The sequence below is a fragment of the Bufo gargarizans genome, chromosome 1 (genome assembly GCF_014858855.1).
Source record: "Bufo gargarizans isolate SCDJY-AF-19 chromosome 1, ASM1485885v1, whole genome shotgun sequence".
Taxonomy (NCBI): Eukaryota; Metazoa; Chordata; class Amphibia; order Anura; family Bufonidae; genus Bufo; species Bufo gargarizans.
Window position 1 is genome coordinate 227287180 of NC_058080.1, and position 72089 is coordinate 227359268.

Here is a 72089-nt window from a genome sequence, read left to right on the forward strand (position 1 = left end):
CAAATAAATCTGTTCCTCTTGTTTGGTCCTTAAGGCTCTGGAGGTCAAGTAGCTCTTCAGTCACATTCATTTCATCGTCCACCCCTCTCAGAAAAATCAGCAACTGAGCTGTGTTGGAGAGGTCCGTGCTTTCATCACAGGCTATTGAAAAGAAGTCAAAATCAACTCCTTTTGACTTTAACTGTCTCTTAATATCTGATGAAATTTCTTCTACTCTCCGTGCTACAGTGTTACGAGCCAGGCAAATATTGGAAAACTCAGACTTCTTCTCGGGACAGATATTCTGCACCATTTTCATAACGCATTCTTTAATAAAGTCACCCTCAGCAAAAGATTTGCAATTTTTAGCAATTAACGTTGCTACCTCATAGCTAGCCCTTGTGGCATTTTCATTTGACTCACGGGCTCTTGTAAAAAATCGCTGTTGTGACATTAAAACAGCTTCAAGTTGCTTCACCTTGTCACTGCGGTCGCGCCCTGTTAGCTTGTCGTATGTGCTGTGTCTCGACTGGTAGTGTCTCTTGACATTAAATTCCTTATTAACAGCCACAGTCTCTTGGCATATTAGACAAACACAGTGATTCCGTATTTCTGTGAAAAAATATTCCACTTTCCACCTGTCCTGGAAGCGGCGTCCCTCACTGTCAACTTTTCGTTTCTTATTTGTAGTTGCCATTATAAAAATTGGCCAGATAAGGAGAAGTTATTTGTAGAGAGTACTAGGAGCACAATCAGATTCTAGCCCAGTGACGTACAGTGAGGGGTTAATGAAGGGTATGACAGCTTGCTACCACTGATTCGGATTATGCCCCCTTTTCTGCTTTAGTTCACAGCCCAGCCTGCAAGTCGCTGGGACATATAAAAATATTTTAAAAAATCCAGCAACACTTTAAAAGGGTTTTCCAGTACTTTTTATAGCTGTAGATGGTGCTGGAAATTCAGAGCTCTTTCTCCCGTGTAGTGGTTGGAACTAGTAAAGTTGCTGTAGCACTGCTGCCATTTGCTTCCAACATTGGAGGTACAAGGATAGGCCACCAATATAAAAGTACAGGAAAACTCCTATAAACAAAGAGAAGGACACCTGATGTATGAAAAGTGTGACTAAAACGGTGGGTAAATGAATCAGCCACCAACAAATCTGTGACCCTGGCTTCCCAAAAAAATCAGAGCTGAGATACAGGGGATGAACTTAAAGACCGATATTCTGGCCTTACTACAGAGAAGAAAAGCTGAGATCTCGTGACATCAGAGATTTGGGCTTTCCTTCTCCCTGAGCCCAAATCACACGAGATCTCGGACGTTGTGAGATCTCGGCTTTCCTTCTCTGTGAAGGCAAAGACCAAATCTTGCGTGATCTCAGACGTCGCCGCGAGATTTGGCCTTTGCTGATGCAGCCTCTTCCTGTAAGCTGTGGTGTCTTGTAGTGTCCCACTAGGATACTTCTAGAGAACAAAGAGTTTAAAATGTGTGATGTTAAACAAATCTTAAAAGGGGTTGTCCAGGCAGTATATATTGATGACCTATTGTCAGGATAGGTCATCAATATCTGATCAGTGGGATTCCAAGGAGTCAGCCCCTTCATTACACTGCCCACCGTCTTGAAAGTTTTGGAGGCCCAGTGTAATTACAAGTACTCTTTCCTTCACCGCTGCAATGGAGACAACATGCAGTATAATGAAGAGGAAGCAGAGCTGGCATGGAGCGTTGCCTCCTCTTCAAACTGCTGAACAGCGGGGTTCCAGGTGTGGGACCCCACCAATCAGATATTAATAACCTATCCTGAGGATAAGTCATCAATATACCATATACTGCCTGCACAACCTGCTTAATATATTCTGTTTTTATACAGTTTTTTGTACCGTTTGCATGTACTTGCAGAGAAAAGCTGCAATGTAACATACATGTCTTGTGCTGTGTGTGCTGCTAGAGATAAGGCCTCTTTCACACTTGCGTTGTCCGGATCCGGCGTGTACTCCAGTGAACTGAAAGCATTTGAAGACGGATCCATCTTCAAAATGCGTTCAGTGTTACTATGGCACCCAGGATGCTATTATAGTCCTGGTTTCCATAGTGGGAGCGGGGGAGCAGTATACTTACAGTCCGTGCGGCTCCCGGGGCGCTCCAGAGTGACGTCAGAGCGCCCCATGCGCATGGATGACGTGCCATGCGATCACGTCATCCATGCGCGTGGGGCGCCCTGACGTCACTCTGAAGCGCCCCGGGAGCCGCACGGATGGTAAGTATACTGCTCCCCCGCTCCCCACTACACTTTACCATGGCTGCCAGGACTTTAGCGTCCCGGCAGCCATGGTAACCATTCAGAAAAAGCTAAACGTCGGATCCGGCAATGCGCCGAAACGACGTTTAGCTTAAGGCCGGATCCGGATCAATGCCTTTCAATGGGCATTAATTCCAGATCCGGCCTTGCGGCAAGTGTTCAGGATTTTTGTCCGGAGCAAAGAGCGCAGCATGCTGCGGTATTTTCTCCGGCCAAAAAACGTTCCGGTCCGGAACTGAAGACATCCTGATGCATCCTGAACGGATTTCACTCCATTCAGAATGCATTAGGATAAAACTGATCAGGATTCTTCCGGCATAGAGCCCCGACGACGGAACTCTATGCCGGAAGAAAAGAACGCAGGTGTGAAAGGGCCCTTAGACATGTTTCCTTTTCTCTCTTATAGGTTCTGTGTAGAAAACTATGCAACAAGGTTGAGGTTGAACTGTATTGGGGATTTGCTGCCATCCTCCTGGCCATTCAGTCAGAGTGAGATAGTGTATGTGCAGTTAGGAAAATTCATCTGTAAGAAGACAGAGGAATTAGGTTTCTGGCCTGGCCTAGCCATTTATGTAACTGACCTAATCAGAGAGGCCAACCTGAGAAGGGTGCAATCTATAGACTGTGAGGAGAACTCTTTGGATATGGGCCTCATAGTGTGTACACATTTATAAGATTGTTCCCATAATTTACAAAGTAAAACAAAGATAATCCTACCTATTCTGTAAGACATATATATTCTGGCCTTACTACACTACAGAGAACAAAAGCCGAGATCTCGCGATGTCTGAGATCTCGTGACATCTGAGATTTGGGCTTTCCTTCTCCCTGAGCCCAAATCCCGCGAGATCTCGGACGTTGTGAGATCTCGGCTTTCCTTCTCTGTGAAGGCAAAGACCAAATCTCGCGTGATCTCGGACGTCGCTGCGAGATTTGGACTTTGCTGATGCAGCCTCCTCCTGTAAGCTGTGGGCTCCCGGTGAGCTGGCGGTGACTGGTGAGAGGGGCCGGGGGCCGGAATACCAACGATTCACATCAAACCTCTGGGGGGCCGTTTTACTCCTGGCCGCGGGCCACAATTGGCCCACGGGCCGGACTTTGGACATGCCTGCCTTAAGGGGTGTAGTTTCTAAAATGGGCTCATTTTTGGGTGGTTTCTATTATGTAAGCTTTACAAAGTGACTTCAGACCTGAACTGGTCCCTAAAAATTGGGTTTTTGAAAATTTATGAAAAATTTCAAGATTTGCTTCTAAACCTTGTAACGTCCCCAAAAACTAAAATGTAATTCCCAAAATGATCCAAACATGTAGACATATGGGGAATGTAAACTAATTATTTTTGGAGGTATTACTATGTATTATAGAAGTAGAGAAATTGAAACTTGGAAATTTGCAATTTTTAAAAAAAATTGGGTAAATTTTTTTTTTTTTATAAATAAAAATGAATTTTTTTTAACTTCATTTTACCAGTGTCATAAAAAATGTGTTGCAAAAAATGGCCTGGTCCTTAAGGTGAAATAAGGCTGTGTCCTAAAGGGGTTTAGGGAGCGGAATGCTGTGGAGGTCACAGTTCAGAGGCCAGGTAGGGTGGCCATTCAGGCCACCCTCAAAAGATGGCCTTAAAAACCCCACCCCCAGGTCCTGCTAAGCCACACCCCCTCCCACTCCGCAGCTGACGGGGATTGAAAAAATTAAGGTAAAAATCAACTTCTGTCAGCTGCAGGGGTGCGAGGGAGAGTGACTTTTCCCTGCAGCTCACACTCAGACAGCACAGTGCTGCTGTCTGAAAGTGAGCTGTTAAAAAGAACATCCCTGTGTCTGTTCAGGCCCTGCACCGGATGGAGGACAGGAAATCTGAAAGCCAGACTGTCCACCTTAGGTGCAGGCTGCTGTAGAGGCCACCGTTAAGGAGACGGGGTATTGTGGAAATCACTGTTAAGGAAATGGGGTACTGTGGAGGTCACTAATAAAGGGGTGGAATACTGTGGAGGTTAGGCTACTTTCACATTTGGTGCGGATCAGTCGTGGATCTGTACAAATGCATCCGTTCAGATAATACAACCCGCATGCATCCGTTCAGAATGGATCAGTTTATATTATCTTTATCATAGCCAAAACGGATACGTCTTGAACACCATTGAAAGTCAATGGGGGACGGATCTGTTTTCTATTGTGCCAGATTGTGTCAGTGAAAACAGATCCGTTCTGACACAATGTAAGTCAATGGGAACGGATCCGTTTTCACTGACAAGATATGGCACAATAGAAAACAGATCACTGTTAAGGGGGAGGGGTGTTGTGGAGGTCACATTTTAAGGGAACAGGGCTCTGTAGAGGTCATTGTTAAGGGGGCAGGTTATTGTTGAAATCACTGTTAACGAGACTGGGTATTGTGGAGGTCACTAATAAAGGGGTGTGGTACTGTAAATGTCACTGTTCTAGTGGATACTGTCGATATCTTTTAACAACACACACAAATATGAAATTAAATAGATGAAATATACACATGCAAAGCCGGGTTCTTCTGCTAGTATAAAATATAGCTAAAAGGAATACCTAGATTTTCAAAATAAAAAAGTGTATGTTTGTATATCTTACACACAAATTCCACTATACTATTGCTATAACTAAGGCTACTTTCACATTAGCATTTTTTGCTGATCCGTCATGGATCTACAAAAACGCTTCCATTACAACAATGCAACTGCATGCATCCGTCATGAACGGATCTGGTTGTATTATGTCATATATAGCCATGACGGATCCGTTTTCTATTGTGTCCGAGAAAACTGATCCGCCCCCATTGACTTACATTGTGTGCCAGGACGAATCCGTCCTGCTCCACACCACATAGCGGACAGAATAACGCTGCTTCCAGAGTTATTCTGTTCCTGATGGAAGTGCAACTTTGGTGCATTCCGTTTTGTCCCCGTTGACAATGAATGGGGACAAAATTGAAGCGTTTTCTTCTGCTATTGTGATCCTACGACGGATCTCAATAGTGGAATTGAAAACGCTAATGTGAAAGTAGCCCAATAAATATTTTATTTCTTTTATGAATGAAAAAGGGGCGGGATGTTTGAATGGGTGTGAATGTAATCTGCTATACGATTGTTAATACTATTACTATAAATGTAGTAGCCCGACAGTAACACTCACCACTGTTTGGACTGCAGTGTAATGAAGTGGGACCCTTCCCTTCACGCAGGGCTGGCAGATGGAAGCAACCTGTCCTATTAACGTTCTAGGACAGGCTGCTAGTGCCCATGTAAAATTATTCCTGGAGAACCCCATTAAAGCAGTACATTCCTCCATATACTTATTTTCACAATATGAGCACTTTTCTGAAGCTCTTTAAAATCTGGTTGATGATGGAACCTGCATTTTCTGATTTTCTCAGCTAGTCGGATTCAAACTGCTTGTTTGCCTGCAAAGACCTATAGTGAACCCTGTACAACATGAGTAAGATGTCTTCACCCAGACTGTAACTGGGCTAACAATTGGACTACAAGGTTTGAGAAATAATTCTAACGGTTGAATGGTGGTCAGGAAAACCCATGCCCTGTTGGTCTTATAATGGACACTTTACAATTGTTTCATTACAAAGGGCTAATACAACAATTAGTGACAAGGAAATAAGAGGCTGCACAGACTGCAAGTGTCCCAACAATGGCTAGGGAGAGAAACAACTGAGGGGACATTAGTGACAATATTATACATATCTGACAGAAGCATCCTAATTAGGCTTTGCTTTAAAAGGGGTTTCCAGTACTCCCAGTATTAATGGCCTAACCTCAGGAAAGGTCAACAATATAAGTTTGATGGGGTCCAACACCAAGCACCTCCACCAATCAGCTGGTTCTGGCAGATACTGTAAAAAATACAATGGACAGAAGGCTCCATCCACTATGAAGTTTCCGGCGCCCTACGACTCAGCTCCCATTCATGGGCATCGCAGCTGAGCTGCAGTACCCTGGCATGGCCACTACACGGCACCTTGTGCTTCTAGTTATGTCCACTTTACAGTTTCCAGCACTGCTAGCTGCCCCAAACAGCAGATCGGTGGGGCTGCTGGACCCTCGGTGATTTGATATTGATGACATGACAAACAGAATAAGGCTTGATGGCTTCCATGTGCATTCCATATTAACATGAGTATATGCATATTATCCATCTGTATTACGCGTCCACAGGTTTCACTGACCCGAACTCACAGCATCACAGTAATATAGCAGTAGTCCTAACAAATTTAACATAGTATTTAAACAAACAAAGTTTAATTCTGAACCAAAGACAACAAAAGATGTGAAAAACCATATACAAAAATATTTTGTCATTGGTGAATAGAGATGAGCAAAAAGACTTCAGATGAAACATCCAAAGTCGATTCGCATAAAACCTTGTTCTAATACTGTAGGGAGCAGGAGCTTCATACAGTATTAGAATGTATTGGCTCAGATGAGCCGAAGTTATTACTTTGCGAAGTGTCGCGAGACTTTGCATAATAACTTCAGAAATTAATTTACACTGTAAAAACTATTTAACCATTTCCCGAACACGGGTTCGGTTCCAAGTGGTACTTTGGAACCGAACCAGAGTTCAGGAAATGTTTTTTTACAGTATAAAATTAATTTCTGAACTTATTATGAAAAGTCTCGAGACTTCGCAAAGTAATAACTTCGGCTCAGAGCCAATACTGTACGGAGCTCCTGCTTCGTACAGTATTAGAACAAAGTTTTATGCGACTCGACTTCGGATGCTTCATCCAACGTCGATTCGCTCCTCTCTATTGGTGAACAATGTCCTTGAGGGGATTCCTTCTCCGCCGGTCTTCACATGTTTATAATTTCTACGTAGTTTTACAGTGTGGACGCTCCTTCCATTGGTACTGCTCAAAGACTGCAAGTCAGAAGTGCTGGCAATAGGGAATTTAGCCCATGAGGTAACCCCTGCAAGTAAAGAGAACAGAGTCATCAAATGTCACTGGTATAGGATAGAACGTGTGGTGCTAGGCTACCCTCCCAACTGTTTCAGTCCCTTGGAGATATGCTACATATTTGTTGGGCTTGCCTCTGGGTGAAAAGACTTTGGATTCAAATCTATTACCTTATTAATTTGGTAAAGGGTCACAACCTCCGAAAGGTTACTTTGGAGGCACAGATGAACAGGAGGATCCCGGGGGGTCCCCCAAATTCTTAGAGATGTTTTTTTTTTTTTTCTGGCTACAAAGCAAACAATTGCTACAGCCTAGAAGAGGAATTCCCTGGATTTACATGAGGTTAAAGCCTCATGCACATGGCCGTTCCATGCATTGGAAACCACAATTTGAAGTCACCAATGCATGGGCACCATCTGTGTGATGGTCTATGATCCGTCCCCACCGCAAAAAAATAGAACATGTTCTATTTTTTACGGTGCGGAGGCACGGCGAGAAACTCCACAGAAGCACTCTGTAGAACTTCGTGCCTGCGATCTGCACCCATTCAAGTCGGTGCTGGACGCAATATGGGCACGGCCGTGCAAGTTCATGACTCCTAAGAGACTATTAGACTTTTATATAATTAATGAGAAGCCGATTTCTATTTTATTAAAATTCTTGGAGCTCTGGACCCCTTGGATCAACTACTCCCTCTCTGACCAGCAGAACAAATCACTGCTCTCTATTTGAGTATACACCTACTCATTTTTCTCATAGTAACCAACTAAGACCCTCACCCTTCCCTGTCCAACAGTCTTCCTTATAGAGGACCTTTCATCGGTCCAAACCTTGTGAACTAAGTATCATGATCTGTACAGCGGCGCCCAGGCATCTCACTGACCTTACTATTATCCCTGGGCGCCGCTCCGTTCTCCCGTTATGCCCTCCGGTATGTTCGGTCACTTGGTTATAGTAGGAGGAGACTGCCCTTGTTCTCCTGGGCGTCTTCTTCTCCCAGGCTGTGAGCTCTGCGCTGCGACTGGCCAGCGCTACATCCTAGGAGGAGACACCCAGCAGAACAAGGGCAGACTCCGCCTACTATAACCAAGTGACTGAACATACCGGAGGGCATAACGGGAGAACGGAGCGGCGCCCAGGGATAATAGTAAGGTCAGTTAGATGCCTGGGCGCCGCTGTACAGATCATTATACTTAGTTCACAAGGTTTGGACCGATGAAAGGTCCTCTTTAAGTGTCTTATAGGTTGTTTGTGTCCTTTAATACTGTTCACAATTCGTCCACGCGCTGTTTTCTTTCTCACTTATCCTGATGTTTTTATCAGCCCCTCTTACAGGATTTAACTAAAGTTTAACAATATCACATTCTTCATTGTACTCTGATGCCCTGTTTTGTATTTTTTCTTTCATACGATGTTATGTTTTTACAAAACTGGGAACTGTAATAAAAACTGTTGTAAAAAAGGTCACTAGTAATAGCTGACAGATCCCAATGCAATGTGAAATCTATGCTGCTTTTCAGGTATCAAGTATATATGGCCAGGGCAACCCATGTGTATTGTCCCTTCCATACAGCAAGAAATTATTTCTAAGGGTTTCCTTATTTTAGACCAGGGATGGCCAACCTGCAGCTCTCCAGCTGTTGTAAAACTACAATTCCCACCATGCCCTGCTGTAGGCTGATAGTTGTAGACAGTAGGATTGTTGCGGGTATCGAAATTTCGATACCCAATCAATACTTTTGTCCCGGTATCGATACGATACCGGGATTTCAGTTTTTTCGATACTGGGCTGCGCTTCTGCGCAGTCTAGTATCTCTGAACATGAGCGCGCTGTTATCGGCGCGCTCATGTTCTTTCAGCAGCACGGGGAGAAGGAAGCTGTGCGCCACCAATGAGAAGAGTGGGGCAGAGGAGGGGCGGGCGCACTGAGCCACCAATGATAGGATTATTCCCACACAGAGCGGCGCCCAGCGATGTCCTAGCACTCACCATTAGTCCTGTGCGCCGCTCCGTTCGCCCGCAGTGCCCCATTACTGTCTCCTCTCCTGCTCCACATGCTGCCGATTACTATCGGAGCGATGGGAGGAGACATCAGCTTCACTAGTGGGCGTTCCTTCTCCCTGGCTGTAGGGCTGTCCAATCGCAGCGCAGGGAGAAGGAACGCCCACTAGTGAAGGTGGTGTCTCCTCCCATCGCTCCGATAGTAATCAGCAGCATGTGGAGCAGGAGAGGAGACAGTAATGGGGCACTGCGGGCGAACGGAGCGGCGCCCAGGACTAATGGTGAGTGCTGGGACATCGCTGGGCGCCGCTCTGTGTAGCCTGATACTTAGTCTGGACCCAGGAAAAGTAGTAAGTCTTTAACACAATACAGGAGGCGGGTGCCGGCAGCAGAATCGCATTGCCGGCACCCTGCCCCTGACAGGGAGCTGTGATCAGCGGCAGTTAACCCTTCAGGTGCAGCACCTAAGGGGTTAACTGCCGCTAATCTGCCAGTACCCGCCTCCTGTATAAAGGGGTAATTATCATTGGTGGTGCAGTGTGCCCCCCCCCCCCTCAACCCCCCTTCCCATTAAAATCATTGGTGGCACAGTGCGCCGGCCCCTCTTAACCCCCCAGTATTAAAATCATTGGTGGCAGTGGGCACAGGGTCCTCTCCCCTCCCCCTCATTGGTGGTGCAGTGGCAGCTTCTGATCGGAGCCCCAGCTTTGTAAGCCTGGGGCTCCGATCGGTTACCATGGCAGCCAGGACGCTACAGAAGCCCTGGCTGCCATGGTAACATCCCTGATGCTGTGTGCACAAAGCACAGAGCAGCAGGGACAGTGTGAAGTCCTATTCACCCTGATAGAGATCAGGCTGAATAGGACAAGGGATGAAAGATCCCAGGTTGTAGCCCCTAAGGGGGGAAATAGTTATTAAATAAAAAGTGTAAAAAAAAAAACTGCGGAATGCACGTGGCTTTTTTGGTTTATTTTTTTCGCGTGGTATCGAATGGTATCGAGTATCGCAATACTTTTTTCATTTTTCAAATCAAAAATTTGGTATTGCAACAACTCTAGTAGACAGTCTGGGAATATTGGGAGTTGTAGTTTTGCAACAGCTGGAGAGCCACAGGTTGGCCATCCCTGTTTTAGACCATGACACTACAGAGAAGAAAAGCTTGCATAATTTACAGGAGGACATTATCACCAAATAAGAAGCTTTCATTATTTACACTGTCTGTTGAGGAATGGTCATGGCTAGCCCATATCTTATCTACTGCATTTGACCCCTATAGACATAAAAAAAAAAAAAAAAAAAAAAAAAAAGGCAGTTTTAGCTTGCGTTATTAGTGACACCCTTCTCCATGGGCTGACCCGGTACTGCAGCCTAGCCCCATTCTAGCGAATACTAGACAGAGCCCATGGGGCTACTAGATCCTTTGTAATCTAGTAGATCCAATATAGAAATGTCACTTAGTGTACATTTGGGCACTACTTACGGCAATTTCATCCTCATGAAGACTCTGGCCATGAAGAAGCTCAGCAGGACACACACAAACCCAATAAAAAGCAGAAGGAACCTGTTCAACTTGGGAATATTTGGTGCATTGGACCTATCGAGGATTATAAAGCCTAAACCTCCCATTGTGAAAAGGAAGCTTGAAGCCAGGCCCTCCATGATATACTGTCCATTTACCCTGTGGGGAGAACAAAGAAAATTATTTTACATTTTATTGTAGTTTTATTTTTTGTTATACCTTCACTACTAGAAAAACAGATCTGCGTTACTAAAAATGGATTGCGACATAAGAATCAGTAAGTCAAACTTTAGACGGGTAGGTAAAACTGGTAATGATGTACGTTTTACGTACAGATACTAAAGTTCTCCACAGAAGATGCAGTCGTATTTTTACTTTGCAGCTGATTGCGACTACTGATCTTCCTGATCTTCCTGTCACCCATGTACAAAATCGCAGCCACAGATACATTTAAATGACGTTTCTGATGATATTCACAGGTAAGACTTTCCTTATAAAAAGGGGTTATCCCATCAAAAGTATGACTATGCAATGAATGGGACATTGCAAATTAATAATAATTGCAATATACAAGCATTCAAAATATTGTAAGGTCTTAAAGGCTATGTACACCTATGGAGTCAATTTTTTTATGATTGCATTTAACTTATTTTGGGCCAAAAATCATATTTTCAATTGGCCTTTATTAAAAATATTAAGCTGTTCAGTCACAAAGTGATAACTGTTTTTCTAACTGTGTGACTGGTACTTTCACTTTGTGCCGGTCATCTAAATACCCTTATTTTTAAACTATTGAGAGGTCATAAACACTTATTTAAGCCACATTCTTATCAGTAAGATAAGGATTGAGCTTTAATGAGCGTTTATGTGAGAGAGCAGAGATGAGTCAGTCTGCTCCTCAGATGGCAGAAAGGACAAAAAATCCACAGGCAGGTATGAGAGCATGTCAGTTCTGTACATAAAAAAAAAAGGATTCAATATTGTTGATAAAGACCAACTGAAAAAAGGATTTTTAGCTCAAAATAAGTATAATGCAATAATAATAAAAATTGCCCCGAAAGGTGTAGATGGCCTTTAACCACTTCACGACCGCCCATTGACTATAAAACGTCCTATGGGCGGTCGTTTATCTCTGAATGGACATTCTGGAACATCCATTCAGAGATGGTAGCTGCACACTAATTGTGCAGCTGCCGAGTGGGGGGACCCGCTGTCAGTGAGAGAAGGCAGGGACCGTTCCTCGGAATCCCTGCCTTCTAGATCGCTCTATACACAGTGCTCAACAAGTGCTGTGTATACAGATCAGGAAGCTCCCGGCCCGGTGGTCGTGCAAGTTATGCCCCAGTTACAGGAGAAATCAATAGTGGAAAAAAAAAAGTGAAGTTAAATGTCCCCCCAGAGATCTGACCTTATGGGGGGACACAAAGTGTTTTATATAATAAAATAAAAATAAATCCACAGTTAAAGGGGTTCTGCACTTTGTTTAAACTGATGAGCTATCCTCTGGATAGATCATCAGCTTTTGGTCGGCGGGGGTCAGACACCCGGGACCCCCGCCGATCAGCTGTTTGAGAAGGCAGCGGAGCTCCAGCAGCGCCGCGGCCTTCTCACTGTTTACCACTAGACAAGTGACGTCACGACTTGTATCAACTGGCCTGGGCGGGGCTAAGCTTCATTGCCGTGTTCATGATGGCCGGCTCTATAAATCTATCACATGCTCCACCCCGTCCGATAAACCATTAAAATAAAATAAATAAAAATAAAATAAAGTCTAAAAAGAGTCATTTTTGTCACATCACAAAAATTGCAACACCAAGTGATCAAAAAGTGTATGTCCGACAAAAATGGTACCAATAAAACCATCATCTCATCCCGCAAAAGCTAAGCCCCATAAGAAAATCGCCAAAAAAAAAAAAAAAAACGCCCTATAGCTCTCAGAACATGGAGACATTAAAAACATTTTTTGGGTTTCAAAAATGCTATTATTGTTAAAGTGAAATACATTTAAAAAAGGATATATATTAGGCATCGCCGCGTCCGTAACAACCAGCTCTATAAAAATATCACATAACCTAACCCCTCAGATGAACACTGTTATAGAAAAAATAAAAATAAATGCCATTTTGTCACCTTACAACACAAAAATTGCAACACCATAGAAACATAGAATGTGTCGGCAGATCAGAACCATTTAACCCATCTAGTCTGCCCAATATACTGAATACTATGAATAGCCCCTGGCCCTATCTTATATGAAGGATGGCCTTATGCCTATCCCATGCATGCTTAAACTCCTTCACTGTATTTGCAGCTACCACTTCTGCAGAAAGGCTAGTCCATGTATCCACTACTCTCTCAGTAAAGTAATACTTCCTGATATTACTTTTAAACTATTGTCCCACTAATGTAAAACTATGTCCTCTTGTAGCAGTTTTTTTTCCTTTTAAATATTCTCTCCTCTTTTACCTTGTTGATTCCCTTTATGTATTTAAAAGTTTCTATCATATCCCCTCTGTCTCGTCTTTCTTCCAAGTTATACATGTTAAGGTCCTTTAATCTTTCCTGGTAAGTTTTATCCTGCAATCCATGTACTAGTTTAGTAGCTCTTCTCTGAACTCTCTCCAAAGTATCAATATCCTTCTGGAGATATGGTCTCCAGTACTGCACACAATACTCCAAATGAGGTCTCACTAGTGCTCTGTAGAGCGGCATGAGCACCTCCCTCTTTCTACTGGTAATTCCTCTCCCTATACACCCAAGCATTCTGCTAGTATTTCCTGCTGCTCTATGACATTGTTTGCCTACCTTTAAGTCTTCTGAAATAATGACCCCTTAATCTCTTTCCTCAGATACTGAGGTTAGGACTGTATCACTGATTTTATATTCTGCTCTTGGGTTTTTACGCCCCAGGTGCATTATTTTGCATTTATCAACATAAAATTTTAGTTGCCAGATTTATGACCATTTCTCTAGTTTTCCTAAATCCTTTTCCCATTTGATGTATCCCTCCAGGAACATCAACCTTGTTACAAATCTTTGTGTTATCAGCAAAAGGACACACCTTACCATCGAGGCCTTCTGCAATTTCGCTGATAAAGATATTAAACAATATGGGTCCCAGAACAGATCCCCGAGTTACCCCACTGGTAACAAGACCATGGTTTGAATATACTCCATTGACTACAACCCTCTGTTGCCTGTCCCTCAGCCACTGCCTAATCCATTCAACAATATGGGAGTCCAAGCACAAAGACTGCAATTTATTGATAAGCCTTCTATGTGGTACAGTATCAAAAGCCTTACTAAAGTCCAGATAAGCGATGTCTACTGCACCTCCTCCATCTATTATTTTAGTCACCCAAATCAAAAAAATCAATAAGATTAGTTTGACATGATCTCCCTGAAGTAAACCCATGCTGTTTTTCATCTTTCAATCCATGGGATTTTAGATGTTCCACAATCCTCTCCTTAAGTATGGTTTCCATTAATTTCCCCACTATTGATGTCAGGCTTACTGGCCTATAGTTGCCAGATTCCTCCCTACCACCTTTCTTGTGAACGGGCACAACATTTGCTAATTTCCAATCTTCTGGGACGACTCCTGTTACCAGTGATTGGTTAAATAAATCTGTTAATGGTTTTGCTAATTCACCGCTAAGCTCTTAATGGCTTTGGGTGTATCCCATCAGGCCCCTGTGACTTATTTATATTCATTTTGGACAGCTGACTTAGAACCTCTTCCTCTGTAAAGACATATGCATCAAAAGATTCATTGAGGCAGTCAGCTAGATCTTCATCTTCTTCCATATACCTTCCTTCTTTTGTTTTAAATTTGGTAATCCCTTGTTTTAGTTTCCTTTTTTCATTTATATAGAATGTCTTATCGCCCCTTTTCACTGACTGAGCTAATTTCTCTTCTGCCTGTGCTTTAGGAACTCTTATAACTTGTTTGGCCTCTCTCTGCCTAATCTTATAAATTTGCCCGTCATCCTCTTTTTTTTTAAATAATTTAAAATTACTAAATGTTATCTTTTTGTTTGTAATGATTTTGGCCACTTCTGCTGAGTACCACAGTGGCCTCTTCCTTTTTTTGCTTTTACTGACAAGTCTAATGCAATTATCTGTTGCCTTCAATAGTGCCACTTTTAAGTAGTCCCATTTCTCTTGGACTCCAATGAAATTGTTCCAATCTGATAGGGACTCGTATACCACAAATCTAATTTTAGAAAAGTCAGTTTTTCTAAAATCTAAAACTTTTGTTTTTGTGTGGTGTGACTCAGTCACTGTACTTAGTGATCACCAGTCAGTGTGGTTTACTATATCCCAAGCTTTCCCCTACAGTAATATCAGATACCAAATTCCCATTTGTAAAAACTAAATCTAAAATGGCCTCCTTCCGGGTTGGCTCCTCAACTACTTGCTGTAGAGATAATCCCAGTAGGGAATTTAGAATATCTGTACTCCTGGCAGAACTATCTATTTTGGTGGACTAACACACTAAGTAGATCGCCTGCACTGACGGAAGGTGAAGGGATCTACTTAGTGTGTTAGTCCACCACTGAATGCAGGAGAAAGTGGACCAGAAGGATAAACAGCAGGGGGCGCTGCTGATGAGGAAAATGTCATGAACTTAAAGGGAACCTGTCACCGGGATTTTGTGTATAGAGCTGAGGACATGGGTTGCTAGATGGCCGCTAGCACATCTGCAATATCCAGTCCCCATAGTTCTGTGTGCTTTTATTGTGTAAAAAAAACGATTTGATACATATGCAAATTAACCTGAGATGAGTCCTGTATGTGAGATGAGTCAGGGACAGGACTCATCTCAGGTTAATTTGCATATGTATCAAATAGTTTTTTTACACAATAAAAGCACATAGAGCTATGGGGACTGGGTATTGTGGATGTGCTAGCGGCTATCTAGCAACCCATGTCCTCAGCTCTATACACAAAATCCCGGTGACAGGTTCCCTTTAAGTTCATGACATTTTCCTCATCAGCAGCGCCCCCTGCTGTTTATCCTTCTGGTCCACTTTCTCCTGCATTCAGTGGTGGACTAACACACTAAGTAGATCCCTTCACCTTCCCTCAGTGCAGGCGTAGTGACCTCATAGAAAGGCAGGTGAAGCAGCCCAGACACCTTTCATTAATTTATCCCTTCTTCTAAATTCATAAAAGTATACAGTGGCGATATCTGTAGCTGGACAGTGGAGAAGGAAATTGTGGGGACGTTACATATCATATGTGTCTCTGGTTCCATTTTCTATGCCAGGGAGGAAAGGGTTAACAAGAGCTACGGTAACTGCAGTGCTGCCTAGGAGATAAAGGTGCTTGCTGAGCTGCTGACCACCCACAGAAAGGGAAGAAAAAGTACTCCAATTATTAGAGAGAGATATAGAGATATATAGATATATATATATAGGTGTGCTGGTGAAAAGTGAGCCTCCAACGTAGACGTAAATAAGCCCTGAAGGCCGTTTCACAGGAGCGAGTGCATTGCGGGAATCACGCTCGGTGTATGAGTGGATTCCTCCGTTCTGGACTTGCAGGAGCGCAGGGCATTATTATACCGATTTATAATGCTATGTGCCTCTGCTTGACCTTAGTAATACAGAATTATAGTGACATAAAGCTGTCAGTATGATCCTGTATCATTAAGTCAAGCAGAGGCACATAGCATTATAAATCAGTATAATGCCCTGCAAGTCCAGAACGGAGGATGACGCTCACACATGGAGTGCAATTTCCGTAATGGACTGGCTCATGTGCAACAGCCCTTAAGAAAGCCTAGGTCAGATGGCCTCCATTATTCTCTTTTGAGGCGAGGTGAACTTGGAAGGGACTATGATGAACCTGTGCTTTGTATCACAGAGAGAATGTTACCTACACAGATCATGCGTTCAGCCATCTCACCTGTAAGCCAGAAAGGCCACTGGTCGCTGGTGACCATGCTCATCTGTCATTGAGCCAACGCTGGGAGGTTCCACAATTACATCGTAAATTATTCCTAGACAGAAGGAAAGATATTTAAGCAATGGGCGTAGTAAGGCCTGGAAAGGCTGCTGGGAAACAAGCCTGGTGCTGTGACCAGATGTCACATGTGGGGCAACAGGATATTATAAATCACAAACACATTTACTAATCAAAATGCCCTAAATTCCTGTGGCAATTTGTGCTAAGACACTGGTGTCTAGGTGCGTGGCCCCAAAACGATGGAGTACAGTAAGCCAACTAATAGGCGCTGTCCGATTTATCATCCAGCAATAGCCACTGGGAGAAATCTGGTGCTGTTTACCTCTATGTCTATGGTAAGTATTAGACAGGATTAGTAAATCTGACCCTCTTTTCGCAGTGGCGTTTTAAGATCATTTCCTTACGTTTTTCGCTCCCTTTAGGTTTTTTTAAACCACATTATGCTCTCAGTGTAGTGTTTATTCCAGATATTTTCCCATATACTTTTCTATAAATAAAAAGAGTGAAAAGAACACTGTGCGTCTCAGCACACCCTACTAAGTACTGCAGCTTTGCTCCCATTCACTTGACTAGGGGATGGGCTGAAGTAACCTGGAAGGGCCACTGCTTCCGGGTCCATTCACCGTAGGTTTCCAGAAACCAGCTGATCACTGAGGACCTATCCTGGGGACAGGCCAGCAATACTGACATACTGGAAACCCCTTTAAGGGTCACTTCACACATTGTGGACAAGAAAAGGAATTTTCGATGAGAGTGGCGGCGATGCGTGGTCCGCAAAATGCGGAAGGCACATTGCCGATGTCAGTGTTTTGCGGACGTGTGAATGGACCCTAAATGTAAAAAAAATAAAAGAAATAAAAATCTGCAAGTATCACCTGCATTATTATAGGAACCCCCCCTCCACTGCCCATCAAAAAAGCAAGTTTAAATGTCCCAATTCACAAAAGGTTCTAATTAATTACTTCTCTACTGTAAGAATAAAGGCCAATGCATGCAGTGCGTAATGTTACTGCAAAACGAACCAGTTAAGTGACCGTGAAGAAGCATGCTTTTCATATGCTTCACTACATGGCACGCAACGCACAGTTAAGGAGCGGCAATACTTATACTTTCCATTGTGTTGTGTTCCGCCCATGGTTAACCTAGCCTCTCATTGATAACTGATCAAGTAAATATGTTTTTTGCAGGACTAGACACTTGTATAAGTGAAGGGAATGGGTAGTCAATAGTTCAAGACTGAAGCTGTAAACCATTTGAAAAACTGCTGTCATTCAGCTAAGGCTACTTTCACACAGGCGTTTCTGGGTCCCCTTGTGAGATCTGTTTCAGGGCTCTCACAAGCGGCCCAAAACGGATCAGTTCAGGCCCAATGCATTCTGAATGGAAAAGGATCTGCTCAGAATGCATCAGTTTGCCTCCGTTCAGCCTACATTCCGCTCTGGAGGCAGACACCAACACGCTGCTTACAGCGTTTTGATGTCCGCCTGGCAATGCGGAGCCAAACAGATCCAATGTAAGTCAATGGGGACGGATCCGTTTTTATGGACACAATATCGTGCAATTGAAAACGGACCCTTCCCCCATTGACTTTCAGTGTAAGTCAAAATGGATCCGTTTGCATTTTCTGTTCATGGTAATGCAAACGGATCTGTTTGTGCAGATACCAGACGGATCCGCACCTAACGCAGGTGTGGAAGTAGCCTAAGGCTATAAAAACTTGTAAACTCAGATTGTTAGCCTAAACTTTAAACATGACTATGGGATTCTACTAGGGAAAGGCAGCGACACCATTTTGGAACTGGTAAAGTTCCTGATAATTATGCCTGCTGCTACTATCCAGCCACTTGATAAAAAATAGAAATAAAACTTTGTTGTTTTCATTGTCTTTTGCTTAAACTGTTCAATACAGTAGATTGTTTGCTTCCGAGCCAGTAGATCTGTGGTAATGACATGTATGTTGCCTTTCTTTCCTTCAAGGAATGTATAAAATACATTTGCATATTAAATACAGAGGAGTCGGAAGTACCAAAAACGGAGTCGTCGGAGCATTTATCTACCGACTCCGCAGCCCTGCTCCTGTGGATACATCCAGGTGTCACCTCACAGAGAATCTGCTGTTTCTTGGCCACCACCTCCCCATTCACTGACCACCTGGCTGTGACACACGTAACCACCACCAGACATGACAAAGGTGACGGGACCCCTGTTATGTAGGTAGGTGAGGGTCTGGAAGGTGGGATCCATATCTTTCCCACATATTTAGAAATGTCCAACGTAGCCCTTTAAACAGGACCTGTCTGTTTAGTAACTACTTGCATTTCCCAAGTAATAACACTTCTGGAGCAGCCATTCTTATGACTAAAAGTTGTGTCATTCCTCTGTTATTCCTACAGTCTGACACTGGCAGCACTGATTTGACCCCTCCCCCAACTGGTAACACTTACCTGGACCTTCTTTACTGCAGGAAATGTATTCATAAATGTCTAGTAGGAATAACAGAGGAATAGCACAACACAGAATCATAAGAATAGATGCTCCAGAATTGTTACTGCCTGGGGGATACAAGTAATGACTAAAACTGGCATGTCAGGGGAGGGGACAGGTCCTCTTTAAGGGTACTTTCACACTTGCGGCAGAGGATTCCAGCGGCAGTTCCGTCGTCTGAATCAGTCAAAACGTTTGCCAACTGATGGCATTTGTCAAACGGATCAGGATCCTGATTCATATGACAAATGCATTGAAATGCCATATCCGTCTCTCCGCTGTCATCCGGAAAAACGGATCCGGCATTTATTTATTTTCCACGATCTGATCATGCGCAGACCGCAAAAACTGATCCGTTTTGCTGGAACAGTCGGGCCGGATCCGGCATTAATGCATCGCAATGGGAAAAAATGGCGGATCCAGCATTCCGGCAAGTGTTCCAGAATTTTGGACGGAGATAAAACTGTAGCATGCTGCGGTATTATCTCCGCCCTGAAAAGTCATAAAGACTGAACTGAAGACATCCTGATGCATCCTGGACGGATTACTCTCCATTCAGAATGCATTAGGATAAAACTGATCAGTTATTTTCCGGTATTGAGCCCCTAGGACGGAACTCTATGCCGGAAAAGAATAACGCTAGTGTGAAAGTACCCTAAGAGAAAAGGTCGATATGAGGTCTCAAACCTGACAGGGGGTCCACAGTCACACTTAACGCTTTGCTGACATCTGTTGATTCGAAGACAATGCCAGCTCACAGTTATCATTGTGCCACATCCCTCCACAGTGTGCTGCCCTACAATGACTGGTGCACCACTATATTTAAAGGGGTTTTCCAGTTTTCCCATGTTGATGAGCTATTCTCAGGCTAGGTCATCAATGTCTGATGAATGGGAGTCCGACACCAGGGGCACCCACTGATCAGATGAGGATGACCTGTCCTGAGAGGACCCCTTCACACCTCCACCACAGCATAATGAGTCCATGGCACACTCACCTCCAGTGATGAGGAAGTAGGAGACCACCACCATGGCATAGACAGTCATGGCAGAGGGCATGTGCAGCCAGGAGGGCTTCTTCAGCTTCAGGTTGGGACATTCCAGCACACTGAATGGTACTCGGTACAGGCTCTCCATCCTGCAGCCACCTACGATATACAGACACTGTGAGGACCGGGCCACCCGGAGAAGACCTGGACACAACAACCCTCCTGGAGCCACTTACCGCCAGCAACCTCCAGGGGAAGAGGAGTACCGCAGTGACAGGAGCGGACCTCACAGGCCTGACGTGGCGGTGCAGCTGGAGAGGGGCGGGGCGCACACAGGAAGCAGTCACTGCAGCCTGAGGGGGCGGGGCCAGGGCGCAGCCAGCCGGAAGTGTGCTGGACACAGCGCGGGGTTGGCGCGCCTCTTCAGATCCGGGCCGTACCATCCTCATGTAGGGGAGATGCCACAAGCTTCTGTGCCAAGTCCCTTATAATTAATGAAGGACGATCACTCCATTTTTTTCTTAACATAAAACACTAACATTGCAGAAAAGTGTAGTAGTTATGGGCGCCATGCTGCAGCTGGTTTCTTAGTCACATAATCGGTAGTTTTGAGAACTTGTAATTCACTAATAAAATACTTTGCCCTCAGCTGTCCTGAGGTGAAATCAGTATGAATACAGACAAAACGGGCATCAAAGAGTGGGGTTTAATAGATGGGGTCACCGGCAGCAGAGGGAGATGCTCCATATCAAATTCATTTCAGCTCAGGCTGGCCCGGACAGGTGCTGGGTCTCACCCTAAGGCCTCGTTCACACTTCAGTGTTTGGTCAGTGATTTCCATCAGTGATTTGTGAGCCAAAACCAGGTGCAGCTCTAAACATAGAACAGGAGCAGATCTTTCCCTTCTACCTAATGTCTATGGAGGCTTCACTTCTGGTTTTGGCTCACAAATCACTGATGGAAATCACTGACCAAACACTGAAGTGTGAACTAGGCCTAAGGCTGGTTTCACACGGGCGTTGCAGATTGGGGCCAGATGCGTTCTGTGAAACTCTCACTATTTTGCAAGCAAGTTCAGTCAGTTTTGTCTGCGATTGCGTTTAGTTTTTTCCGCGCGGGTGCAATGCGTTTTTCACATGCGTGATAAAAAACTGAATGTTTACAAACATCTCTTAGGCTACTTTCACACTTGCGGCAGTACGGATCCGACAGGCTGTTCACCATGTCGGATCCGTCCTGCGGCTATTTCGCCGCTCCATCCCTATTGACTATAATTGGGACGGGGCGGAGCTCCAGGGCAGCACGGCGGTGCACGGAGAAAGCCCGCCGGACTAAAATTACTGCATGTCAGGATTTTTAGTCCGGCGGCTTTCTCCGTGCTGCGCCAGAGCTCCGCCCCCGGGCACGGCGAAATAGCCGCAGGACGGATCCGACATGGTGAACAGCCTGTCAGATCCGTCCTGCCGCAAGTGTGAAAGTAGCCTTAGCAACCATCAGTGAAAAACGCATCGCACCCGCACTTGCTTGCGGATGCAATGCGTTTTTCACACAGCCCATTCACTTCTATGGGGCCAGGGCTGTGTGAAAAACGCTGAATATAGAACATGCTGTGATTTTCACGCAACGCAGAACTGATGCGTGAAAAACAACGCTCATGTTCACAGACCCATTGAAATGAATGGGTCAGGATTCAGTGCGGGTGCCATGCGTTCACGTCACGCATTGCACCCGTGCGGAAAACTCGCTCGTGTGAAAGGGACCTAAGGCTTCTTGCACACAAATGTATTTTCTCTCCGTGTCTGTTCCATTTTTTTGCTGACCCTATGCTGAACCATTCATTTCAATGGGTCCGCCCAAAAGAAAAAAACGGAAAGCATTCCGTTTCCGTATTTCCGTTCCGCAAAAGAATTGAACATGTCCTATTATTGTCCATATTACGGACAAGGATAGGATTGTTTTATGAAAGGCCGGCTATTCCGTTCCACAAAATACAGAATGCACACAGATGTCATCCACACTTTTTGTGGACCGCAAAATACATACGGTCATGTACATGAGGCCTTAGGCTAGTTTTCAGAAAAGCGTGTGAAGTGAACCGGACCATAACACAATTCAAGGATGGAATGACTTTAGAGGCATCCCTTCATAATAGAAGTCTATGGCCAGCATAATGGATCTGCCTGGTTTCCATTATGCATTCCGTCTCTAAAGGCATTCCGTCATTGAATTGCATTATGGTCCGTGGTGACCCCCTAAGCGTCCACCATGAGCATTTAAAATGGTGGCACACCATTTTTTTCTCTCTCTCTCTACTTAGAATCCAATATGGATCCTATTGCTGCTTTGGCAAAACAGCTTCAAGGCCTGTCTTTGGAGGTGGCAGGATTGAAGGCGTCTGTCCTCCAACAACAGCAGCAAATGCAGCAGACCGCAAGCCCAGCGGTTGCTATGGGTAACCAGGTTGTTACAGAACCCAAGGTTGTTCTTCCTGACAGATTTTCTGGGGGAAGGGACAAATTTGTGACGTTCCGTGAGGCCTGCAAATTATATTTTAAGCTGCGCCCTTACTCCTCAGGTAATGAAGAACAGCGGGTGGGGATTGTTATTTCCCTGCTTCAGGGGGACCCGCAATCCTGGGCGTTCTCGTTACCCCCTGGTTCCCAGGCTCTCCGGTCAGTGGAGGGATTTTTTGGGGCTTTGGGTCTCATATATGATGACCCTGGCTGAGTAGAAGTTACGGAGACTCCTACAGGGTGATCGGCCAGCAGAGGAATATTGCTCAGAGTTCCGTAGGTGGGCTACGGATACTCAGTGGAACGACCCGGCTCTCAGGAGTCAGTTCTGCTCTGGGTTATCTGAAAGGGTTAAGGATGCGCTGGCGCTGTATGAGACCCCCCTTTCCCTTGATGCTGTTATGTCCCTCTCTATCAGAATAGATAGACGTCTTAGGGAGAGATCGAAAATTCCTGAGCAATTGGTAACCTCTCCCAAGCAGCAGTTAGTCTGTACTGACTTAGATGAGCCTATGCAGCTAGGAGGAACTTCTCGTCAGGTCCGTCCTCCTGAGGTTCGCCGTAGGTGGGGGGCTTGTTTTTTCTGTGGGGGGAGGGGTCATTTCATTAATGTCTGTCCCTCCTTTCTCAAAAACAAAAGACCGTCGGAAAACTACTAACCCCAGGCTGTGCGGAGGATGTCAGCCGGGGGGTATACGTTTCCTCCATACGAACATCTCAATTTGTGTTGCCAGCGGTTATTGTTTTTGGTGTTAAGACGGAGTCTATTTCTTTTTTTCTAGACAGTGGAGCAGGGGTAAATTTGATAGATGCCCATTTTGCCCGCACTATGGGTTTGTCTCTCTGTATGCTGCAGAGACCTATTCCCATATTCGCTATTGATTCTGCTCCTCTGTCTCAGAGAAACCTCACTCACATTGTCCATAACTTACACCTTCGGGTAGGGGACCACCATAATGAGTGTCTTTCATGTTACGTTCTTGAGGGCCTTCCCTCTCCTGTGGTATTGGGTCTTCCCTGGTTGGTAGCACACAATCCAGTGGTGGATTGGCAGGCCAGGGAGATATTGGAGTGGAGTGAGCATTGCAGAGAGAATTGCTTAAATAACAATTGCTTAATCGCCTCCATAGCTTCCCTACCTACATTTATTTCGGACTTAGAGGACGTTTTTCCTGAAAAGGGTTGTCAGAAGCTACCACCTCATCATCCTTATGATTGCCCGGTTATCCTGATTCCCGGTGCAAAATTACCCAAGTCCAGGTTGTATAATCTTTCGGGTCCCGAGAGACAAGCCATGAAAGATTATATCTCCGAGAGTCTGGCTAAGGGACACATCAGACCCTCTTCTTCACCCGTGGCTGCAGGGTTTTTCTTTGTTAAAAAAAAAGATGGGGGCCTGCGTCCTTGCTTGGATTTCCGTGAGTTAAACCGGATAACCATCCGAGACCCATACCCTCTTCCTCTCATTCCTGACCTTTTTAATCAGATTGCGGGTGCTAGGTGGTTCTCCAAACTTGATCTTAGGGGGGCCTACAATCTGATTCGTATCAAGGAAGGGGATGAGTGGAAGACAGCTTTTAACACCCCTGAGGGGCATTATGAAAATTTAGTCATGCCTTTCGGCCTGACCAATGCTCCTGCTGTCTTCCAACATTTCGTTAATGATATGTTTAGTCATCTCATCGGCAGGTTTGTAGTCATATACCTAGATGATATCTTAATTTATTCGGCGGATCTGAAAACACATGAAGTACATGTCAGGCAAGTACTGCAGGTCCTACGGACGAATAAATTATATGCGAAAATTGAAAAATGTGTCTTCGCCGTTCAGGAAATACAGTTCCTGGGATATCTATTATCTGCTTCAGGTTTCCGTATGGATCCTAGGAAGGTCCAGGCAATTTTAGATTGGGATCTTCCTGAGAACCTTAAAGCTCTACAACGGTTTTTGGGTTTCGCAAATTTCTATAGAAAGTTCATTAAAAATTATTCAGTGATCGTTAAACCCCTTACTGACATGACTAGGAAGGGGACTGATTTTTCTAAATGGTCTGACGCCGCTAAAATTGCATTTTCCTCTCTAAAAGAGAGATTTACCTCGGCACCTGTTCTAATTCAACCTGATGTCTCCCAGCCTTTTATTGTTGAAGTAGATGCGTCAGAGGTGGGAGTGGGGGCTGTATTGTCTCAGGGTCCGTCTCCTGGCAAATGGCGTCCTTGCGCTTTCTTTTCCAAAAAGTTATCTACTGCAAAAAAGAACTATGATATTGGAAATAGGGAACTGTTGGCGATTAAACTGGCGTTTGAAGAGTGGCGTCACTTCTTAGAGGGAGCAATCCACCCCGTCACGGTGATTACGGATCACAAAAACCTTCTGTACCTAGAATCGGCTAAGCGTCTCACCCCTAGACAAGCTAGGTGGTCGCTATTCTTTACCAGATTTAACTTTGTAATCACCTATCGTCCTGGGGCAAAAAATACCAAGGCAGACGCATTATCTCGTAGTTTCCCTGGAGGGGGTAATGTTAGTGATCCGGTACCTATTTTACAAAGAGGAGTGGTTGTCTCTGCTGTACACTCTGTTCTAGAGGGAAAGGTGTTAGAGGCCCAGGGGGACGCCCCGGCCTCTTGCCCCTCAGAGAAATTGTTTGTACCGTTACACCTGCGTCTTGAATTATTAAAGGAACATCATAATTCGGCACTTGCTGGGCACCCGGGTAGTAAAGCAACCTTGGAGCTATTGTCTCGTCGTTTTTGGTGGCCAAGGTTGCGTCAGGATGTAATGGATTTCGTGTCAACTTGTGCACGCGCGAAAGTCTCTCATACACGTCCAGCAGGGTCTTTATTGCCACTTTTCATCCCCAATAGGCCATGGACACATCTGTCAATGGATTTCATCACTGACTTACCGTTGTCTGCGGGTAAAACAGTTATCTTGGTAGTAGTAGACAGGTTTAGCAAAATGGTACACTTTATTGCGCTACTCGCACTTCCTAATGCTAAGACTCTTGCTAAGGTGTTTATCAGTGAAATCGTGAAGCTTCACGGGGTCCCTTCCGATGTGGTTTCGGATCGGGGAACCCAGTTTATTTCTAAGTTTTGGAAAGCTTTTTGTTCCCGTTTGGGGGTACACTTGTCCTTTTCCTCAGCTTTCCATCCTCAGTCGAATGGACAGACTGAGCGTACCAACCAAAACCTAGAAACATATTTAAGGTGTTTTGTGTCTGAAAACCAAGAGGTGTGGTCATCATATTTACCGTTAGCCGAGTTTGCCATAAATAATCGCTGTCAGGAATCCACTGGCAAGTCACCATTTCTTGGTGCATACGGTTTTCATCCCCAATTTTGTACTTTCAAAGAGGGGGGGTCTTCTGGGGTTCCCGAAGAGGAACGGTATTTTTCATCTCTTTCATCGGTATGGCAGAAGGTGCAAGCTAACTTGAAAAATATGAGTGGTAAATATAAATGCATGACCGATAAGAAACGGTCGCCAGGTCCGGACCTAGGAGTGAATGACTATGTGTGGTTGTCTACTAGGAATATTAAGTTGAAGGTTCCCTCTTGGAAACTGGGCCCTAGGTTCATTGGTCCTTATAAAATAGTAGCCGTCATTAACCCTGTGGCTCTTCGCCTGGAGCTACCTCAGACTTTTAAGATCCATAACGTCTTCCATAAGTCGTTACTCAAGAAGTATGTTCCACCTCTAGAACCATCACCGCTGCCACCTCCTCCTGTTATTGTGGATGGTAATCTGGAGTTTCAAATATCCAGAATTGTTGATTCTCGTCGGGTCCGCCGCTCTCTTCAGTATCTGGTGCATTGGAGGGGTTACGGTCCCGAGGAAAGAATGTGGGTTCCAGCGTCAGAGGTAAACGCCAACAGGTTAATTCAGGCTTTCCATGCCGCTCATCCTGAGAGACCTGGTCCTGAGTGTCCGGAGGCCCCTCGTGAAAGGGGGGGTACTGTCACGAGGGTGTCAAGAGCCACGTCTGACTCCGTTATACCCGGGGTCAGGAAGTCGCAGCGGGTGGCTGCGCGCTCTATGTCTAAAGATCACGTTGTTTCTTAGTGATTGTTTTCTGTGTTTGCCTTGCAATCCTTTTTGTCTCACTCAGGGATCCGTAGCTTCTCCTCCTCAGCTGTTTCTTGTCTGCCACTCCCAACCTCCTTATATTCTCCTCTCACACTTCTCTAGTTGCCAGTTATAGAGCTTCCTGCCTGGACTTCTATACTGACCCACTGGAGCTGTGAATCCTGGTTGTTGTTCCAGAGTGCTACCCTCCGGATCCCTGTTGGGCTTTTTGTTGTCTCCTGTTGTCGCCCACCTGGGATTATATGTTGAGTCTGTATTGTCTGTCCTCCCCTTGGTGTTTTCCTTTAGAGCTAGTGGTGCGGACTAGTGTTCCCACCGCCCTGTTCACTATCTAGGGCTCATCTTAGGGAAAGCCAGGGTTTTAGGCACGTGATCGGCGTACGGGTGAGGAACCCGTCTAGGGACGTCAGGGCAGCCAGGTGCCAGCCGCAAGGTGAGTCAGGGGTCACCACCTTCCCACTCACTTGGGCAGGGCCTTCCTCTTTCCCTCCCTCTGTGTCACGTATGTGATAGTCACGCCGATCGTGATAGTAGGTGTCCTTAATTTGGGCTATCTTTTCTGTTACATTGTCCTTCAGACTCCAATCTTTTTCTTTGTACACTTCTATCACTTAGGGCTGTTTCACACGAGCGGATGCAGTAACATGACTGATAATGCTCCGTGCCTCTCTGTGACCTCTTTACTACGAAATCACAGTGAGATAAAGTTGTCATTGTGATTTCGTAGTAAAGAGATCACAGAGAGGCACAGAGCATTATCAATTATGTTACTGCTCCGTGCTTCTGCTGTCCGCATTGGGTCTTGGCTGTCATTCACGCAGCGGATGTCACGCACAACAGCCGCTCGTGTGAAACAGCCCTTACGCTTTGTGTCTCACTCGCCTCCACTTTCATTCAGCCGGCCTATTTTTTTTATTCACTTGTGCCTTATATCATGCCGCTGAGCATCTTGTACTGTTATAATGTACCTCTAAGTTGAGTCCGGGTACCAGCTGACAAATTTCATGTGGACTCCTTGCAGAATGTTTTTTCTGTCTCAGATTGCGACATGTACTAATCATGTCCAATATTGCTATGCCTGAACGATACACCTCAGAATTATACATTACTTAAAGGGAATCTGTCACCTATTCTGACCATATAAAACCGTTAACATAGCAATGTGCAAACCAAATTACCCACATATGTCTTCTTTCTTTTATTCAACTTTTCATTCTTATTAAAAAGCAATTTTTCTGATATGCAAATGAAGTCTCAAGGTGTCCAAAAGGGCGTTATTACTCTGCTCTAGTGCCCAGTAACGCCCCCCCCCCCTCCCCCTGCAGTGCGCAGCCGGCCTCCTAAGAAATAAATGTCCTCCCTCATACTTGCCGAACAGCGCCGCCCCCTGCCCAGTACGTCATTTAATTTATTCATCTCAGCTTCATTTGCATATGTATCAAATCGGTTTTTATACACAAAAGCACACAGAGCTATGGGGACTGGATATTGCGGATGTGCTAGCGGCGATCTAGCAACCCATGTCCTCAGCTCTATACACAAAATCCCGGTGACAGGTTCCCTTTAAGGCTACTTTCACACTTGCGGCAGGACGGATCCGACAGGCTGTTCACCATGTCGGATCCGTCCTGCCGCTATTTCGCCGGACCGCCGCTCCGTCCCCATTGACTATAATGGGGACGGGGGCGGAGCTCCGGTGCAGCACGGCAAAAGCCGCCGGACTAAAAAGTCCTGCATGTCCGACTTTTCAGTCCGGCGGCTTTCGCTGTGCACCGGAGCTCCGCCCCCATTATAGTCAATGGGGACAGAGCGGCTGTCTGGGGGCACGGCGAACTAGCGGAAGGAAGGATCCGACATTGTGAACAGCCTGTCGGATCTGTCCTGCCGCAAGTGTGAAAGTAGCCTAACCCCACTCTAATATATTCCTATCACTCTGCAGTAACATGGTGGGGTCCCCTGCTTAAATAAATGAATCAGGATAGCAGCACTAATATTGTATCAGGTCCGTATATTAGGAATCTGAATTTTTTTCTTATGTATACAAATCAATATTTTTAGAGTTTTCTCGTTAGAGCCTGATGAAGGGTCTTTCTTGTATGACCCAAAACGTTGCTTAATTATGACCGGCTGAATAATAATTTAAAAAGTCACTGATTTCATGAGCATAAACAGAGTGCGGTCTCTGTAAAAATTTTAGTTCGAGTTCCTGAGGTGGAGCTGGAAATAAACTTGGACGTGCACCCGGAAGTGGCCAAACTATAGGTGTCTGTGCTGTGACCCGGCTAACTAAGACACATGAGGGGTTAGGTCATGTGGTATTTTTTATAGAGCAGGTTGTTACGGACACAGCGATACCTAATATGTTAAATGTAAAAAAATATATAAAAGTTAAACACAAAAGCATTTTTGAACAAAAAAAAAATATATATATAAAAAAAATCATGTTTTAGTGTCTCCAAAGTCCGAGAGCCATATTTCTTTTGGGCGATTGTCTTAGGTAGGGGCTCATTTTTTGCGTGATGAGGTGACTGTTAGATTGGTACTATTTTGGGTGTTGCACTTTTTGTGATGTAAGGTGACAAAATAATTTAGCATTTTTTTTTTTTTTTTACGGTGTTCACCTGAGAGGTTAGGTCATACGGATGCTGCGATACCCAATGTCTACTTTTCTTTTTTCCCTATTTTTTGTAAAAAAAAATATTTTACTTTATTTTGGGAAAAATATGCTTTTTTTTTAACTTGAAACTAAATTTTTATGTAAAACTAATTTTTTTGTCCTACTCTGGGACTTGACCTTTTTGGGGTCTAATCCCCTTTACAATACTTCTGTTTTGTGATGCATTGGCTGTAAGTGTACATCATTACCAGTGTGATACACTTACAGCAATCCAGAGGGCTGGATCTCACGGAAGGCAGCCACGATGCCTAAGGAAGGCATCGGGCTGCCTTCCCTGCCATCGGGTGCTTGTCACAGCAGCACGGGGACCCGAAGGGGAGGGAGCTCCCTACCTCCACACACCCCATGGTCAGCGCTGACCGTGGCATAGTGAGGGTTAATGTGCCGGCATCAGTGTTTTTAGCGATGCCGACGCATACAGCCGGTCCCCTGCACCCGCCCGATCAGCACTCCATAATACTACAGCGCTGGTCGGGAAGTCACTTCCTGCAGCGCCATACAATTACGACGCTGGTTGGGAAGGGGTTAAACCCTATGACAGCTGTGGAAAATTACCAGCTTCTCAAAGACCTAACAGTCTCCTCATTCATTAACCCTTTCCACAGAGCCATGTAAATACAGTGATAATGAACAGGATATAAAGTGATATATCACAACATAAAATGCAGGTACACCGTATTAAACAATATAAGGCTACTTTCACACTAGCGTTCGTCGGTCCGCTCGTGAGCTCCGTTTGAAGGAGCTCACGAGCGGACCCGAACGCAGCCGTCCAGCCCTGATGCAGTCTGAATGGAGCGGATCCGCTCAGACTGCATCAGTCTGGCGGCATTCAGCCTCCGCTCCGCTCGCCTCCGCACGGACAGGCGGACAGCTGAACGCTGCTTGCAGCGTTCGGGTGTCCGCCTGGCCGTGCGGAGGCGTGCGGATCCGTCCAGACTTACAATGTAAGTCAATGGGGACGGATCCGTTTGAAGATGCCACAATATGGCTCAATCTTCAGGCGGATCCGTCCCCCATTGACTTTACATTGAAAGTCTGGACGGATCCGTACGAGGCTATTTTCACACTTAGCTGTTATATGCTAAAAATAATGCAGACGGATCCGTTCTGAACGGAGCCTCCGTCTGCATTATTATGATCGGATCCGTTCAGAACGGATCCGATCGAACGCTAGTGTGAAAGTAGCCTAAGTTAACCCTTTCAAGAGAAATAAAGTAAGAAGTTTTAACTTTGCATAGGGAATTAGGGAAATGTCAAAGTACTCTAGGGCACTACTGTGTGGGAGACCCTGCTGGTTGCATCGCCTTTCTCCACAGGTAGCCAATAGCGGACTCTGGCAGGGGAAGTTGCGTCCAGCCAGACATGTTCCAGAATGCAGAATGACATGGCAGCCATGCTTATAACACAAGGACAGATAAGCGTTCACAACGGAATACTCATATAGGGTGGCTCTCCATTCTGGCTTCTAGATATTGGAGGGGCTGAGTGGCACAAAAGCAAAAAAAAAATAGCAATCCTGGCATTGCCGTTTTGTTTTATTGCATTCACGACGTGGAATATTTCTAGAGTTCAGGTCATTACGGATGTGGCGATACGCAGTATGTCGACGTTTTTTTTCACCTTTTTTTATCTAAACTTTTTTTACCTCAAAAGGAGATTCTGATGAGATTGTTTCCTCCATTCCAGAATATACTGTAATACTTATGTAGTGGCGTTTTATGCTGTCAGTGGAAAACTGTCAGGCAATCTATTAGGCCGTGTAATAGGCATAGACAGAGGGCAGACATGGGGGCCTTCATTAACCGCTTACCGCACACCTAACGCCGAAAGGCGTCATTGCTGCGGCGCTCTCAGGCTACACTAACGCCGATTGGCGTCATCTCACGTGAGCCGAGATTTCCTGTGAACGCGCGCGCGCGCGCACACAGGAGCGCGCGTTCACAGGATCGCGTGGTGCACAACTTCATCTACAGCCTGCGGCCGCGATCATTGGCTGGCAGGCTGTGGATTTTTTAATCGACCAATGAAATGGTTATGTCAGACACTATTTTGAAAATAGCGTCTGATATAACTGCTACCTGCTCCTCTGGTGGTCCCTTTTGCTTGGATCGACCACCAGAGGACACAGGCAGCTCTGTAAGTAGCACCAAATCACCACACTACACATTAGATATTACCCTGTCATTTATTAACCCCTTATTTAGCACCTGATTACCCATATTAGACTCCCTGATCACCCCCTTATCCACCCCCCTGTCATTGATCACCCCCCCCCTGTAAGGGTCCCTCATCCCTGCTAGGTAGTTTAGCGTCCAGCCCACCACACCGCTGTCGCTAATCAGCACTAGTACTATATAGTATCTGTAAGTGATCAATACTGATCGCAATCAGATCTATATAAGTACATTAGGGTCACCTTAGGCTCTACAAAAAACGCAGTGTTCGCCTGATCAGGCCTGATCTTGTGCGCACACTTGCGTTCAGTCCGCCCCACCGCAGTGAGAATTTTTTTTTTCAGATCACTGCAAAAACACAGTAAAATCGCTGCGCCGCTATAAAAGATCACTTTTGAGCTTTTTGGATCTTTAATAGCGATCGCAGCTTTACTTCGCAAGCACTCCTTTTTACTAGGTAGGTTTGCTCTTTTTCCTGGGTAGTCTCAGAGGAATACCCCCTAAATTTAGTGAACCCAAAATGTCAAACAAGGGGTATTCCGCTGAAGAGGCCTACAGGATTCTGGCTGTTATGGATGAAAGCTATGGGGATGCCTCACCCGCTGAATCCAGTGGTTCAGAATATGAACCTGTAGACAGCAGTGGCACTCTAACCGCTAGCGAAGATGACGAGGTAGAGGTCCCTGCTACGGTCAGGCGTACCCGATCCCATGTCAGAGTTCTGCATACCCCGCATGATGATCCTCATTTGCAGCAGAGTGGTGCTAGCGCTGATCTTGTTTATGGTGCGGCATACACCAGCAGCGCAGCACACCCTGGACCTTCTAACAGCACTGCCGTATTCCCTGGTGAAGTGGCGAGCACCGGAAGGGCAGTTCCAACTGGTATGGTGGCACGTGCAATAACTCCCCTGTCGCAGCCACCGCGTTCACAGGCCCGTAGAACCCCTAGTCTCCCAGAGGTGCTGGCAAATCCTAATTGGCAAGCCCCTGCTTCTGCCGCACCCGTATTGCCCCCTTTCACCGCCCAGTCTGGAGTTTGCGTGGAGACGGCTCATTTAGGATCGGCCCTTCAGTTTTTTGAGCTGTTCTTCACAGCGGATCTCTATGACCTAGTTGTGGCAGAAACCAACCGCTACGCCACACAGTTTATTACCGCCAATCCAGAAAGCTTCTATGCCCAGCCTTTCCAGTGGAAACCAGTCACAGTTTCAGAGTTTACATTTTTTGGGGCCTTCTCCTCAGCATGGGTCTAACTAAAAAAAAAAAATGGATTGCGGTCATATTGGTCTAAAGACCCAATACATTACATGCCCATGTTCTCTGCTGCAATGTCTAGGGCGCGTTTTGAGGCCATCATGTGCTTTATGCATTTCGCTGACAATAGCACCTGTCATCCAAGAGGCCACCCTGCTTATGACCGGCTCCATAAAATTCGGCCCCTCAGACCATTTGTCATCCAGATTTGCAGATGCGTATACCCCTAATCAAAACATCTGCATAGATGAATCACTAGTACATTTTACCAGGCGCCTTGGCATAAAACAGTACATCCCCAGCAAGCGCACCCGGTATGGGGTCAAACTGTATAAGCTCTGTGAAAGGGCCATAGGCTATACATATCGTTTTAGGGTCTATGAGGGGAAAAGACTGGAGCCGGTCGGATGTCCTGACTACCTGGGGAGCAGTGGCAAGATTGTCTGGGACTTGGTGTCACCCTTACTCCACAAGGGGTACCACTTATACGTGGACAATTTTTACTCAAGCGTGGCCCTCTTTCGGCACTTACATCTAGTCGGAATTCAATGCTGTGGCACCGCGCGACCTAGTCGCCGGGGCTTCCCCCAACGGCTCGTTAGTACCCGACTTGCACGGGGAGGGGGGGCGAGGGCTGCCTTGTGTGACCAAGAACTGCTTGCGGTGAAGTGGAGGGACAAGAGGGACGTTTACCTTCTGTCCACCATTGGAGTCATTGTGAAACCCCTCTCTGTCCACAACTATAACCTTCACATGGGAGGGGTGGACTTCAATGACCAGATGTTGGCTCCCTATTTAGTTTCCCGACACACCAGACGCTGGTATAAGAAGGTGTCTGTTTATTTAATTCAATTGGCGATGTATAATAGTTTTGTTCTCTACAGTAAGGCTGGGAGAACAGGATCCTTCCTAAAATTCCAGGAAGAGATCATTTCGGAACTCCTGTATCCAGTAGGGTCCGTGCCCCAAGTCCCTGATTTAGTAAGCGGGCTACATGGCAGACACTTCCAGTCTGTCTATCCTGGTACCCCAACTCAACGTTCCCTAAGAAAAAAGATGTTGTGTCTGTAGCAGGGGTGGAATAAGGCGTGACACCACTTTTTTTGTCCTGACCAGCCTGCCCTATGCATAGGGGAGTGTTTCCGCAAGTTCCACACTCAGGTACACTATTAGCGTAGGGATTGCGTACACAGACAGGCACACAGGGGTCTTAGGGCCCTTTCACACAGAGCTGCCACAAACCTCTCCTTTCACCTGGGACAAAGTGCATAATGTACTTCGCCACATCTCTGGGCGATTTGCACATTGTCCCATGGGGAAGGAGAGGTTTGTCCTATAAAAAGGACAAAAAAAAAAAAAAAAAAAAAAAAAAAATAAAAATCAACAGTAAGGGTACTTTCACACTTGCGTTTTTCTTTTCCGGCATAGAGTTACGTCACAGGGGCTCTATACCGGAAAATAACTGATCAGGCATATCCCCATGCATTCTGAATGGAGAGTAATCCGTTCAGTTTGCATCAGGATGTCTTCAGTTCAGTCGTTTTGACTGATCAGGCAAAAGAGAAAACCGTAGCATACTACAGTTTTATCTCCGGCGAAAAAAACTGAAGACTTGCCTGAATGCCGGATCCGGCATTTTTTCCATAGGAATGTATTAGTGCCGGATCCGGCATTCAAAATACCGGAATGCCGGATCCGTCCTTCCGGTCTGCGCATGCGCAGACCTTTAAAAATGAAAAAAAAAATAATAAATCTGTTTTGCCTGATGACACCAGAAAAACGGATCTGGTATTGCAATGCATTTTTCTGACTGATCAGGATCCTGATCAGTCTGAAAAATGCCTGATCAGTCAGAAAAAATGACATCCGTTTGCGCACAGTTTGCCTGATCAGGCAGTCAGTTCAGGCAACGGAACTGCCTGCCGGAATCAAGCAACGCAAGTGTGAAAGTACCCTAAGCAAAAAAGTTATTGTTCTGTTTAAAAAGTTTATAAAAGTCAATGTTCTCCAAAGTTAATGTTAATAAATTTATTGCGTTGCGGCCTTCTAGGTGGACCAAGCGGTCAAGCAGCTGCAGCACTGATGTGCATTCTGACAGAAGCATTGCCCTGCTGTCAGATTACACAAAAGTCGGTGTATGCGGCGCAATGGAGAAATCGGGTTTGCCAGGGCATACGAGCTGAGTGGGTATGGATGTTGGGCAGAGCTCCTATGTCCTGGCAGACGCCTTTCCCCTCTTTTTGGCAGAGATTTTTTCATCCACATTGATCTATGTGAATGAAGAAATCTGTGCAGTTCATTTTTTCTTTCAGCCCAGAGGCTGAACGAAAAAAAAAAAAAAGAAAAATCTCATTACCTGTATGCTCAATATAAGGAGAATAGCAGAAACTCCTAATGCTGGCCATACATGTAATGATTGCGGAGACCCTCAAATGCCAGGGCAGTACAAACACCCCATTTTGGAAAGAAGACACCCCAAGGTATTCGCTGAGGGGCATATTGAGTCCATGAAAGATTGAAATTTTTGTCCCAAGTTAGCGGAAAGGGAGACTTTGTGAGAAAAAACAATCAATTTCTGCTAACTTGTGCCAAAAAAAAAATAAAAAAATTCTATGAACTAGCCATGCCCCTCATTGAATACCTTGGAGTGTCTTTCCAAAATGGGGTCACATGTGGGGTATTTATACTGCCCTGGCCCTAAATCCGAAGTCTGGGATCCAAATGTCTAAAAATGCCCTCCTAAAAGGAATGTGGGCCCCTTTGCACATCTAGGCTGCAAAAAAGTGTCACACATGTGGTATCGCCGTACTCAGGAGAAGTTGGGGGAATGTGTTTTGGGGTGTCATTTTAGATATACCCATGCTGGGTGAGATAAATATCTTGGTCAAATGCCAACTTTGTATAAAAAAATAAAAATAAAAAAGAGAAAAGTTGTCTTTTGCCAAGATATTTCTTTCACCCAGCATGGGTATATGTAAAAAGACACCCCAAAACACATTGCCCAATATCATGTGACACTTTTTGCAGCCTAGGTGGGCAAATGGGCCCACATTCCAAAGAGCACCTTTCTGATTTCACAGGCCATTTTTTACAGATTTTGATTTCAAACTACTTTGCACGCACTAGGGCCCCTAAAATGCCAGGGCAGTATAACTACCCCACAAGTGACCCCATTTTGGAAAGAAGACACCCCAAGGTATTTTCGTGATGGGGATAGTGAGTTCATGGAAGTTTTTATTTTTTGTCAAGTTAGTGGAATATGAGACTTTGTAAGGAAAAAATAAATAAAATTTCATTATTTTCCGCTAACTTGACAAAAAATAAAAAGTTCTATGAACTTACTATGCCCATCAGCGAATACCTTAGGGTGTCTACTTTCCGAAATGGGGTCATTTGTGGGGTTTTTCTACTGTCTGGGCATTGTAGAACCTCAGGAAACATGACAGGTGCTCAGAAAGTCAGAGCTGCTTCAAAAAGCGGGATTTACATTTTTTGTACCATAGTTTGTAAACGCTTCAACTTTTACCCAAAACTTTTTTTTTTTTAATCAAAGACATGTAGAACAATAAATTTAGAGAAAAATCTATATATAGACGTCGTTTAAAAAAAAAAAAAAAAAAAAAAAAAATTTACAACTGAAAGTGAAAAATGTCATTTTTTTGCAAAAATTTCGTTAAATTTCGATTAATAACAAAAAAAGTTAAAATGTCAGCAGCAATGAAATACCAGCAAATGAAAGCTTTATTAGTGAGAAGAAAAGGAGGTAAAATTCATTTGGGTGGTAAGTTGCATGACCGAGCAATAAACCGCTAAAGTTGTGGAGTGCCGATTTGTAAAAAAGGGCCTGGTCACTAGGGGGGTATAAACCTGTGGTCCTTAAGTGGCTAAACCCCAGCAACCATGTAAAGCCATCAACAGCATGCTATTGCATTTACAGTGGGCTGATGGGTGACAAGGAGCCCCCTCCCTCAAACTATTTAGATGTTGCGGTTGCCATTGACAGCAGCATCTAAGTGGGTTAACTGGCCATTAGAGGAGGGGCCTGGCTCTCAAACAGCTGGGCACCCATTCCACCTGGCACAGGAACCCTGTGGGGGTAAACCTGCAGCGCCATAAAAAGCATATGTGCAGGTTTAAAGGGAGTCTGTCACCACATTTTAGCATGTTAGACCGTTAAAATAGGGTTATGTGATCCACCCAGAACATAAAAACGGTACCTTTGTTGTAGAAAACAGACTTTTCTTTTTGCCGAAAATGAACTTGTAAGATTATGTTCTGAGCCCTCAAGTGCCCAGGGCGGTCTCTCAATCCTCGGAGCCCCAGGCAGCACCTCCTAAACGGCTCATAACCCCGCCCTCCGTGCGCCCGTTTACTCCCCTCCCCTGTCCTTTTCCACTGTGGCTGTGCGGTCTAAATCGTAGCGGGCGCATGCGCAATGCAATGCCCGCTCCTGGCAGGGCATCGCAATACCTACTGCGCATGCGCCCGCTACGATTTGGACCGCACAGCAGCAGTGGAAAAGGATAGGGGAGGGGAGTAAACGGGCGGGCAGAGGCGCACGGAGGGCAGGGTTATGAGCCGTTTAGGAGGTGCTGCCTGGGGCTCCGAGGATTGAGAGACCGCCCTGGGCACTTGAGAAGGCTCAGAACACAATCTTATAAGTTCATTTTCGGCAAAAAGAAAAGTCTGTTTTCTACAACAAAGGTACAGTTTTTATGTTCTGGGTGGATCACATAACCCTATTTTAACGGTCTAACATGCTAAAATGTGGTGACAGACTCCCTTTAACGGCCCTTTAGTGACCTTTGGAAAAATACAAGCAGTCAGCAATTGGTTAATAGGGCATATGAACAGGAGTTGTGTTTATGACAAGTTCTTTATTATGTTGGGGTAAATTGATTTATAAACCACCCAAAACTAAATAAGTTCCCCCACCAAGAGCAGCACCCACAAGTGCTGCAGTCAGAGATCCCTATGCTCCCACAGATCTGTGGGCAGAAGACTCGTCAGAAAAAAACAGACAAAAGAACAAATTACAAGAGAGACATTTATTGTGATGTGATCATAGGATGTTACTTCGCTTTCTGGCTCTGTGCTTGAGCTTTCAGCACTTTCACAACAATCTTCTGCTCCTCGATGAGGAATGCCCGCTTAATTCTGCAAAGAAAAATAAAGAGTGGGTTCAACACCAGTAGCATACACAGTGTCATCCTGACAACAGATACACACAAACCACAAAGGTTCTATCACAAGGAAGCGGTCACAGACATTCTAACACTGAGGTACCAGGCCCCCGCTATCGCAGCGCAGGCAAATTCCTCAACATGGCACAAAGCCTCTTGAAGGACAAGAGGCTTCTGCATCCCAAGACTCATTACTTTATTTTTCATCCTACAGAGCTGTGCGGCGGCTTTATCTTTGCAGTTTCATTAATACCATATTGGGGTACATAACATTTTATTCCTTATTCCATAAACAGCAATTTTTTTATGGCTTTCACTTTGCAGGATTTTATTTTAATAAAACTCCTTTCATTATATTAGTCCCACAAAGGGACTCTGACATGCGATCTTCTGATTGCTTCTATAATACACTGTACTAATCCGCAGCAACCTGAAATCTCACTTGCATGGTGCCTACACCTGACCTCCCACTAAACCATTTGTATGCAGCATCTGATATAGCACTTCTGCTGATCTGGGCCATTGGAGCCTGGCTTTTATATTAGAACTGGACCCATAGCGCTTATTCTACACCACTGTAAATAGGCGGTGGTCTAGAATAAAGCCTAATAATAATGAATGCTGCAAAATCAAAGTATCAGTGGTCATTAAAGGGGTTGTCAGTTATTTTTTTGTTCTATGTTCCTAACTAGGCAAATATAACAACTTTACAATTAACTCACTTTATCTGCGGTGCCTGGTGTATCAGATTTGACTGAGGGTCACATGACCTGTGATGTCAGCTTCTCTCCCTGCTCTGATAAAGTTTGTTTACCAAAGGAGATGCCACTGTGCTTCACCCCCCTTCAATGCCAGGCTGTCTGCTCTCTCCTAGGATTCTTAACCCCTTCAGCTGCACAGACTGGGTAGCTGCAGGCAGTGACAATTCTGGGCACAGGAGCTGACCGACTAGAGAGCATTGCACAAGAAGGTAGGGGGAAGATCCTGTGTGTATTAGCAGTGTCATTATACAGGTGGGACTTTTAGTCCTACACATACATGCTGCTGATTCTCCCAGCAGGCAGACAAGTCACTCAGGGCAGCTCTTGTATCCACTCCGGCGGAGGGGCAGAGGTTGTTGTTATTGCAAGTAAACAAGGGACAGAAGAGAACCAGGGAAATGAGGAAATATATATATTTTTTTGCATAAAACTTGCTTAGTTAGATATTGCTGCCAATCAGATTTTCAGTGCCATATATTTTTTTTCCCCATAACTCAGACAACCCCTTTAAGGGGTAAAAAAAAAAAAAGTTACCTCCATATATAAAAAATTGTCTCAAGAAACCAGTAGATTAAAACCAGCGCAAAACAAATCTGTAATATAGCTAAGCAAAGGATCAGTGCACCAAAGAAGGGCGTTTGCTGCATGATGATCCGTCTGTTAAAATGCACTACCCAGTTGTACCTCACCAACTACTGGGGAGCGCTTTTCCAGTGAGACCAGATGCACGGTCTGAGCAGCACCGCTTTAAAAGTTTTTTTTTTAAGACTTTACTAGTGATGACCTATCATCTGGATAGGTCATCAGTATCTGATCAGTGACCTCCACCAATCAGCTGTTTGAGAAGGCACCTTCACTGATAACGCTTGCTGCCTTCTCTCAGCTTTTCCGAGGCCGTGTGATGTCACTCATTGGTCACATGGCCTATAGATCAGATCTATAGAAGTGAGTGGGATGCCAGACCCCCACTAATCACCTATGCTGAGGATAGGTCAGTTGTAAAATCTCAGAAAACCCTTTTAAAGCAAGGTCATATCAAATTTCTGCCTGTGGCATCATAAACAGCATCCAGCTGGGACAGCTACTGGCCCTCAGAATCAGAATCAAAGTATCGAGGGTATAGCACTGCTTTCATGTGTTTCAGTTCGTTGCTTGCAACATACATCTTAAAACCAATATTCCATAGAAAGCGCATAGATGAAAGTGCTGTGCTATTGTCATACCAGGGATGCTCAACCTGCAGCCATCCAGCTGTTGTAAAACTACAACTGCCACGATGCTCTTCTGTAGGCAGTCAGGGAATGATGGAGTTGTAGTTTTGCAACAGCTGAAGGGCCTCAGGTTCAGAGTGCCTGTCATATACTTATCGGTTCAGAAAGTCCAGCTCTGAACGCAAGTCCGTATGAGGAGGTAGGAAGTCAGTGTGCCAAGACCCTCGACAGCTGCATCTAAACTGCAAGCTTTATTTAACCCCTTAGGGTTCAGGCAGTCCAATGTAACTATCCAGTACGTTTCCCTGCATTAGCAAGGTTTTCATCCGTTCATCTTCTCCCTCTGCAGTAAGGGCTCTGGTGAAGGGATGGCTTTAGGAACAACTGAATAAAGGGCATTCTGTTTAAGCCTTTTTTGTAGGGCAGAATATCCCTGTTCATGAATGGAGCAGGGTTGGGTGGAGTTTTTTTTATAATTGTGGGTGTGGATTTTCAGGTTTATTTCCATTACTTGGATAGGCTATTTAAATCCACAGGACTGAGACTGCACAGGCTTGAGAAAGGGGGCGCCGTCAAGCATCTGGGCACACTGACTTCCTACCGCTCGTGTGGACTCGTTTTCTGAACCGATAAGTATGACAATAGCACAGCACTTTCATCTATGCACTTTCTATGGAACATTGGTTTTAAGCAATGAATCGAAATACAACTGAAAGTGGCCCGTGTCGTTTGTTGTCGAGGTACCACTAGGCGCTTTCACCTGTATATCGACACTGTCATCCATCTACTGCAGTGTTTCCCAACCAGTGTGCCTCCAGCTGTTGCAAAACTACAACTCCCAGCATGCCCGCACAACCAAAGGCTGTCCGGGCATGCTGGGAGTTGTAGTTTTGCAACAGCTGGAGGCACACTGGTTGGGAAATACTGATCTACTGTGCAGTGACACTGGACAGATAAACTGGTAAGACCTTAGGCTACTTTCACACCAGCGGCAGGACGGATCCGACAGGCTGTTCACCCTGTTGGATGCGTCCTACCGCTATTTCGCCGTGCCGCCGCTCCGTCCCCATTGACTATAATGGGGACAGGGGCGGAGCCCTGGAGCAGCACGGCAGTGATAGGCCGCCGGACTAAAAGTACTGCATGTCCGACTTTAGTCCAGCGGCATCTTACCGCGCACTGCCGTTCTGCACCGGAGCTCCGCCCCCTCCCTATTATAGTCAAAGGGGATGGAGCGGCAGTCCGGCAAAATAGCGGCAGGACGGATCCGACAGGATGAACAGCCTGTCTGATCCCTCCTGCCGCTAGTGTGAAAGTACCCTTACCTGGCAGACCCCGTGCTGCCGCTCAGGTTCTCCTAGCCAGTCTCTGACCAATGCTGAACCAGAGTGATTAGAGTTGTTGCAATACCACATTTTTTATTCGATTTCGATACCATAAAAGAGTATTGCGATACTCTATACCACGCGGAAAAAAAAAATAAACCAAAAAAAGCCACGTGCAAAAATAAAATAAAAAATCGCGCAGATTTATTTTTTCCTGTTACGGCATTCACCGCATAGATTTTTTTAAATATTTTAATAGTTTGGACTTTTCTGACGTGGCGATGTTTATTTGTTTATAGATTTTATATGTGAAATTGGGAAAGGGGGTGATTTATACTTAATATTTTGGTGGGTTTTTATTTTTTTACACTTTTTATTTAATAACTTCCCCCTTAGGGGCTAGAACCTGGGATCTTCTAATCCCTTGTCCTATTCACCCTAATAGACCTCTATTAAGGTGAATAGGACTTCACACTCTCCCTGCTGCCCTGGGCTTTGTGCACACAGCAGCAGGGAGATTACCATGGTAACCGATCGGAGCCCCAGGATTACACTGCTGGGGCTCCGATCAGAAGCTGCCACTGCACTACCAATGAAGGAGGTGAGGGGACCCTGTGGCCACTGCCACCAATAATTTTAATACTGTGGGGTTGAGAGGGGCGGGCACACTGTGCCAACAATGATTTTAATGGGGTGGGGGAGGGAGCACTGCCCCACCAATGATAATTAACCCTAATACAGGAGGCGGGTACTGGCAGCCGCACCTGAGGGGTTAACTGCCGCTGATCGCAGCTCCTGTCAGAGGTAGGGTGCCGGCTATGCGATTCTGCTGCCGGCACCTGCCTCCTGTATTATGTGTTAAAGTCTGGACCCATATAAAGTCGTCTTTAAGTAGCAGGCTACACAGAGCAGCGCCCAGAGATGTCCCAGCACTTACTATTATTCCTGGGCGCCGCTCCGTTCACCCCATATGCTAATTACTATCGGAGCAATGGGGAGGAGACATCAGCTTCTCTCCTGGGCGTTCCTTCTCGCTGCCACTGGACAGCGCTACAGCCAAGGAGAAGGAACGCCCACTAGAGAAGCTGATGTCTCCTCCCCATTGTTCCGATAGTAATTAGCATACGGAGCAGGAGACAGTAATGGGGCACAGCGGGCGAACGGAGCGGCGTGCAGGAATAATAGTAAGTGCTGGGACATCTCTGGGCGCCGCTCTGTGTAGCCTGCTGCTTAAAGTCTCTACCCAGGAAAAGTCCCATCATGCGCCCACCCCTCTCCTCATTGGTGGCAACAGCGGCACAGGGGGAAGGAGAGACCGCTTCCTTCTTCCCTGTGCTGCTGAGAGAACATGAGCGCACTGACAGCAGCGCGCTCATGTTCAGATACTAGACTGCGCTGCCCAGTATCGAAAAAATGGAAATCCCGGTATCGATACAGGGACAAAAGTATCTAAATTTCGATACCCGCAACAACCCTAAGAGTGATAAGTAGTTGCCCGGCAGATCCTATCATTTCTTTCTTGGAGGCTGATCCTGAGGGCAGTCTTTATTAATTCTTTGCAGCTAGGAGTTATCAAATAACTTTAAATGTTTAGGACCTCTAAGACATCTAACAACCATGGGAGTCATTTAAAAAGTGGTGAAGTAAGGGGACTTTCACACTAGCAGCACGGACCTCCAGCAGGCTGTTCCGTCGGGTGAACAGCCGCTAGTGACCGTGTGCCCCGGGACTGCCGCTCCATCCCCATTGACTATAATGGGGGCGGGGGCAGAGTTCTGGCGGTGGCACAGCGAGAGGCTGCCGGGATAAAACTACAACATGTCCGACATTTATTCCGGCAGCCTCTCGCCGTGCCCCCGCCCATTATAGTCAATGGGGACAGAGCGGCAGTCTGAGGGCACACGGTCACTAGCGGCAGGACGGATCTGACAGGCTGTTCACTCGACGGAACAGCCTGTCTACTGTGGATGTTGGGCCGCCCGTGGCACTATTGTCCGCTCTCATAAGATCATATGAGTGCGGACAATAACCCTGCGGGCGGCCCGATGCGCACAGCATCATTGTAATCTATGATGCTGTGTACTCCCGTGCGCACGATGTATGCCGCTCCGGGACATATGACCGTGTGCAAGAGGCCCAAATCGGATGTAGAAAATAATAAAGACATGCCTGCCAGCCCGTCCCCTTCCACTTTTTTTTAAACCTGCCGTGAGTGGGGAAGTGATTGGCAGGGGTGTGGGATGTTGGACGCCAACGATTTAGACAATGATAGCCTATCCTGAAGATAGGCCATCACTTTTTAAATGCTATGACCACCTTTACTGATTTTGGACTAAATAGCATTTTTTCCTTTGGTCTGTCTGACAAATTCTCTGTAAAACAGAAGTCAAGCCAGTACAGATGCTACTCTGAAGCAGAGTCTGTGCCCTTGGTCTGCTAATGGTAGTGGCAGTGCAGGCAGGAAATTGTCAGGCCCCGTCAATGTAGCGCAAGGTGCACGCTTCTTAACATGCAGCTACGCTATGCCCCCCCACATGTCCTGCTGGTGAGAAATCTATTCGCTTATCTCTAAAGAAAACCTCCTCTATGCCACACTCACTGAGGGCAGCATAGTGTAGTGCAGGGATCAGCAACCTCCAGCTGTGCTGAAACCACAACTCCCAGAATCCTTCTTTCACTTCTGTGGGAGTTTCAGAAACCGCCAAGTATGTGTACATGCTAGGAGTTGTAGTTTCACAGCAGCTGGAGTGCTGAAGGTTGCCGATCTCTGGTGTAGTGACAGAACGCCTACTACCAGTGGTGTCACTATTGTGGTGGCATTCAGTACTTTTAGAGTACTGACGTGCTGAAGCCAGTGTTTAGAGGAGTCTGATGCAGCGCTTGCCCTCCCCTCGTGAGAATTTGGGTAATAACTTCATAAGTTAATTTGTACTGTAAAACATTTCCCAAACTCTGGTTCGGTTCCAAGTGGTACAGCACAAATTTCTGAAGTTATTATGCAAAGTCTCATGAGACTTTGCGAAGCAGTAACTTCGGCTAATATATTCTAATACTATAGGGAGCGCTCGCTCCGTACAGTATTGGAACAAAGTTTTATGTGAATAGACTTTGGATGTTTCATCCGAAGTCAATTCGCTCATCCCTAATGAACATCTCCATAAACTACACTGCCGTGTGCTTATACCCTTAAAGCCAACTCATATGGGAACTGTTCACAATGATGCATTAGCCAGTAGGCCCACAAACCAGAGATCATGCACACAGGAGGTGTGGCACGCAGAGACAGCGCTACACTGATCCATAGTATGGTCACAACATGAGCCTGGATACCAAGCGTCTGAATCAAAACAACCCATTGTACCACCCCTACAGAACAGCAATGAATCCGCATAGATCTGCACAGACGGATCCGTTCAGATAATACAACCACATGCATCTATTCAGAACGGATCAGTTTGTATTATCTTTAACATAGCCAAAACAGATCCATCTTGAACACCACTGAAAGTCAATGAAGGACAGATCCGTTTTCTATTGTGCCAGAAAACTGATCCATCCTTGCACACAATGTAAGTCAATGGGGGTGGATCCGTTTTCTATGACAATCGAAAACGGATCCGTCCTGCACGGACTTTCAATGGTGTTCAAGACAGATCCGTCTTGGCTATGTTAAAGATAATACAAACGGATCCGTTCTTAATGGATGCAGATGGTTGTCTTATTTGAACGGATCCGTCTGTGCAGTTCCATGACACTCAGTTTTGGCTCAGTTTAGTCAGGCGGACAGCAAAACGCTTCAGGCAGCGTTTTGGTGTCCGCCTCCAAAGCTGAATGGAGACTGAACGAACGCAAACTGATGCATTCTGAGTGGATCCCTTTCCATTCAAAATGCATTAGAACAAAAAAAATAAAAAAAAAGCCATCCCCAGACTCCTCCTGGTAAATAGGACCATACGAAGTGACACAACAGTAGCAAACCCAAAGAGCGAAGACTGGTTAACCCCTTCTTATCAGGTACACCCCCATACATGGTTCCCACAACTGATGAAGACTCTCTAGGCCACACAGGTACCACATATTTTATGGATTGGGTTTTCAAGACATTTCCATACGGCAGGCAAAAAAAAACAGTTTCAAAAGTAGATGTCTGACGTCAAAGCAAAAAATGAAATCTGAAGCAAAACCTCTTACACTTGTGGCCTTACCCATATGGCGGCATTAATAGTTGTACCATATTAACCCATACATACCATTACCCATATGGCAGCATTAATGGTTGTACCATATTAACCCATACATACAATTTTTCCCCTGAGCGGTAAGTCACAAAACCAAAGGGGACATACAATGCAGCAAATACACGTGGATCACGTCAAGCAGCCTCACCTGTCACGAACACATTTTGCACACATAGAGCCGCCATAAGCTCTGCTGACGTGCTTCTTAGTCTTTGACAGCCTCATGAGCACTTTGGGTCTAACTGCTCGGATCTGTAAAAATACAAGCAAATTGATCCTTTTATTACAATCAGCCAAATAAACGGGATTTATCCAGTGCATGTATAACGCTCACACACATTATTACGACCACCAGCTAATATCCACAGTAACCGCCATGTGCTGCACTGACAGCAGCTAGACAGGCTGGGAGTGACTCAGTAAGGTCCCGGTAGGTGGTCACAGGTATGTGGCGCCATGCTGACTGCAGTACGTCCCACAGCTTCTGGAGTATACATGGTGGAAGATCCATAGAGCGAATACAAAGAAAGAGGTGGTCCCACAGATGCTTAATTGGGTTCAAGTCCAGGGAATTAGGGGGTCAGGGTAGTATTTTGATGTCTTGGTCATGCATTTCTAGCCATGTGATGCATTGTCTTACTGAAAGATCCCATTGCCTCAGGTAAGACAATCAGCAGGTGCTGGTCCAACCTATGTGACCATCACTGTTGCACAGTACAAGTGGTCCGAAGAGCATACAGGAGAACTGGCACGAGGGTGCATTTCAATGCCACCATTCACCTCTCAAGAGTGACAGCACACTGTCCTGTGCAGCAGTGCCAGACAAGGGGCAACACTTTACAAAATCTCACCAGATACAATGGGGAGGGAGGGGGGAACTTGATCCACAGGTCAGTTTACGCTGTGGAGTTCACCTTTGCAAATTGTACTATGAAATCTGCAGCAACATTCCAGATACATTGTGGATGTCCCACAGAAAATCCCTCCGGTGTGGATGTAGTCTTTAAAACTGAAACTGTATAAAAGAAAAACGCAATTACGCTCCCCTTTAAATGTTGCACTACTCTGGTCTCTCCAACAATAACACAATCACGTGACCGTTGCAGCTAGTCACAAGTGGAACTAGAGATCGGCCACTTGAAAGATGAATGGAAAGGCAGGACATTTAAAGGGTAGATGAGGACTGGTTTTCTCTCCCACCATTGCTTTTTAAAAGGTGGTGGCCCATCTCAGGCATATCACTAGGATGTGCCATCAATGTCACGCACAGCCGTCCTGCATGCATTTCTATGGGAGTTAGCTTGGCTACATTTAGAAGTCCCATAGGAACGAACGGGAAGCACACCGCGCAAGCGCTGACACTTCTATGAGGATGACGCAAATAGCCAAGCCAGTGCTTAGCCATTTTTAGGAGTCCCATAGAAATGAATGGAAGGTGGCCACACATGCGCATTTCGCAGGCTCCGTTCTACAGATAGGTCTGCACCTATCAGGCACTGGTAACATGTTCTAGCGACATGCCACCAATGTTTGACACGGGCAAACCCTTTTCATGACCTGTACTGTATCATACACACTTAACGCCCAGCAGGCGCTTTTACGGAATCTATATGGCACACTTACACCACGGAGTCTTCCAGGGCAGATGCCACATGCCGATTTGGGGGCTTTGCCAACCTTCTTTGTGTACAGGTAAACAATTCTGTTTCCTGGTGTTCGGGACCTAGACACAAGAAAATGCGTGAAATTCTGCACACAACGCGATAAAGCATCGGCTTCCATCACAGCTACTTACAGACGGGTCTTGTTGGAGGCCGTGTTGTAGGACAGCCTACGACGGTATGTCAGGCGCTGAACCATTCTTTATATCTACAGGGGATGGAAGACATGGTCAAGCATTACTTAAAGAGCCTCTGTCAGCATGATCAACCCCATCACTGGGGCACACTTCTCATTTCGGCCTGTTTTTAGAAGAAAAAGTATTCAGGTGTATTTCACTCAGTCTTTCTTTTGCCAAGTGTTTATTACAAGTTACAGCAGTTCATGAGTTAGTTCTAAAGCAGTGTTTCCCAACCAGTGTGCCTCCAGCTGTTGCAAAACTACAACTCCCAGCATGCCTGCACTGCCAAAGGCTGTCCAGGCATGCTGGGAGTTGTAGTTTTGCAACAGCTGGAGGCACGCTGGTTGGGAAACACTGTTCTAAAGAAGTAGGTACAAATTATACATGTCACACACCAGAGGGCTGGTCGGAGTACTTGGAGCACCACTACTGCTATGGCCCTCAGAGTGCTGGGACCCGACTCTCCCCTCGGCCATGGAAGGACTTCATTGTTTACATCAAGCAGTCTACCAGAGACATCTCGCTCATGTGAACAGGACCAGCTACTAAAGGGTTACCAGAGACAGAGCACTACCACCCCAGCATACTGCCCCCCAGATCCATGTTCACACGGCAGTAGTCATGACTCTGCATCACACCGGTCCCCGGGGCAGACACATATAAAAGTGCTGGAAACCCACCATTTACAGCCCAGCTCATGGGGGTCAGCACTGCAAGTCCACGTGAGCAGTGACAGGACGGGCACACACCGGAGAGCACCCGGCCTGCGGCCCAGAACAGCCCGGCCTCCGCTACCTGCCCGCTCCTTACAATATAGCCATGTCCGGCTGCCAACATGTCCCCCTGCCGCCACCGCGGCCTCTGCCAGCTTGTCATATATAACCCGGAGCAGGATGGAGAAGGATTCAATGCAGCAGCATAACCCACAAGAGCGGCCATACCTGGTGCCGCCGTCACCGGAAGAGAAAGGAAGGAGGGCAGGAAGGAGCCGAGTGGAGGAATGACTGCTGGCCACGCCCACTCTGCCTTCACAGCCGCCGTACCCACACCGGAAATGGCTACGGGGGCGCGGAGGGGACATTTCTGTAGTCAGTTATCACGGAGCAGAGGCTGTCATGCAGACCTGTCATATGCGGGAACCACATTAGGGTCTATTCACACGTCCGTTTTTCATTTCCTGATCTGTTCCGTTTTTTGCTGAACAGATCTTATTGTGTGGCCGCCGTACAGAACCGCATCACACATGTGTATACATTTATCCAAACTGGTGTAAAGGATGACTGGCTTAGATGCCTATAGCAACCAATCCGATTCCATCTTTCATTTTTCACAGCTCCTTTGGAAAATAAAAGGTAGAAACTAATTGGTTGCTATGGCCAACTAAGTCCGTTTTTTCCTTTACACCCGTTTTGATAAATCTCACTGGGGCTCATGCACACGACTGTATGCCCTCCGAGATATACGGTCCGTGAGCAGGCCATATGTTCCTGAGCGGCATACATGGTGCGCACGGCATCATAGGTTATCTTATGAGTGCAGGACAATAGTCCAGCGGGCGGCCCAGTAACCTATGATGCTGTGCACTCCCGTGTGCACGATGTATGCCACTCCAGGACATATGGACCGTATATTTCGGAGGGCATACGGTCGTGTACATGAGCCCTAAGGGCTCGTTCACACGACCGTGCCGTTTTTTGGCGGTCTGCAAATTGCGGATCCACAAAAAACAGATGCCGCCCGTGTGCCTTCCGCAATTTACGGAACAGACCAGGAGGTCCATTAAAGAAATGCCTATTGTCCGCAAAATGGACAAGAATTGGACAGGACTTATAATTTTTGCAGGTCCGTGGAATGGAGCAACGGATGCGGACCCATTGAAATGAATGGTCTCCCCCCCCCCCCCCCGAGACCCTGTAAAATTTGCATGGCAGCTGAACCCTTGTACAAGTGAACCAGTTACAGCGCTGCAGCTTGCTTCCCCGCAGGACCGAATGTATGATTTTCTGTACGCGTCAGTGGTCATATGCTGTTCATGCACACACCGCCAATAAGATCATTAATTGGCTGGCTACAGTCATGCTTTTATACGGCATGTCATACTTCTGGTCTGGTAGAGTTTGGAAATGGGGGATGGGAACTGTGGGTTGGAAGCAGGATATTTGGAAACATGTATATTTTTTTGTTTGCTGTTAAAGGGGTCCTAAACCTTTGCTGAAACTATGAAGGTGCAGCAGTAGTTAACCCGGCGCTCTGCACTTTTAGCATTTCCAGCGCATGGAGTGCGCATCTCTTAAACCCTCCCAAACAAACATATTTTCCTAGATCTCAGACAGCCCCTCTGAAGGGGGTTGTCCTTTCTGGACATTTATGGCATACCCACCTCACATCATGCAGCGAATGGAGACATGCACAGCTCTCCTCTGCTATGAGACATCTTAGCGCTCGTTCACACTTCAGTGTCTGGTCAGTGATTGGTGAGCCATAACCTCAAGTGCAGCCTACACTGGAGATAAAGTATAATGCAAAATCACTGATGAAAATCACTGAGTGACGCCTAACGCCTCAATCACACAGTCAGTGTCCGGTCAGTGATTTCCATCAGTGATTGTGAGCCAAATCTAGGATTGGAGCCTCGACAGACATAAGGTATAAGGCCCCTTTCACACAGGCGAGTATTCCGCGCAGATGCAATGCGTGAGTTGAACGCATTGCACCTGCACTGAATCCCAGACCCATTCATTTCTATGGGGCTGTTCACATGAGCGGTGATTTTCACACATCACTTGTGCGTTGCATGAAAATTGTTGCATGAAAATTGCAGCATGCTCTATATTGTGCATTTTTCATGTAACGCAGGCCCCATAGAAATGAGTGGGGTTGCGTGAAAAACGCAAGCATCTGCAAGCAAGTGCGGATGCGGTGCGTTTTCACGTACGGTTGCTAGGAGACGATCGGGATGGGGACCCGATCATTATTATTTTCCCTTATAATATGGTTATAAGGGAAAATAATAGCATTCTGAATACAGAATGCATAATAAAATAGCGCTGGAGGGGTTAAAAAAAAAGAAAAAATTATTTAACTCACCTTAGTCCACTTGATCGCGCAGCCGGATGCCGGCTTCTGTCTTCTTTCTTTGCTTTATGCAGGAACAGGACCTGTGGTGACGTCACTCCGGTCATCACATGATCTTTTACCATGGTGATGGACCATGTGATGACCGGAGTGACGTCACCACAGGTCCTGTTCCTGCACAAAGCAAAGAAAGAAGACAGAAGAGATGCCGGCTGCGCGATCGAGTGGATTAACCGCCTAACGCAGGATCACCCCCTGTCATTGATCACCCCCCTGTAAGGCTCCATTCAGACGTCTATGTGTTTTGCGGATCCGTGGATCCGCAAAACATGACACCGTGGATCCGCAAAACACATACGGACGTCTGAATGGAGCCTTACAGGGGGGTGATCACCCCATATAGACTCTCTGATCACCCCCCTGTCATTGATCACCCCCCCCCCGTAAGGCTCCATTCAGACATTTTTTTGGCACAAGTTAGCGGAAATTGATTTTTTTTGTTTTTTGTTTTTTCTTACAAAGTCTCATATTCCACTAACTTGTGTCAAAAAATAAAATCTCACATGAACTCACCATACCCCTCACGGAATCCAAATGCGTAACATTTTTTAGACATTTATATTCCAGACTTCTCACGCTTTAGGGCCCCTAAAATGCCAGGGCAGTATAAATACCCCACATGTGACCCCATTTCGGAAAGAAGACACCCCAAGGTATTCGCTGAGGGGCATATTGAGTCCATGAAAGATTGACATTTTTGTCCCAAGTTAGCGGAAAGGGAGACTTTGTGAGAAAAAACAAAAAAAAATCAATTTCCGCTAACTTGTACCAAACAATAAATAATTTCTATGAACTCGCCATGCCCCTCATTGAATACCTTGGGGTGTCTTCTTTCCGAAATGGGGTCACATGTGGGGTATTTATACTGCCCTGGCATTTTAGGGGCCCGAAAGCGTGAGAAGAAGTCTGGGATCCAAATGTCTAAAAATGCCCTCCTAAAAGGAATTTGGGCCCCTTTGCGCATCTAGGCTGCAAAAAAGTGTCACACATGTGGTATCGCCGTACTCAGGAGAAGTTGGGGAATGTGTTTTGGGGTGTCATTTTACATATACCCATGCTGGGTGAGATAAATATCTTGGTCAAATGCCAACTTTGTATAAAAAAATGGGAAGTTGTCTTTTGCCGAGATATTTCTCTCACCCAACATGGGTATATGTAAAAAGAGACCCCCGAAACACATTCCTCAACTTCTCCTGAGTACGGCAATACCACATGTGTGACACTTTTTTGCAGCCTAGGTGGGCAAATAGGCCCACATTCCAAAGAGCACCTTTCGGATTTCACAGGGCATTTTTTATAGATTTTGATTTCAAACTACTTCTCACGCATTTGGGCCCCTAAAATGCCAGGGCAGTATAACTACCCCACAAGTGACCCCATTTTGGAAAGAAGACACCCCAAGGTAATCCGTGAGGGGCATGGCGAGTTCCTAGAATTTTTTATTTTTTGTCACAAGTTAGCGGAAAATTATGTTTTTTTTTTTTTTTCTTACAAAGTCTCATATTCCACTAACTTGTGACAAAAAATAAAAACTTCCATGAACTCACTATGCCCATCACGAAATACCTTGGGGTGTCTTCTTTCCAAAATGGGGTCACTTGTGGGGTGGTTATACTGCCCTGGCAATTTAGGGGCCCAAATGCGTTGCAAAGTAGTTTGAAATCAAAATCTGTAAAAAAAATGGCCGGTGAAATCCGAAAGGTGCTCTTTGGAATGTGGGCCCCTTTGCCCACCTAGGCTGCAAAAAAGTGTCACACATGTGGTATCGCCGTACTCAGGAGAAGTAGGGCAATGTGTTTTGGGGTGTCATTTTACATATACCCATGCTGGGTGAGAGAAATATCTCGTCAAAAGACAACTTAAATACCACCAAATGAAAGCTCTATTAGTGAGAAGAAAAGGAGGTAAAATTCATTTGGGTGGTAAGTTGTATGACCGAGCAATAAACAGTGAAAGTAGTGTAGTGCAGAAGTGTAAAAAGTGGCCTGGTCATTAAGGGTGTTTAAGCTAGGGGGGTTGAAGTGGTTAAGGTGAGTTACATTATTATTATTTTTTTTAACCCCAGCGCTATTGTACTATGCATTCTGTATTCAGAATGCTATTATTTTCCCTTATAACCATGTTTTAAGGGAAAATAATACAATCTACAGAACACCGATCCCAAGCCCGAACTTCTGTGAAGACGTACGGGTTTGGGTACCAAACATGCCGATTTTTCTCACTCGAGTGCAAAGCGCATTACAATTGTCCGCGCATTTTCCCGCAACGCCAGTCTGAAAGAGCCCTAAGAGAAAGATCTGCACCTGTTCTGTGTTTAGAGCCGCACCTGGTTATGGCTCAAAATCACTGATGGAAATTACTGACCGAAACACTGACATGTGAATGAGGCATTACTCTGCTACTTTTGGCAGTCCCATAGCAGTGAGTGCAGATAGCCGGGCATGTCCATTCATTGCAGAGTGCGACAGGGTCTCTTTCTTCAAATAAGAGAAGGTCCCAGAGTTCGGCCTCTTGCACACGACTGTATGACTTTTTCAGTGTTTTGCTGTCCATTTTAAACGCATTAGTTTTTCCGTTTTTTGTTTCAGTAGTGTTTCCATTTCCGTTCCGCTTCCGTTCTGTTTTGCTGTTCCGTTTTTCCCTTTGGTTTCAGTTTTTTGCAGATCGGAAACGGAAGCATGGCATATACAGTATACAGTAATTACATAGAAAAATTAGGCAGCGCGTTAAATTTTCAATAGATGGTTCCGCAAAGGAACGGATACGAAAGACATACGGATGCATTCCGTAACCGTTCAGTCTTTTTTGTAGCCCCATTGACTTGAAAGGAGCCACAGGACGTGATTTGCGGGCAATGATAAGACATGTTCTATCTTTGAACAGAACGGAAATACGAAAACGGAATGCATACGGAGTACATTACGTTTTTCTTGTGGACCCATTGAAATTAATGTTTCTGTATACGGACCGCAAAAAACTGTTTTGCAATATCCTGTGATGGTATTTCTGTGAATAAACCAAATGTTCTAGCTACAAGGCCAAGGTAAGAAGCTCCCTCGCTTCCCTTATCAGAATTTGATGTCCAAGAAAGTTATGTTTTATTTTCGTTTCGGGATGTACAGCTGAAGAATGTCAACTTTGAGATAAGATGCTGCAGAAACTTTTTAATTATTAGAATTCTGTTAGTATAGTGCGGAAGTATTGCCTTTTATGAATAACAAATCAAATCATTAGTTTCGATTTCCACCCCCTTGGTGGGCCAGATTTATCTATGATTATCTGTAGTGTTAGGCTGGGTTTACACCTGAGCGTTTTACAGCACATTCCTACGCGCTGTAAAAAGCTCAACAGGCAAGAACCAATGATTCCGTATGGGAATGGTTCTCACCTAAGCGTTTCACAGCACGTACGATTGTGCTGTAAAACGCCCGACGCCCCAAGAAGTACATGAGCTTCTTTGGGGCGTCTTGTCGCACGTTCCCGTACATAGACTTCAGCGGGAACGCGCGACAATGGGCGTTCGCTTGTCTCTGTATGCGTTATTGCAAACGCCCGTACAATCCCGCATACAGAGCGCTCCATCACGAATGCTCAGGTCTGAACCCAGCGTTAGGCCGAATGCAGATGGCCGTGGAACACGGACGTGAGCGGTCCGAGGTATCCTGGCCTGGCACCCTGCTGACAGCAGGAGCGCACAGCGTCATTGGTTGCTATGACGCCGTGCGCTTCATGCCGCCGCTGCACTACAGTAATACACTGGTATGATCTATACGAGTGTATTACTGTAGTGCAGCGGCGGCAGGATGCCAGGCCGGGATACCACGGACCACTCACGGTCATGTGTATTTGGTCTTATAAAGATGTATGCTTGTGTGGAATAAAGGAGAGATAATCTGATTCAGCAGTGTGTTTGTGTCAGCTCTCTGAGCGCTCATAAGCAAAACTTCAATTGGGACCCTGACAATTACCTTGGAATCCGAGTTCGGGAAATGTTTTTTTACAGTGTAAATCCATTTCTGAAGTTATTATGCAAAGTCTCGTGAGACTTCGCAAGTAATAACTTTCGCTAATCGGAGCCAATACATTCTAATACTGTACCGAGCGCTCGCTCCATACAGTATTGAAACATAGTTTTAGGCGAATCGATTTTGCATGTTTCATCCGAAGTAGATTCACTCATCCCTAGTAATCACTATACAGCTGACTGGCCTTGCAGTTATGGAGATATCGGCCACTTGATGCTGCAATCATCTAGTAACAGGAAATAAAAGGGAGCTGGAAGCCGGAACAGGGTGAAAGTAAGGAACACATAAAAATACCAAGTGATAGTTGATTTTTCATTTATTACCGGAGTGGTTTGTTAACTAACTGTGGGGACATCCCTATGGTAGGTAGCCATCTGGTAAACCACTGGCCTACATAGTACTACCAACAACAGGATAGCACTGGTATTGATTGGAACAGGTTCCGTTAAGTGTTAGTGATTTACAGTAGGCAAGGAGGTATGAGATACTTCCTTGTTACTAGCAGCTCTATCTCAGGCTCTATAGCAGCTAGATATAAGCCTGAGGATAAGCCCCCCTAGGGGATTTTAACACTAAGAGGATTACAGTCACTGTTTGGAGGGCATTGAGAGGCGCACAGTTACTGCTTGGGGGCTAAATAGGCAACGTTGCTGTGCAGTGCACAAAAAGAGTAGAGTAGAGTTTGTGTAGAGATGGGGGGAGGTGCAGGTAAAGCAGAAATTCAATTATCTAAGTGTTCTGCAGAGAGGAGTAAAAAACAAATACACCACCAATCACCATCCTGCGATCCTGAGAGGTGATGTGACATCACCTCTCAGGATCGCCTCTGATTGGTAGGTGGGCGGGCGGGCGGAAGATTCAAATCGTGGCAGCGCTCCGCTCTCCTCTGCTCCTCTGCACGTGTGGATCTCAGCCAGCATCACCCCATCTGTGCCCCAGGACCCAATCTGTGCCCCAGCACCCCCCATCTGATCAGCCAGGTAATTAGGGAAAGGTTGGGCTAGGCAGGGATATAAAAGGGAGAGTTATTGGGAAAAAATAGTTTGATTGCATCACCCTAAAAAGGGTGTCTGGGGTCCACAGTACACCTGTGCGACCCTAGACCCCCCCCCAGGGGTGCTGCCGCTTGACCCCCCCCCACAACTTTTTTAGGGCACAGGCAGTTTTTTTTGTGTGCGTACGCTCATTGTGGCCGGCACTGTTAGCGTCTGGCCACTGTTAGCGCATTGCACACCCCACCGCTGATCAACTTCGGACGGTTGATCAGCGGTTTTGAATTTTTTTGATTTTTTTTTCCACATTTTTGGCCCCTTTTTTTAGTTAGTCTTTTTTCTCTGTTAGTTTTAGGGATAAGTCCGCGAACACCCGTGCCTCCACACACACGCACACCAAATAAAGATTTACACGCACGCACATACACACGCAGACACACACTCCCCTCTGGCCCGCCAGATGTTCTCGGCCAAGTTTTCCGGCACACCAGTTAAATCCACCGGAGCCCCCTGATGGTGAACTTGTCTGGTGTACCCCAGAGCGATTTGAGCTCGTGATTCCTGTTTTTGAAGGCCAACCAGGAATCCAGATTTCCACAGTGGGCTTCACTGAATATGACTTTTTTAGTAATTTTTTCAGTGACCAAATGGTAAATTTAATGGTGGAGCAGACGAACCTGTACGCCCAACAGTTCGTTGCTCAACACCCGGGCTCCTTTTTGGCTAGGCCCGGTGGCTGGACGCCGGTCAGTGCAGATGAGATGAGGACATTTTGGGGCCTCGTGCTGCATATGGGCCTAGTCAAAAAACCTAGTGTCAGGCATTACTGGAGTGGGGATGTCCTCTACTAGACCCCACTTTATAGTACGGCCATGACACGCTCCCGGTTTGAGGGCGTCCGGAAATGCCTGCATTATTCAGATAATGCAGCATGCCCCCCCGAGGTGATCCTGCCTATGACCGCCTGTACAAAATCAGGTCGGTCATCAATCACTTTGGGGCCAAATTTGTACAGGCCTATGTACCTGAAAGGGAGGTCGCAGTTCTCTTTTCCGCCAGTATGTTCCCTCAAAGCGGGCGGGGTATAGTGTGAAGCTGTACAAACTTTGTGTGAGTACCTCAGGGTACACTTACAAGTTTCGTGTGTACGAGGGGCGAGATTCCTGTATTCAACTCCCAGAATGTCCCCCCACTCTGGGTGTTAGCGGGAAACTTATGCACCCACTGCTAGATAAGGGTTACCACCTTTACGTGGATAACTTTTATACTAGTATCCCCTTGTTCCAGTCCCTCGCCGCCAGATCCACGTCCGCTTGTGGGACCGTGCGGAAAAATCTACGTGGCCTCCCTGCCCACCCCCTCCAGGTACCTATCCTCAGGGGTGAGACCCGTGTCCTTACCACTGGAAACCTGTTGCTGGTCAGATATAAGGACAAGAGGGATGTCCTTGTCCTGTCCACAATTCATGGTAACGGCATCACCCCTGTCCTTGTGCGAGGTACCGTGGCAACGGTCCTCAAGCCCGATTGTATCGTCGACTACAATCAGTATATGGGAGGAGTTGATCTCTCTGATCAAGTCCTCAAGCCATATAATGCCATGCGCAAAACCCGGGCATGGTACAAAAAAGTTGCGGTCTACTTGGTACAGGTTGCCTTGTACAAATCTTTTGTGCTGTCCCGGAGCACTGGCAACACAGGGACATTCCTTTAGTTCTATGAGGCAGTCCTCAAGGCCCTGATCTTTTCGGACCGGGAAAGTACCTCGGGAACTGGAGGCGCCCAGATTGTCCCTGGCCAACACTTTCCAGGTGTGTCCCCCATACTGGAAAGAAGGGACGGACCCAAAAAAGGTGCAGAGTGTGTCACAGGAGGGGGATACGGAAGGACACCACTACTCAATGTGACACATGCCCCGATCATCCGGGCCTCTGCATTATTGGTTGCTTCAGGGAGTACCACACTTCCATGGAGTACTAAATTTATATCCCAATTTAGCCACTGACAATCGGCTAAAAAAAACTATGGTTCTCAGACTTGAGACACCCAGAAAAATTGTAAAAACTTAAATAAATATACAAATTAGGTATCTCCGCGTCGGTAATAATCTCCTCTATAAAAATACCCCATGACCGAACCCCCCAGATTAACACGGTCCCCCCCAAAAAAAGTGCAAAAATTTCTGGGGGGTCAACTTACATAACAAAAAGTTTATTAGCAAGCTCTCAAAAAGTCATATATCCCCCAAAATAGTGCCATTAAACCCGTCCCCTGATCCTGCAAAAAATGAGCCCCTACCTAATGCAATCGGCTAAAAAACAAACAAAAAAATGACTCTTAGACTTCAGAGATACAAAAAAGATTTGGTATCAAAAAGGATAATATAGTCTAAAACCTAAATAATTGTAAAAAGGTTGACTTATTAGGTATTGCCCCGTCCGTAAGAATCTCCTAACACGGTCCTAAAAAATGTTTTAAACGGTGCCAAAACAGCTATTTTTGGCACTTTTCTATTTCAATTCTTTTTTTCCGGTAGCAAAGCAAGGGTTAACAACCAAACAAATTATTACCCTTATACTGCAGTTTACAGAATCGCCACATTTGTGGTCGTAAACTGCTGTATCACTAAAAGGCAGGGCCTTTTTTATTGACACCATGTCCCTTTTGAAGCCTCCCTGATGCACCCCTAGAGTAAAAACTCCCTAAAAGTGACCCCCATCTAAGAAACTACACCCCTCAAGGTATTCAAAACTGATTTTACTTTATTAACCCTTTAGGTGTTCCTCAACAGTTAATGGCAAATGGAGATGAAATTTCAGAATTTCAATTTTTGTTAACCTTACCTCACAAAAATGCAATATAGAGCAACCAAAAATCATATGTACCCTAAAAATAGTCCCAACAAAACCGCCACCTTATCCCGTAGTTTCCAAAATGGGGTCACTTTTAGGGAGTTTCTACTCCAGGGGTGCATCAGGGGGCTTGAAACAGAACACGGTGTAAATAAACCGGTCCATAAAAATCAGCCCTCCAAAAACCACACAGCGCTCCTTTCCCTCTACGCCCCGCCGCGTGCCCGTACAGTAGTGTACAACCACATATGGGGTGTTTCTGTAAACGGCAGAGTCAGGGCAATAAAGATACAGTCTTGTTTGGCTGTTAACCCTTGCTTTGTTAGTTGAAAGAATGGGTTAAAATGAAAAATTTGGCAAAAAAATGAACTTCTGAAATTTTATCTCCATTTGCCAAGAACTCTTGTGGAACACCTAAAGGGTAAACATAGCTTGTAAGATCAGTTTTGAATACCTTGAGGGGTGTAGTTTCTTAGATGGGGTCACTTTTATGGAGTTTCTACTCTAGGGGTGCATCAGGGGGGCTTCAAATGGGACATGGTGTAAATAAACCAGTCCAGCAAAATCTGCCTTCCAAAAACCATATGGCGCACCTTTCCCTCTACGCCCTACTGTGTGCCCGTACAGTAGTGTACGACCACATATGGGGTGTTTCTGTAAATGGCAGAGTCAGGGCAATAAAGATACAGTCTTGTTTGGCTGTTAACCCTTGCATTGTTAGTGGAAAAAATGGGTTAAAATGGAAAATGTGGCAAAAAAATGAAATTCGCAAATTTCATCCGCATTTGCCAATAACTCTTGTGCAACACCTAAAGGGTTAACAAAGTTCGTAAAATCAGTTTTGAATACCTTGAGGGGTGTAGTTTCTTAGATGGGGTCACTTTTATGGAGTTTCTACTCTAGGGGTGCATCAGGGGGGCTTCAAATGGGACATGGTATAAATAAACCAGTCCTGCAAAATCTGCCTTCCAAAAACCATATGGCGCACTTTTCCCTCTACGCCCTACTGTGTGCCCGTACAGTAGTTTACGGCCACATATGGGGTGTTTCTGCAAACTACAGAATCGGGGCAATAACTATTGAGTTTTGTTTGGCTGTTAACCCTTTCTTTGTTACTGGAAAAAAAGGATTATTATGGAAAATTTGCCCAAAAATCTAAATTCAGAAATTTTATCTCCATTTGCCATTAACTCTTGTGGAACACCTAAAGGGTTAACGACGTTTGTAAAATTAGTTTTGAATAGCTTGAGGGGTGTAGTTTCTATTATGTAAGCCTCACAAAGTGACTTCAGACCTGAACTGGTCCCCAAAAATTGGGTTTTTGAAAATTTCTGAAAAATGTCAAGATTTGCTTCTAAACTTCTAACCCTTGTAACATCCCCAAAAAATAAAATATCATTCCCAAAATGATCCAAACATGAAGTAGACATATGAGGAATGTAAATTAATAACTATTTTTGGAGGTATTACTATGTATTATAGAAGTAGAGAAATTGAAACTTGGAAATTTGCAATTTTTTACGCATTTTTGATAAATTTTGTATTTTTTTATAAATAAAAATGATTTTTTTTAAATTTAATTTTACCAGTGAAGTACAATATGTGACAAAAAAACAATCTCAGAATGGCCTGGATAAGTCAAAGCGTTTTAAAGTTATCATCACTTAAAGTGACACTGGTCAGATTTGCAAAAAACGGCCTGGTCCTTAAGGTGAAATATGGCTGTGTCCTAAAGGGGTTAAGAGCTCCCTCCTCACCCATGCCACCATTCTGGTCCACAATGTGCCTGCAGTGGCAGTGGCGTAGTATGGGTTGCCAGCACCCGGGACGAGTCATGTATTGCGCGCCCCCCCCCCCTCCCAACCTGTGGACACGCCCCTTTTACAGATAATGTAGCAGTCCTACATAACACCACAGATAACAAGGTGGTAACTCTCTAAGTACAGATGATGTAGTAGATGGGTATAAGGCCCCAGAATTCAGAACACGCACCTAACCCTACCCTATAACAAATATGTGTTTGGACATTACATACATCACTTCAAAATATACAGGAGAATACAGAACCACATACCTCATCCATCCAGTGACATCTCCTGTGATGTAGACTTTCCTCAGCGTCGTCATTCGGAGATAAGACCTCCATGACACCTTCTTTCAGCCGCATCTGATCTATGCAGAGTTTTAATATTATTAGTTATTATTATATATAATGACCCCCTCTGTATAATATATAATGGCCCCTCTGTAATATTAGGATATATAATGGGCCATTATAATAATACAGGGGGGGTCATTATATATAGTAATTATACAAAGGGTCCATTATATATCCTAATATTACAGAGGGGTCATTATATATAATAATTATACAGAGGGGCCATTATCTATATAACAATAATACAGAGGGGGCCATTATATATCCTAATTTTACAGAGGGGTCACTATATATAATATGCAGGGGGGCATTATATATTATAGTTATACAGAGGGGCCATAATATATAATCATTATACAAAGGGCCATTATTTATTATATAGAGTGGCCATTATATATTATAGTTATACAGAGGGGCCATAATAAATAATAATTATAGTTATACAGTGGGGCCATAATATATAATAATTATACAGGGGGGCCATTACATATTAGAATTATACAGAGACAGAGGGCCCATTATTAATAGCCTCTCTGTATAATTATAATATACAATGGCCCCTATGTATAATATATGATGGCCCCCTTGTATAATTATTATACTGTATATTATGGCCCCACTGTATAACTATAATATATAATGGCCCCTTGTATAATATATCATGGCCACCCTGTATAATATAAAATGGTTCCCATTCTTTCTAAATATACTGGCCTCCTTTGTATCTCTTCTGCCCACCTCCAAAGTGCTCCCAGTATGGCCCCCAGTACTTACATAAAAAAAAAATATATAAGAATAATACTCACCTCTCTTCATCACTTCTTGTAGTCTTTGTTTGGGCGTCCTGGCGCAGGTGGTCAGGAACACATCACCCTCCAGGACAGCAGTCACATTATAATTTTTGTAAAGGATACAGCCAATTATAATGATAACTAGAGATGAGCTAATTTTTCAAAAGTTCGATTCGGCTGATTCTCCGAAAATGTTGCTTGTCACGAAGCACATTTTTTGGTAAGTAGTGTCAGTCCGGCCGGGTACAGGAAACAAAAGCTCCTGTACCGCGGACCGAACAGAGCTCGGCCACGCTACATTAACAACAGCATAGAGCGAACACAGCAGGCAGGATTCTTTAGAGCAACAAGCGCCGGCTCTGCTTGGGGCCCCGGGCCAGCTCGGGGCCCCAAGCAATTGCTTGTTTTGCCTGTCTGTTAGCGACGGGCCTGCTCTGCAGCACCACTGTTCCCCCACCCACCCATGCTAGCTGAAGGGGGCTGCTTCATCCTTATCTATCTCATGCTGTATAGCAGTTAGAGAGATGAGCCTTGTTTTAAAGCTGACAATCTAAACTTTAAAACAAGACCTGGTTGTCCTGTGCTGGTATTTATTTTGTAGTGGAAATTGTAATTGCCATTCATTTTCCCATCAGCAGCCAAAGAGGTATAAGATACCTCCTTGCTACTAATGGCTCTATCTCAGGCTATAAGCAGTTAGAGATATGAACCAGATCTTGTTTTAACCCTTACAATTTAAAAGACCAGGCTTGCAATGCTAGCTATCATACAGCCATCAATAGAACCTTTAGATCTAGGCAGCTATCTGGCTCATATGTCTAATTGCTATACAGCCTGAGATAGAGCCGTTAGTAGAAAAGAGGTATCATACCTCCTTGGATGCTAAAGGGAAAATTTCTTCCAGTTATAAATGCTGGTACAAATTTAATACTGGTACTGGCTTCCAGTTGGTAGTGCGGGATAGGCTAATGGCTTACCGGCCGGGTGGCATCCCTAATGACGTAATATTGGATCATATTCCTCGAAAATACTCAACCAAATGTAATATTTTTTGTCATTTGTTTGCTTTGGTTATATTTATCTGAGATAAATTGAGATCTGATGTGGTTTTTTACGTCAAATTAATGCAGAAATATAGAAAATTCTGAAGGGTTCACAAACTTTCAAGCACCACTGAAAATCAATAAAAAATTACAACAAAGGTGTCAAATGACCTTTAATGGCAGATGAAAACTATCCTATCTTGCCCCTGTTGTATGGCTGTAGACATAGGTAAGATAGGATAACAACACTATACACACAGATGAGGTTCTTTATGCAGTGGCATGACTTAAAGCTCCTGGGTCCACATGAAAAATCCTGAACAGGACCCCACAGTGCCATTTACAATACTGGCATTTCCATCATTGGCAACATAGAGCTACAACCCTGATAGCCCCTTAAAGCTAAATTGATGTTAGAGATGGCTTAAAATAAATGTCTCCAGTTGTAACAGCAGTTTGGTTCTCAACTGTACAACTGGAGACATACAGTATATTGGATCTCTAGAGCCCCAATTCATAATCTGGTGACACTTATGAGACTGTTGTCTGATGTGGACACTCACAGACACCAGTGTCTGGGTATGACTGCTACCTTTGAACCCACTATAGTTTTGCCCCTGTGCACTACTATCACCCTTGCTTGAGGTACAGGTCTATAGTGTTTTAAAATATATTATTTACACCTAGTATTCTAGGCATTTAAAGTGGTTGTTCGGAACTGATATATTATTGACCTGTCCTCTTCCTTTTATGTTAAGCACAACACCACCTATTGTATAGCAGCTGTTCTTGGTATTACAGCTCAATCTCATTACTTCAAAGGGACTGAGCTGCAGAAAGGCCACGTGACCAATGTCTTTGATGTCACAGGCCAATAAAGAAGCCACAGCACTCACTCGAGTACCGTGGACTCTTCAATCAGCTGATCAGTGCTGGAAGTCTGATCCTCATGATCAGATGACCCATCCCAAGGATGGTAAAAAAAAATAGAAGGCGACAGCAGCATCTCCGGTATCTTCTTTATTGATGAGACTTCAACGAACGTGTACATGAAAAACACAAATGCAATGTTTCGGCTACATAGCCTTTATCAAGCATTTGATGTAGCCGAAACGTTGCATTTGTTTTTTTTCGTGTACACGTTCATTGAAGTCTCATCAATAAAGAAGATACCGGAGATGCTGCTGTCGCCTTCTACTTATATTTCTTCAGCCATCCTAAGGATAGGCCATCCACATTTTAGTCCCGGACAACCCCTTTGAAGCTACATTATAACTTGATCCCAGACTAATTTACTTCCCTAATCATCAACTATACACTAATTCTTTGAATGTAATCTTATTCATTGCCGAGAACCTGCCTTTGCTATATCTTGTTTTTGTGTCCCAGTTTTCCTCTCAATTAATTCTTTTCCAGGAGCAGTAAGATGATTTCACACACTTACCTGTCAAGATTTTTCCTTTCATCTGTTTTAGTAGGTGCACTCACAGCAGGGTCACTAGTCGGATGTGCGCATTAATCAATGACAGCGCTCTCTCTCTCTCTCTCTCTCTCTCTCTCTCTCTTTCTCTCAGTTTTAACTGTTTTGCTTCCTGATGAATTCTTTGACTGTTTTGGTCCTCTATATCTTTAGGCAGAAACATCTAAAATAATTAGAATAATTGATCTATGTGAAGGGAGGATTATTTTATGGAAATTGGTATAAAGACATGACCTAAGATCAGGTTAATAAAGGCAAAAAATTCTACATATATGGCAATAACATAATAATCACATTTCTTTACCCTTCCCAGTGCCAAGGAGACACTCTTTGTTGCATTCCTTCTAAGCTTTAAAGTGTAACTGCCGTTTTATTTGTATTTGTGTAATGTATAGGGCAGTGATACTGACCATTTTTGTAATATACTGTAATTACTGAAATCATACTTTTCTATTAGAAAAATAGCTCTAAAGTGGCCCATTTTGAGCCTTAGCAACGCTCCTCTGTCTTCTGTTTACATAACACAGTCAGTGTTCAGCAAGTCTCCACTGTTATGTAAACAGAAGACTGAGGAGCGTTGCAAAGGCTCAAAATGGGCCACTTTAGAGCTATTTTTCTAATAGAAAAGTATGATTTCAGTAATTAAAGTATATTACAAAAATGGTCAGTATCACTGCCCCTACACATTACACAAATAAAGATAAAACGAAAGTTACACTTTAATTACCTAATATATGAATGAAATAGCCTGAGACATCATACCCATTGTACATCATCCTAGCTCTAATAGAAATCTGTTTCTTCTTATCAGAGTCATGGCACGCTCTATCACATACTGTATTTTGCATGCATTCTGTGCCATACACGTTAGGCTAGGTGCTCATCACTGTTTCATTTTCCGTTCTTCTGATGTCAGAAGAACAGAAAACAAAAGAAAAAGACAGATCCTGTATTTTAAGCATCCATTATGCTCAGTAATGCTCATTTTGCATCCGATTTAGCCATTTCTGTCTGAAATCCGTTATTTTAGACAGAAAAAAAATACTTCATGGAGGACTTTTTTTTCCATGTAAAATAATGAATCTCAGACAGAAATGGTTAAAATGGGTGCAAAATGAGCATAACTGAGCATAATGAATGCTGAAAATAAAGGATCCGTTTTTCTTTGGTATCCTGTTCTTCTGACGGATCAGAAGGACGGAAAACAGAACTGTGATGTGAACCTAGCCTTAGCATTATTCATCACTAGCCAGGATATCATATTGATGTAAGTATAAGGGTGCCCTGATGATTGCTGGACACACTACCCAATAGGCTATTTACGGCTATTACCAGGTTATTTTAGAGCGCATGGCTTAGTGGTTAGCAGTGTTGCCTTGCTAGTATTAGGATCCTGGCTTCAAATCTGACCACGTGCAACAAATGTATGCACAATGGCATATGTTGGCTTGTATTACCGTGAATTCTGAGATTTATTAAAATAGACTTAACATGACTTAGGTGCATAAAAGTTTACTAAACTATGATGTATTCAATGGAGCTAAGCTCTTTTTACATAGCTGGATGTTTTCTAACCTCCTGCCCCCCCCCCCCCCTATTTTTTTTCACTTCTTATTAGCCTTTATTCTACAAATTTGGGTGAAATTCCAGTAATTATATTTTACCTTCTGGCATTTATTGTCCTTTGGAGGTATTCTCCCCTAGCATTACTTCAAGGGGAGAGCACAAGCACCTCACATAGGCGTTACATCTCCATAGTACATAACCATGTGGGGTACAGGCTCCAAACAGGCATACTTTTGCCATGTCCAAGAAGTCTAAGGTTAGCAATGCAGGTATTTACTGCATGATATGCTTCAGCATTATAAAAAAAAAGGATATCAGGGATAGATTCTTTGATAAATCCGATTCCATTAGTTTAATAAAATCATAAAGATTCATTATGACTGTGCAGTACCACAGGGAAAAGAGGTATCTGCAAATTGTTCTTTTCTTCATATTATGAAATATAATGTTATGTATTGCACCCAGTCTAATCATGTATGTATGGCACAGTTGGGGTTAACAGTCTTGGCTCAGCCCTTGTAGATGTGGACTGGCTCCAATCCTAGCTCTAGTCTGGAAGCTGTGACTTGTGCTCCCCCTTAGGCTAAAAAAAGCTATAGAGACCCACTGATTTCTGCATGATCTTCAGGAAGAGAGAAGGAGTAAGGCCCCTTTCACACGGGCGAGTTTTCCGCGCTGGTGCAATGCGTGAGGTGAACGCATTGCACCCGCACTGAATCCGGACCAATTAATTTCTATGGGGCTGTGCACATGAGCGGTGATTTTCATGCATCACTTGTGCGTTGCGTGAAACTGGCAGCATGCTCTATATTGTGCGTTTATCACGCAACGCAGGCCCCATAGAAATGAATGGGGCTGCGTGAAAATCGCAAGCATCCGCAAGCAAGTGCGGATGCGGTGCGATTTTCACGCATGGTTGCTAAGATGACAGTCTATTTACTGTATTATTTTCCCTTATAACATGGCTATAAGGGAAAATAATATCGTTCTTTAATACAGAATGCTTAGTAGAAGGTCAATTGAGGGTTAAAAAAAAAATATTAACTCACCTCGTAGTTGCCGATCTCTTCTTACTTCTTTAATCATGAGCTGCCGGCTAAAGGACCTGTGGTGACGTCACATCGCATAGTCCAATCACATGGTCCATCACCGTGGTAATGGACCATGTGATTGGACCATGTGATGAGCTCAGTGACGTCACCACAGGTCCTTTGACAGGTCCTGAAGAAAGAACAGGAGATCGGCAACTACGCGATCAATTAGAGGAGGTGGATTATTTTTTTATTTTTTTTTTAACCCTCAATTGACCTTGTACTTAGCATTCTGTATTAAAGAATGCTATTATTTTCCCTTATAACCATGTCATAAGGGAAAATAATTATATCTACACAACACCGAACCCAAACCTGAACTTCGAGTAAAACAATGCAATACTAGAAGGTACTTTTTGAGAGATTGCTCCAAAAAATTCCATTTGACAATGCTGGCAGCAGAGTCCGTACTTACTTAGGCAACCAAGGAAGGGAGACAAGGGGAACACACAGCAGTTCCAACAAAGGCAGGGCAACACTCTCCAAGGCATGGGACACTTTCATGACACCCCGCCAGCACCCTCATCCTGAAGCGCGGCCTAGTGGTACAAGGAGGGAAAAGTTTTGGAAGATGGTGAAGGAATACATAGCAGACCGTGTCAGCATCCTAAATGATCCCTCAGTGCCTTACAACTACTGGGTGTCCAAGCTGGACACGTGGCACGAACTTGCGCTCTATGCCTTGGAGGTTTGTCTGAGCGTGTATTTAGTGCTGCTTATGGCATTATAACAGATGAGCGTATCCGCTTGTCCACTGGCAAGGTTGACTCAGATAAAAATGAACAAGGCCTGGATTGCCCCTGACTTCTCCACTCCACCAGAGAAATGGTGAGCTGATGATGAACAGAAAGGCAATTTCAATCTATCATTTATAATGTACTCAATCTACTGTAGTGTATTCCCATGTACCTTTTCCACTACAAAAAAAGAGTATATGGTTGAATCTTGTTTTCTCCTCCTCATCCAGATTGTATATATTCCCTCCACTCAATTTTTTTTAATAGGGTCAGCTCAACTGCAGGCCCTTAAGTCAAACTGCAGGCCCTCGCCCCCTAATGTTTTAGAGGGTCAGCTCAGCAGCAAGCCCTCGCCCCTAATGTTTATGAGGGTCAGTTCAGCAGCAGGCCCTCGCCCATAATGTTTTAGAGGGTCAGTTCAGCAGCAGGCCCTCGCCCATAATGTTTTAGAGGGTCAGTTCAGCAGCAGGCCCTCACCTCTAATGTTTTAGAGGGTCTGTTCAGCAGCAGGCCCTCACCCATAATCTTTTAGAGGGTCAGCTCAGCAGCAGGCCCTTGCCCCTAATGTTTTAGAGGGTCAGTTCAGCAGCAGGCTCTCGCCCCTAATGTTTTAGAGGGTCAGTTCAGCAGCAGGCCCTTGCCCCTAATGTTTTAGAGGGTGAGCTCAGCAGCAGGCCCTCGCCCCTAATGTTTTAGAGGGTCAGCTCAGTAGCAGGCTCTCGCCCCTAATGTTTTAGATGGTCAGCTCAGTAGCAGGCCCTCACATATAAAGTTTTAGAGCGTCAGCTCAGCAGCAGGCCATCGCTCTTAAACATTATATGTGTCAGCTCACCAGCAGGCACTCGCATATAATGTTTTAGAGCATTAGCTCAGCAGCAGGCCCTCACCCAAAATGTTTTAGAGGTTTATTTTATCAGCAGGCCCTCGCCCCTAATGTTTTAGAGGGTCAGCTCAGCAGCAGGCCCTTGCATATAATGTTTTTCAGGGTCAGCTCACCAGCAGGCCTTCGCCCCTAATGTTTTAGAGGGTCAACTCAGCAGCAGGCCCTCGCATATAATGTTTTACAGGGTCAGCTCACCAGCAGGCCCGCACCTAAAATCTTTTACTTGGTCAGCTCACCTGCAGGTCCGCAACTCAAATCTTTTACAGGGTCACCTCCCCTGCAGGCCCAAACCTAAAATCTTTTATAGGGTCAGCTCACCTGCAGGCCCGCAACTCAATGTGAATGAGGCCCTCCTTTATGTGATATACAGGTTGTATCGGAGTGCCTCTTCCTTGTAATGTTTGGCAGCACTTACACTTTATATACAAGTAAATATACAGTAAAGAATGTTTTCAATCAATTTTTCCTATAAATAGATTTTTTTACTTCAGTTTTGTGCGTAAAACCTTAATTAGATTGTAGGCCTGGTTATCACCTTAAGCCCTTTTAAGCAGCATCAGCAGCAGCATGGTGATAAAAATGAGTGGCAAGGTGACATGGTGTGGAGATGGCAGCATGAGGAGGCCACATAGTGGCACAATGACTGAGTCTGGATAAAAGACTAAGGCCACAGATTGTTTAGAAAGATGCAGATGGAAACAATCTGTGGCGCTGTATCACGGTCACCTGCAGCCATCAAATTCAAGTTGGGTTTGTCGGTTCCATCTCAGCTCACCAGCAGGCCCGCACCTAAAATCTTTTACTGGTTCAGCTCACCTGCAAGCCCGCAACTCAAATCTTTTACTGGGTTAGCTCACATGCAGGCCTGCAACTTAAATCTTTTACAGGGTCAGCTCACATGCGGGTCCTCGCATAGAACTTTTTAGAGGGTCAGCTCAGCTGCAGGCCATCGCATAAAATGTTTTACAGGGTCAGCTCACCCGCAGACACTAGCATATAATGTTTAACAGGGTCAGCTCACCAGCAGGCCCGAACCTAAAGTCTTTTACAGGGTCAGCTCACCTTCAGGCCCGCAACTCAAATCTTTTACAGGGTCAGCTCACCTGCAGGCCTGCAACTCATGCTGCCTTGCTTTGAAGTAGTAGCCGTAGCCGTTTATCAGGCTCCCTCTCCGGCATGCAACCCTTATTCCCTGTTACCCGTGATGACCATGGTAGGCACATAAAAGAAAATCGAAAGTTGATAGGGAAGATATCCAAATGGATTGTGGACGTCACGGGGACGTGCGATCATGCAGCAGTTATCTAGAGTCAACAAAGCGGCAGCAGGGTGTCTCCTGTATAACGTTTCCTCATCCAAAATACAACCTAGATAAAATTGAACGGGAAATAATGGATAAAAAAATTAAGAAATTATTTTTCCATAAAAAAGAAAAAAAAGAAAGGAGAGAACAACATGTAGAAAGAGAAAGGGTAGAAGGATCAAAGGGAGGCACCCAAATACCCACAAGCACACATTTAAGGGAAAATGATATTAAAGACACAAATAAACACACCAACTTTGACATACCTATTCACAATAGATTTGAAATTTTTGAAGAAAGAGAGTCTTTTTTAGACCGGACACCACCTCATCACCGAATACACACGAGACAATCATCACCTCCGAGGAGAACACAAAAGTCACATCACAACCCATCAGTACATCACCATTACAATTTGAGAGACAGACCCCAACCACACTGGACACAGCAGGATCCCAGGACACCGAGAACAGGGAGACAACACTATCAGCACTACAACCAACACAATTACAGCATCCAATCCAGAACAAGACACCATGAGGAAGGAAGGGTAGGTGTCACCACCAGACATCTGAGAAACTCTGACAGATGCCTTTCAGAACCTCCTCCTTGAGCTTCCTTTGTTTTGCTTTCAGTTCCTCATCTCGTTAGCCTCTCTCAGCTGTCATGTAGTTGTATTAATTGCATCCCTTTAAATTCCTCCCCATAGTGCATCAGTGTGCGGTTTATATTACTTCCTGGAGTGTGTGTGCATGCTGATCCTACTTCCCAGTCTTCTACAAGATAAGTGTTGTGCATTCATTTGTGTTTTTCTGTTTGCTGGATCCCAGATGACCCTGACTCCCTCCGTATCTAGTGTAGGGAGCCGGTGGTCGTGTCCCCTCACTATTATAGGGTGTTCAGGTGTTATACAGTCGAGGTACGAGGCTATGCGATCATCTACCATTGGGATTTTCGCATAGGCTGAGCAGTCAGGGAGAGTGCCAGGTCTGATGCAGGGGTCTCCCTTTTTGTTCCTTAGTTTTGGATCCAGTGAGTTGTATATTCATTTTGTGTTGTCTTGTTTCCTGTACACCTTCCATGACATTAGGACAAGGAGAGGAAGGGGAAAGAGAACGGCACTATCACAGATAAATGAATCACAGATTAGTAATGATTCCATCATAAACCTAAGCTCTACTACATTAACAGATGTTCAAAGCCAACTATTAAACAGAGGCTTAAAATTTGCCCCAACTGATAAATTAAATAAATGTACAACCTTCATTGGGGTTGAGAAATTTATACAACGCCTATGTCTAAAAAAATATTTTGCGAAAGATCCAATTTTGAGAGAACAAGAAGGTAGTACTGAGTTTGAAAAATATATACGCACACTAACCTAAAACATCGTTCAAAAAAATATCCAAAGAACGAAATTTGTCAGGAAATGACGACTTTTAAGGAAAGTGTAGGGAATGATTTACGCAAGATTAAAGATACTAATAAATATAGACGTCAAAATTTTACAAAAAAACTGATTGTTACTTTAAAACAGCTGCAGAAAGATAATAACATCATTATCCTCCCCGCCGATAAAGGGGGGGTCGATAGTAATACAAGATGTGCAAAATTATAATTCTGAATGTATTAGGCAGCTGTCAGATACCAATGCATATCAAAAGCTTATGAAGGATCCCACGGGCGAATTTTATTCAAAGCTATTTAACCTTTGTGAAGAGAGCAAATTAAAGGGGATTTTAAAACATGAAGAATATAATTTTATCCCTAATAAACATCCAAGAATTCCAGTTTTTTACTGTATACCGAAGATCCACAAGGATAGGAATAACCCACCAGGGCGCCCAATTGTGTCAGGGATAGATTCGTTAACATGTAACTTGTCACAATATGTTGACACTTTACTACAACCAAAGGTCAAAAAGATCCAGTCATACACCAAGGATTTCACGCAGGTAATTAAAACTATAGAAAATGTTGAATTCGAGGAAGGCTGGTGGATGGGCACACTAGATGTACAATCACTGTACACGATTATTAATCACGAACAAGGTAAAAAGGCAGTGAGCGTCCAATTAAGACAAGAAGGCAGTCAGTTTTATTGAGGAACAAATAGATTTTTTAATTAAATGGATAGATTTTATATTGTCGCACAATTATTTTTATTTCGAAGGAGATTTTTATCTGCATATCCAGGGCACTGCTATGGGCACCAGGTTCGCCCCCAGTTATGCCAATCTTTTTATGGCTTATTGGGAGGACCAAAACATTGCCCCCCGACTGGGGACGGACCTGGTGCTCTGGAAGAGATACATAGATGACGTGTTTTTTATTTGGAAATCAGGTAAGAACAGTTTAGAGAGTTTTTTTGCAGGAGATAAATCTAAATGACTGTAACTTAAAATTTACTCACACTATTAGTAAAGAGACTCTAGAATTTTTTGATTTAAGAATTAAACAGTGAGTATAGCGGGACACCGCTAAAACAATCACTGCAACTCACTATAAGTCTTCTATATTGATCTATTTGGAGGAGACGCGAACTTTGGGGTTTTTATACCTAAATGGGACATTAGCAGTC

The 72089-nt window shown here is 44.8% G+C and overlaps 2 protein-coding genes across 2 annotated transcripts; both read right to left on the reverse strand.

The window, feature by feature from the left end:
• Positions 1-6533: 6533 nt before the first annotated feature.
• On the reverse strand, positions 6534-20537 carry OSTC (oligosaccharyltransferase complex non-catalytic subunit). Its single transcript, XM_044301968.1, has 5 exons — positions 20416-20537; positions 20189-20338; positions 16648-16741; positions 10696-10893; positions 6534-7227 (listed from the first exon to the last, which is right to left on the reverse strand). The coding sequence occupies exons 2-5, from the start codon at positions 20325-20327 to the stop codon at positions 7209-7211; spliced, it is 450 nt and encodes a 149-aa protein (XP_044157903.1). The 5' UTR covers positions 20328-20338; positions 20416-20537; the 3' UTR covers positions 6534-7208.
• A 17387-nt stretch (positions 20538-37924) lies between these two features.
• On the reverse strand, positions 37925-48455 carry RPL34 (ribosomal protein L34). The gene is made up of 5 exons (XM_044301978.1): positions 48395-48455; positions 47409-47482; positions 47237-47336; positions 45762-45865; positions 37925-38052 (listed from the first exon to the last, which is right to left on the reverse strand). Exons 2-5 carry the CDS (start codon positions 47471-47473, stop codon positions 37968-37970), a joined length of 354 nt encoding a protein of 117 aa, XP_044157913.1. The 5' UTR covers positions 47474-47482; positions 48395-48455; the 3' UTR covers positions 37925-37967.
• Positions 48456-72089: the final 23634 nt, after the last annotated feature.

Excerpts from the sequence above, each read along its gene's own strand:
- RPL34 (XM_044301978.1), bottom strand. The coding sequence starts at position 47,473 with ATGGTTCAGCGCCTGACATACCGTCGTAGGCTGTCCTACAACACGGCC. Across the intron at positions 47,337-47,408 it reads GCCTCCAACAAGACCCGTCT|GTCCCGAACACCAGGAAACA; the intron begins GTAAGTAGCTGT and ends TCTTGTGTCTAG. Across the intron at positions 45,866-47,236 it reads GCCCTGGAAGACTCCGTGGT|ATCCGAGCAGTTAGACCCAA; the intron begins GTAAGTGTGCCA and ends GTATTTTTACAG.
- OSTC (XM_044301968.1), bottom strand. The coding sequence starts at position 20,327 with ATGGAGAGCCTGTACCGAGTACCATTCAGTGTGCTGGAATGTCCCAAC. Across the intron at positions 16,742-20,188 it reads CTACTTCCTCATCACTGGAG|GAATAATTTACGATGTAATT; the intron begins GTGAGTGTGCCA and ends CCTTCTGTCTAG. Across the intron at positions 10,894-16,647 it reads GTGGCCTTTCTGGCTTACAG|GGTAAATGGACAGTATATCA; the intron begins GTGAGATGGCTG and ends TTCTCCCCACAG.